The sequence below is a fragment of the Hemitrygon akajei genome, chromosome 17 (genome assembly GCF_048418815.1).
Source record: "Hemitrygon akajei chromosome 17, sHemAka1.3, whole genome shotgun sequence".
NCBI lineage: Eukaryota > Metazoa > Chordata > Chondrichthyes > Myliobatiformes > Dasyatidae > Hemitrygon > Hemitrygon akajei.
In genome coordinates this window covers 59,990,071-60,051,018 of record NC_133140.1, presented here as the reverse complement: position 1 = coordinate 60,051,018, position 60,948 = coordinate 59,990,071, and the positions used below count along the sequence as shown (strand labels likewise).

Below are 60,948 nucleotides of genomic sequence, written 5' to 3'. Positions count from 1 at the left end.
AGGGCTTTCCCTGGGTCAGCAAAGGGGTATTGCTGAGTCTAAATGTGTGCTCCAGTTTTTGAAGCCTTTAAGCGACGCTGAGGAAGCTCCTTCAATGACATACTAGGTTATTAACTAAATATTAGGTAACATTGTTTTGAATTGCACAACCGTCACTGGTGGTATCTTGCAAACACTTCTTATGCCTCGGGGCAATAGTAAGGGAACCCACCCGGTGTTGCGTCACTTCCTGTGCGTCTGCCCGCCCGTTCCGGCTCTTCTTGCGGCGGGATGGCCGGCAGTACATTGCAGGTAGGGGTGCTGGCAGCACGTATCGGCCGGAGCCCGGCTCTGATCCCGGGAGTTTGGACTGTGTTTTCGGGCTCTGCAGTCGTTCACACACGCGGATCTCCTCAGTCGTATACTTGTCCAGTCTTACTGGCTCTCAGTCACCTCACAAACTCCACGGCCCTGACTCACAGAAGTTTTGTTCGGTCAGGACCTGACCACAGTGCTGGGCTGTGTAAAGGGAACTGCTAAAGATTACATGTCTGAGGATTGTGGAGTTATCGGAGTATCTTGGTGCACATTTATCCATCACACACCATTATGGATTACTGGCCCGCTTTCAAATTGATGAGGGGAGGGAGAAGTTTGCTGTGTATAAATTAGCATCCGTGATTCCGACTCCACTCCACTGATCACACCTCTAGAGTACTTAATTAACTGCAACCACACCTAAAATGCTGGAGGAACTCAGCAGGTCAGGTGGCATCTATGGAGGGCAGTGTATGGTTGATATTTATTTTCCTGCAGCTATGCTGCCAGACCTGAGTTCTAACAGCATTTTATATGTTGCTCCGGATTTCCAGCGTCTGCAGTCTCTCCTGTGACTTCGTTGACTCCAAAGGATGAGGGTAATTTTGAAAGATGTGGGAGAGGTGCTACAAAGTACAAGGAATTTATCAATCAGTTATACTTGATTGTTTTTTTAACCAATTGCTTTGTAGAAGTAGACAATAAGCTCTTCTATTGTTAACTTTACCAATTGAGCCTTTAGTTTGCTAAGGGAGGTAAATAAACAATGAAAGATCAATGCTGAGGTTAATTGTATTTTTCTCACTTGCCTGGCCGCAGTAGCAGCTCACTCTTGTCACTCTTCTGGACTCTGAAGAGATGATGGTGAAATTGTTAGCATTCATCTCCATTGCTGATAATGGAATCTTCTAGGTTTCTGTAGATGCATGAGCATTCTGACTCCCTAGAAAAATAAATGAACCAGATCCCTGACATTTACAGAATAAACATGTCTAAGGAAAAATAAAGTGTTGGGTCCTGGTAATGGGAGAGCAGCTTGGCAATTTAAAAAAGGTTTCTGGATATGTCATTAGCTTAAAATGTCCTATGTGTTGGTCTCTAACTGCTTGTTAGTTCGTATTTCTAGAACTGCACATAATGTTGAGATATTTAGACTTTTTAACTCAAGTTAATTTACAAGTCAATTTAAAAACTTAAGTGTTTTTAATGTTTATGTTTTAGAAATCTTCAGTGTGATTTTAAAAGGTTTATGACATAGATTAGGCTAAAGTCTGGGGATGTGACTTAACAGACTGGCTAGTGTTTTGAGTGCTCTCTGTGATGTTTCTTTACTACGTCGGGCCTTTAGAATGTAAAAAGTCTTGTACTGAGGATCCTGCCAGCAGTTTCTCTATGTTCCTACTGGTAGATTAGTAAAAGGTAGGGTTGTATTTATGCTGAACTGAACCGCGCCTAAATTCTCCTTTTTCTGCTTGACGGTAGCGTAGTGGTTAGCACACCGCCTTACGATTCCAGTGACCCGGGTTCAGTTCCCTCAGCTGCCTGTAAGAAGCTTGTACATTTTCCCTGTAACAGCGTGTCTCTCCTTCTGGTGCTCCGGTTTCCTCCCACATTCCAAAGACGGATCAGTTGGTAGGTTAATTGGTCATTGTAAATTGTCCAGGATTAAACCAGGGGATTGCTGGGTGGCATGGCTTAAAGGGCCTATTCCGAGCTGTACACCAATAAATAAATGTCTGTAATATTAATCCATGTGCTGCTTAAATTGTAGGCTGTGTATGGAAATAAATATCAGCAGGAAGCCATATTCTTATTTAATAGTGGAGGATGCATTTTCCGGTTTTTGTTTTAATTGCTACATTTTGTCTTACCCAACAGAGACGCTTGAGAGAGGCTGTTCAGGTGCTGGGCAGTGGCACTTGTCTCTTTATTGCTTATTGCACTGCAACTGGGGATGAAAAGTTTTACGCCAAGCACCTGATACCTACACTACAGAGGTTTTTGGAGCCAGAAACAGCACATAATTTTGCCGTCCGCTTAACTTCCTGGGGATTAATCCCTCATTCAAAACACAAGGATTCTTCTGCCCTGGTAAGCACTCTCAAAAGACAATGAGACCACAATCGGTGCAATAGGGGAAGTGAACCCAGAACATTCATCGACATTTCAAAAGCTATTTTGATTTTGCTGCACGTGGTTTTAAACTGACTGCTTCTTTGATGGAATCCAGTAAATTTTCGGTTTGCCGCTGCCAGTGATGAGTTTGCACTTTCTCCCCTGTGACCACATGGGTTTCCTCCCACAGTCCAAAGATGTACTGGTTGGTAGATTAATTGGTCATTGTAAATTGTCCTGTGATTAGACTAGAGTTAATTTGGGGTTGTTGGGCAGATCGGCTGGAAGTGCCTACTCTGTGCTGTATCTCAATAAATCCAAATCAGATTCAATATCACCAGCATATGTCATGAAATTTGTAAACTTTACAGCAGTAGTGCAGTAGTAACAAATTACTGCACTGCTTTTCATCCAGCCTTCCATTCCACAACCATCATTGTCACCGCATTATCAAAATTTGGGAGTAATCTGAGGAGAATTTATTTTAAAGAACGCGACATGTCCAGTAATCTCAGGCTCGCTTAAGATATTTTGTTGAAATAACTGTGTTCATTGTCGGTAATCAGTTTTCTTTCTCCTTGTGAAAAATTAGAAAACTTCCAGTTTCAATTTTAATTGAGAGGAAATTAGTTTGGTTTTTGGTATGGCTCATTGTGATACTGTTACCTCTGTGCAAGTTCAAGTTCAAAGTAAATTTATTCTCAAACTACATACGCCACCATATGCAACCTTGAGATTCATTTTCTTGTGGGCATACTCAATAAATCCAATAACCATAATAGAATCAGTGAAAGACCACACCAACAGGGCGGACTACCAGTGTGCAAAAGACAACAAACTGTGCAAATACAAAGTGAAAGAAAAACATAAATAAATAAACAGTAAATATTGAGAACATGAAACGAAGGGTCCTTGAGACACTATTTAAAGCAACAGATAAATAGCCTGTGGAATCTAGTGTTCATATCCCAGCTGGTCAGAAAATGTTAAAACAATTTTTTTCCATCTGGGTTTGGGGAAAGACAAGCTTCTGTCAGCTTTTTCTCATCCACTGTTTCAAAATGCATGGGATCATTTGCTTCACTGCGCTCTGAACCACTGATTCAATCTACCTGTTTCTTTAAATCCAACTATATATTAACATTCCTACCGAAGGGTTTTGTCCCGAAACATCGACTGTACTCTTTTCCTAGATTGTGCCTGGCCTGCTGAGTTCCTCCAGCATTTTGTTTGTGCTGCTTATATTAACAGTGATTTAAATCAGAGTCATGAAATTTGTTCTTTTGCAGCTGCAGTACATTGCAATCCATAGTAATAAAAACTGTGAACTCTAGTAAGTATATACATATAAAAATAGTTAAATAAGTAGGGCAAAAAAAGTAGTGAGATAGTGTTTGTGGGTTCAAATTTCTGTCCATTAAGAAATCTGAATCCAGGGGGAAGAAGCTGTTCCTGAATCATTGAGTGTGTACCTTCAGGTTCCTGTACCACCTCCCTGATGGTAGCAATGAGAAAGAGGGAGGTCCTGGTTGATGGGGTTCTTTAATGATGCTGGTTCTTGGAGGCATCACTCCTTGAAGATGTCCTGGATGCTGGCGAGGCTATTGCCCATTATATGGCTGACTGAGTTCACAACTTTCTGCAATTTCTTTCTGTCCTGTGCAGTAGCCACCCCACCATACCAGCTGGCGATGCAGCCAGATAGAATGCTCTCCATGGTACATCTATAAAAATTTGCAAGTGTCTTTGGTGGCACCAAATCTCCTCAAACTCCTAATGAAATATAGCCAATTTCAAGCCACCTTTGTAACTGCATCGATATGTTGGTCCCAGGATAGATCCTCAGAGATGTTGACACCCAGGAACTTGAAGTTGCTCAACCTTTCCTTTTCTGATCCCTCTGAGGACTGGTGTGTCACGTTCCCTTGTCTTACCCTTCCTGAAGTCCACAATTGATTCTTTGGTCTTACTGACGTTGAGTGTGAGGTTGTTGCTGCAACATCACTCACCTAGCTGATCTATCTCAATCCTATATGCCTTCTCGTCACCATCTGAAATTCTGCCAACAATAGTGTCGTCAGCAAGTTTATAGATGGCATTTGAGCTGTGTCTCTGTGGGTGTAGAGAGAGTAGAGCAGTGGGCTAAGCATGCATCCTTGAGATATGCCAGTGTTGATGGTCAGGGAGGTAGAAATGTTACTTCTGGTCTGCACAGACTGTGGTCGTCTTGTGAAGAAGTTGAAGATCCAGTTGCAGAGGGAGGTATAGAGGCCCAGGTTTTGGAGCTTTTCGATCAGAACTGTAGGAATGATTCAGACTCTTATTCGGACACATAGAATTCTTCAGTGACTGGTCATCTTGGAAAAGCAACTTTCTCCTTCTCTAAATATTTTAAAGGAGAATTGCGGTTGAGTCAAGCACATGGCCTTGTGAAAATCCTTGGTTATTGCCCATCACTACAGCTGACTGTGAATGCAGGAAAGGGAGAAAATGGTTATTGGAAAGGGCATCCTACTGAAGATGCTTGGGGTAATGACATACTATATGGAAAATTGCCAAGAGTGGTTGTCTTACTGAGAATTTCATTGCTGTATCTCCCTAAACAACTGTTTTCACATCTCCAGTAATTTTATAATTAATAAGTTGATTTATTTTAAGGACACAGAAAAAGAGTTAATTTATTGCCTGTTCGGCAATTTTCAGAAGATAAATCCTGAATAATGAAGTGCTTTGAGCGGCTGGTTATGGATCGCATTTAAATCCCATCTTCCTGCTGCATTGGACCCTTTCCAGTTTGCTTATTGCTCAAATTGGTTCACTGTTGGTGCCATTACCTCTGCATTCCACTCTGTCCTTTCCTGCCTGGAAAATGATGCCTTTTATCAGTCTCTGCTTGGTGTTTAATCAGCTCATCCCTCAGAAGCTGGTGGGTAAATTATTCTCATTGAGTCTCAACACCTCCCTCTGTATCTGGATCTTGAGGGGAAAAAACCACAATGCTGATGCATGACTGCAGTTCAAACCAAACCATCAAGTTCAGTCAACAACGATGACGAGACGGTGTATAGAGAGGAGGTAGAGCAGCTGGTAGTATGGTGCTGACACACAAGGAGATGATCAGGGAGCTTAAGTCAGGTGCAGGCTGACTACTTAGTGCACATAAACTGGTCCTCTCAGAGTTAGGAGCAGCAAGTCTCTGGGGGTGCACATTACAGATAGTATCGCCTGGCCCCTCATCACCTGACCAGCTGCACCACCGTTTGGTATGGGAATTCCAAAGCACTCGATCACAAGTCCCTACAAAGGATTGTGAGGACTGGAGTATTTCTTCCATCCATCCAAGATATTTATTGGGATTGCTGCATACACAGGACCCTCAGCATTGTCAGTGATCCCTCCCGTGCATCTGACAATCTTTGACCCCTTACCATCAGGCAGGAGGTACCGTAACATTAGGACAAAGAATTAAATTGACTTTATTTCTTGCTTCCTTCATATACATGAGGAGTAAAAATCTTTACATTACATCTACATCTAAATGTGCAATGTGCAATTTATAGTAATATATAACAAATAGTATGTACAACAGGACAGTCAGTATAGCATAGAAATACAATTGTATCAGCATGAATTAATCAATCTGATGGCCTGGTGGAAGAAGCTGTCCTGAAGCCTACGCATACAAACAAGCTGGATGAACTCAGCAGGTCAGGCAGCATCCGTTGAAAGGAGCAGTCAACGTTTCGGGCCGAAACCCTTCGTCAGGACTGAAGGAGGAGGGGGCAGGGGCCCTATAAAGAAGGTGGGGGGAGGGTGGAAAACCAATCAGAGGAAAGATCAAGGGGTGGGGGAGGGGATAGGCAGGAGAGGTGAAGAAGGAATCTAAGGGGAAAGCACTATGGGTAGTTGAAGAAGGCAGAATCATGAGAGAGGTGATAGGCAGCTGGAAGAGGAGGCAGAGTGAAAGTGGGATGGGGGAAGGGAGAGGGAGGGAATTACCGGAAGTTGGAGAATTCGATGTTCACACCAAGGGGCTGGAGACTACCCAGACGGCATATGAGGTGTTGCTCCTCCAACCTGAGTTTGGCCTCATCACGGCAGTAGAGAATACATTCCCATTTGGATATGTCCATACATGGCCTCCTCTACTGCTGTGATGAGGCCAAACTCAGGTTGGAGGAGCAACACCTCATATGCCGTCTGGGTAGTCTCCAGCCCCTTGGTGTGAACATCGAATTCTCCAACTTCCGGTAATTCCCTCCCTCTCCCTTCCCCCATCCCACTTTCACTCTGCCTCCTCTTCCAGCTGCCTATCACCTCTCTCATGATTCTGCCTTCTTCAACTACCCATAGTGCTTTCCCCTTAGATTCCTTCTTCACCTCTCCTGCCTATCCCCTCCCTGCTTCCTTTCCCCCACCCCTTGATCTTTCCTCCGATTGGTTTTCCACCCTCCCCCCACCTTCTTTATGGGGCCCCTGGCACCCCCCTCCTTCAGTCCTGATGAAGGGTTTCGGCCCGAAACGTTGACTGCTCCTTTCAACGGATGCTGCCCGACCTGCTGAGTTCATCCAGCTTGTTTGTATCCGTTGATTTGACCACAGCATCTGCAGTATACTTTGTGTTTACTGTCCTGAAGCCTGTTGATCCTGGCTTTTACACTGTAGTACCGTTTCCTGGATTTGTGGTTGGGGTGACTCGGGTCCCCAATGATCCTTCAGGCCCTTTTTACACACCTATCTTTGTAAATGTCCTGAATCATAGGAAGTTCACATCTACGGATGTGCTGGGCTGCACCACTCTCTGCAGAGTCCTGCGATTGAGGAAAATACAATTCCCATACCAGGCAGTGATGCAGCCAGTCAGGATGCTCTCAATTGTGCCCCTGTAGAAAGTTCTTGGGTTTTGAGGGCCCATACCAAACTTCTTCAACTATCTGAGGTGAAAGAAGCGCTGTTGTGCCTTTTTCACCACACAGCCAGTATGTACAGACCACATGAGATCCTCGGTGATGTGTATGCCGAGGAACTTAAAGCTGTTCACCCTCTCAACCCCAGATCCATTGATATCGATAGGGGTTAGCCTGTCTCTATTGCTCCTGTAGTCCACAGCCAGCTCCTTCGTTTTTGCAGCATTGGTGGAGAGGTGGTTTTCTTGACACCACTGTGTCAGGGTTGATGACTTCCTCTCTGTAAACTGCCTCATAATTATTTGAGATTAGGTCAATCACTGTAGTGTCGTCTGCAAGTTTAATTATCAGATTAGAGCTGTAGGTAGTGACACAGTCATGGGTATACAGGGAGTAAAGGAGGGGGCTTAGTACACAGTCCTGAGGGGCACCTGTGTTGAGGGTCAGAGGTGAGGGAGCCCACTCTTACCACCTGTAGGCAATCTGACAGGAAGACCAGGATCCAGCTACACAAGGCAGAGTGAAGGCTGAGGTCTCTGAGCTTCTTGTGAGCCTGGAGGGAATTATGGTGTTGAATGCTGACTGTTGTCCAAGATCAGCATGTAAGCATCCTTCTTCTCCAGACGTGTTTGGATGGTATGGCCTGCTAGGATGGGAGACAGCTTTTCCTCAGCCGTGAGACCACTGTACTCCCTGCCATCACCCAGATCTCATCGTGAATGAAGTGCCAGTTTGGGGGGGGGGGGGGGGGGGTTATAAGTTTACTTTTTAACTTGTGTCAGAAATGCATCTTATTATTTGTTAATTTATGTGTGGGAATATTCCTTGTGTGTTGTGTGTGAATTCTATAATTCTATGTACTGTGCTGTGCAGCTTGGCCTGGAGGAATGTTGTTTCGTTTGGCAATATACACGTGTATGATTAAATGACATTCAACTTGCGCCTTACTTCAGGATGATGTGCAAGGACTAGCTTCCCTGCTGTGTTTATAACTTTTGTGACTGAATTTTGAGTTTGGCCATTCACCAGTGATCACTGACTGTTAGTTTGTTTCAGGAGGTAAGTGTATTTGGCCGAAAATTCAAGAACCCCGTTGGAATTGCTGCAGGGTTTGACAAACATGCGGAGGCAGTGGATGGCCTTTACAAGATGGGGTTTGGATTTGTGGAGGTAGGAACCGTTACACCACAACCCCAGGATGGTAACCCCAGACCCAGGGTCTTCAGACTGGACGCAGATAAGGCTGTCATTAACAGGTACTGTGTTCTAGTTTATTGAAGCTGTGTGTTTGTGTAAGGTGGGGTTTGAAAGATCCTGTGACTGCGTTGATTTCCACTGGGTGCTCTGCTTTCCACCCACATTTCAAAGACGTGCTGGTAGATGAAATGACAACTGCAAATTGCCTCTTGTGAGGGTGAGTGGCAGAAGAGGCAGATTGGGGGGAGATGGGGAGGTAAATATGCAAGAGAGAAAATAATTTTGCCAGTACATTTTCATATCTGGACCTTCTGAAGTTCAAGGTTAACTATTCATGCATGAAATTCGGAATTGAATCTCTTCCTTTATGTACTTGGGTGCATTCGCCAATGATTATACATGGGCATTACACAATAGCTTGCAGATGGCGAGCAATATCTGTTGTAGATGTGTATACGCTCTCTAACTGCTTGAGTTTGAAGTACCCTGGTATGCGGGTGAAAATCTACTCTAATGCATGACCTTGCGAGTCTCATCAGACTCTGGGTATTTCTGATTCAATTATTTGGAAATAACTCCTGGGGAGGGTAGGGAGTTTAAAGCTTTGCATGTTTTTTTCATTAACTTGTATTTTAGAAAATGTCTATTTGATTATCTTCAAAACCAGATATGGCTTTAACAGTCATGGACTTGCTGTTGTACAGAAGAGGCTTCAAGCTCGGTCTGCAATCCAAGAGCAGCTTACGATAGGTAAGAATGAAAAATGTTTGTATAGGAGCTGATTTGTACTTATTTATCAAATATTCTTTATTCTCCTTTTGTTTTATTTACACAAGACTGTTACTGAACCTTGCGTAACTTTATTTCTCATGTTGACCTGTGCAGAATTTCTCTGTGGACTGTGGAAAATTTTTCAATAGTTCTGCAGAAAATTAATTTGGCATTGTAAATTGGGGCTTGCTCATATACTGGGTGCAATACAGTTCCTAGCCACAGGGTGGCAGCAGATTATAGTCCATTTTACAGATTGACAGATGAAATAGTAACTAAAGGTCTGAAGCAAATGTAAGAATCTTCACACAATTAATCTTAATTTGTGATGTTTTACATGTGGATGTTCAATCTGAATTAAAAGATTATTGACCTGAAGTTTTACCTGTTGGTTCATATCTAATATCCAGTTTTGGTGGTTGGGTAACAGTGAAACAATGTATGTAACTTTTTGGCTGAGGAAGTGAGACACCTAGTTAAGCTAAGATACTTACGTACTAAATGTCGTGACCCTGCATGATCAGGCAGGATAGGAGGTTTGCTCTACAGTCCTTTAAGCACTGCACACTACTCTGGTGAGATCATTGGAGAGATTTGAGATCCTTGATGCAATGGTTTTCTTATTCAATAAGACAAAATGATTAATTTCAACTTAATCTACTGTTGTAAAATTCTTTTACAATTCTGGTGAATGGAAAAGATGTTTTCTCCCCCCCCCCCCCACCCCACTTAGTGCTCCTGCAAATTCAGTTCTTTAGGATTTAAACTCTTGAAGTTATGCTTTCCTTTTCTTTTTCATCCTTTGTGTACTTCATCAAATGTGAAATACACAGAGGTAAAGAACTTCATAGGTGTTATGTTTTGTAACTCCAGAACATAAAAGTAATTGTAAGAAAAACACTGGAGTCGTGGATAACTCATGTTTTACTTAGTTTTACTTTAATGAGGCACCCACTTATGAAGTGGTGGTGTAATGACGTATGCCATTCAATACTTTTACATGAACCTGCAAACAACAAAGAATGTTTAATTAAACAATATATTTACAATATGACTGAAATATTACTGATATATGAAATAACATTACACTCATCCCTGCTTAGCAATAAACTCCCAACTCAATATAGAATGCCTCTCAACTATATATACAGTATACTACATAACACAACTACTATATTGACATTCGTAGCATAGTAAATTTTAAATTGTTCCTTTTGAGCCTTAAGACTTCATCACTGTGAAAGATTTCTTACTCTTGTGGGATAACGTCTTTCCTGACACGAACTAAATGATCTTTCAGTGCGTCATTAAGCCCATCACCGAACTGACAATACTTGGACAATCTCTTCAGTTCAGCCACATAAGCTGAAATGGACTCTACTTCCTTTTGATTCCACTTATGAAATCTAAAGCGTTCTGTGATCAACAGTGGTTTCAGTTCTGAATGTTTCTGCATTACACTTACAATATCAGCAAAGTTCATTTCAGCCGGTTTGGTTGGAGCTGTTAAACTTCCAAGCAAACTACCGGTATATGCTTTTCCATCATTTGCACTCAACAGAACTGGCACTCGCTTGTCATTGGCTGTTTCATTTGCTTTAATATACTGCTCAGTTCATTCAGTATACATCAGCCTATTGTGCAATTGAACACCTCTGTCTTTCTAGTGTCACCAGCCATTTCTGCTTTTCTTTTAAATTATTGTCATCATCTGGTACTCCCTGTTTATGAACTCAGGAATTTTGTACGTTTTCTGCCTTTTTTTAAAAACTTTACAGTCTCTCTCCCATTGTGAAGAAAAAAAACATGTTGCACTTTCTTTTAACTCAAATTTTTCACCCTCTCCACACCCCTGCTATAATTCTATAACTTAGTTAACCTATTGAGTTCTAATTCTTCATGAATAATTATTGTATAGCAATAATGTTTCAGCCTTCCACATTACTTTCAATACTGTAACTCCTCCCAATCATCATAAATAAATCTAATGGAAACAAAAAAATTGTTGCAATTATATTTTGTTTTGAAGGAGGGAGACCTTTGGGTATAAATCTTGGGAAAAACAAGCTCTCTGAGGATGCTGCAGTTGATTATATAGAAGGAGTCCGAGAGCTGGGCCCATTAGCTGACTACCTGGTTGTGAATGTGTCCAGTCCCAACACCCCAGGCTTAAGAGCACTTCAGGGCAAGGAGGAGCTTCGCAACCTGTTGGAAAAGGTCAGCAAGATACTTCATCAAATCCATCTTTTTTCAAGCATTTAAATCTTGTTTGTCAGAATACAAATTATTTATCTCTACCTTATGATGGTTTACATTTACTGCTGTACCTGGGCCAATACGGGATCAGTGATCTGTCTGTGTGCTTGACACACTTGGTCTCCACTATTTTAATAACGCATACTTAGTTACAATTTATTCTTTTTTGATATTATTTTGTTTTAGGTAATGAAGGAAAGGGATCGTTTGAAAGTCAATCGGAAACCAGCTGTACTTCTGAAAATTGCTCCAGACCTGACAATGGAGGATAAAAAAGATATTGCTGGTGTTGTAACAGAGGTGAGGATGATATGACAGGAGGTGATTGAACCTGAAATGTAGCAGGACTGTTTTCCATATGCAAAGCTCTGCTTGTGGAATGAACCAATTTGCTCAAGAACTTTGGGGTTTCTTTGGTTTTAAATTGGAACTGGAAGAATTAGCTTAAAGGTGGAGTAATGGCTGTGTAAAGATCTCAGTGTAAGCTATTGTCCTTATGATTTAGTTGATGCTAATTTTTTATTTCACCATTCAGTGGATTGGAGCTAGATTGTTTTTCTTCATAGTTTTCTGTAGAATGTGGGAGAACATTTGGTGGACTGGACCCACTGTGACATGGGTTATTCTGATTATCCACTCTAAAGCTTAACCTTCCTGGCAGTATTGTGTGTTTTATTCTCTAGCTGGGGGTTGATGGTCTTATTGTGGTGAACACGACTGTCAGCAGACCACAGACTCTTCAGGAGCCATTACGGACTGAGGCTGGTGGTTTAAGTGGAGCTCCACTCAAGGACCTCAGTACAAATACTGTGAATGAAATGTACTCCTTAACCAAAGGTATTTCTCAGCCACACTGGACTGTGTACAATTTAATACAGTGACTATGCGTTTAGTCTTGGTAATGAACTTGAAGTTCAGACCCATTTTATTATTTAGAATGCACTATGGCTGAACATCTTAATTCAGTGATAATCATGTTAGATCCAGGGACTAATGACGATATGGTTTCCACTGTGTAGATTGCATAGTTAGTTGAAAGTAAATATAAGACCATAAGACATAAGGAGTGGAATTAGGCCATTCAGCCTATCAAATCTGCTCCACCATTACATCATGGCTAATCCTGGATCCCACTCAACCCCATACACCTGCCTCTGCACCATATCCTTTGGGTGCCCTGATTGATCAGGAAACTATCGACTTCCGTCTTAAAGGCACCCACAGACTTGGCCTCCACCGCAGTCTGTGGCAGAACATTCCACAGATTCATCACCTTCTGGCTAAAATAATTCCTGCTTACCTCTGTTCTAAAAGGTTGCCCCTCAATTCTGAGGCTGCACCCTCTAGTTCTGGATACTCTCACCATAGGAAACATCCTCACCACACCCACCCTATCTTGTCCTTTCAACATTTGGTAGGCTTCAATGAAATTTGCCCGCGTTCTTCTATTTTCCAGTGAGTACAGGCCCAAAGCTGCCGAACACTCCTCATATGTTAACTCCTTTATTCCTGGAATCACCTTTGTGAACCTCTTCTGGACTCTCTCCAATGACAACACATCCTGAACATATATATCATATGAAGTAACCTCTCCCTCCAGCCCTCGAGTACTAGCTAATGATGAGTACCATAATTTCCTTGAGTTGGGTGCAATCTTCATGTTAAACCATCTTTTCATTGCTAGACTCTTAAGTAAATTCCACCCTAGAGAGAGATGGTTGCTCTTCCAACTTAGCAGAGGTTCAGAGTTTAAAAATTGTGGAACTACCCTCAAAATGGTTTAAAATGAAATGGAAAGCTTCACTCAGACTTCTTGCCATGTGAAATAATCCAGCTCCCTCTAACGATATGTTGAGGAGGTCTGAAGGTGTGGATATTGACAAATCAGATAGCTTATAGAACACTAAGTGGCATTTTCTTTTGGATTGTCCATTTTCACCTACCCCCTTGAGGATAATTTCATGCAGTTGTCACTATACTGATTATTTTCCAATGCTTAACTAGCTTTTGCGCAAGTGTGCTCCTGGACAAAATATTATCAGCAGGTTTGATTGTGAAGCCACCAGAACTGGTCTTGACCCACCATTCACACATTTAAGCTTCCAGTAAGACTTGTAGTACGATAACAAAGAGTGCTGCAATCCCTTTCCGCACCTGGAGCTTGGACCCAATTCTAACCCCCTCCGCATCATCATAAACAGGAAAAGCTAAAATGACAGAGGAATGAATGGGACCCATGTATTCACTGGTCTAGATGCGTAGCTACTCAAATGGATTTCTGAAGATTCTTTAACTTCTGTAAGAGTACAGGATAATGCTTTTGATTGTTGATGTATTTAAAAGTATATTTGTCTATCCCTTTGACATATCCATTTTATGAAGTCAGTGGGCATACTATATATTGATGAAGAATTGTCAGTGTCATCACTTGAACGTATGATGTAAAGCTAGTATTCTGTAACACACATGGATCTTATCACTGTGTACTTTGTTTTCTAGGAAGTGTTCCTATTATTGGGGTGGGTGGGATCAGTAGTGGAGCCGATGTCCTTGAGAAGATCCGAGCAGGAGCAACTCTGATCCAGTTATATACATCCTTTACCTATCAAGGGCCTCCTGTGGTAAACAAAATCAAACGTGAATTGGAGCAACTGTTAAAGTAAGTTTTCCTTGCACTCACCTTTCACTTGCACAATGAAGGCAGGGTATGGAAGATCTACAGCCTCATGAAGGCTCATTACAGTCTGCACTAAACTTGCTAGTCTTTCATTGCGAGGAATGCTGTACGGCTAAGTGTTGAGTGGCATGCTGAGGGTCACGCCAAAGCTTAGTTCTCCCACCGTAAAGGTTCGATGGGAAACGCCACATTGTGGGAATGGAACCGAAATAGAAACCTCTCACTCTTCTCATAGATTGGATGTGGAAAAAACAGACGTGGTGTTGACATCATGTAAACCTTGTAAGCAAATGACAAATTAATGTCCCATATTGTATATTTACAAAATTAGTATAATTTTACAATCTTTCTTTTCAAACACTCCCATTTGTCTGCCATTATTTTAAACATAGCATCTCCTCCCAATCTATTGTCTACTGGTCCTCTTCTGAAATTGGCTTCCCCCAGTTCAAGACCTTAACTCGAGGATTAACCTTATTCTTTTCCATAACTATCTTGAAACTTACAGAATTCTGGTTATTGTTCCAAAGTGTTTGCCCAGCCAAGATAAGGTCGAGTACTGCCCATCTCTAGCAGGACCACTGCAGGGGTGGGGGGGGGGGGGGGTAAAAAAAAACCTGGATGCCCTTAACAAACTTCATACTATCCAAGACCCTTGCACTTAATTCTGATGATGGGAAAAATTTGATGTGATGACATTTGTTAAATGCACCCTAGTCAACATCGGAAAAGCTAAAATTCCCCACTCTAACCTTAGGGTTAAAGTGTAGGGTTAAGAAGGCATACGGTGTGTTGGCATTCATCAAACATGGGATTGAGTTCAAGGTTATGTTACAGCTATAGAAGACCTTGGTCAGACCCACTTGGAGTACTGTGTTCAGTTCTGGTCAGCTCACTACAGGAAGGATGTGGATACTCTGGAGAGAGTGCAGAGGAGATTTACAAGGATGTTGTCTGGATTGCAGGGCGTATCTTATGTGAATAGGTTGAGTGTTCTTGGTCTTTTCTCCTTGGAGTGACGGAGGATGAGAGGTGACCTGACAGAGGTGTATAAGGTGATGAGGGGCATTGATTGTGTGGATAGCCAGAGGCTTTTTCCCAGGGCTGAAATGGCTAACACGAGGGGGTGTAGTTTTAAGGTGCTTAGAAGTAGGTACCGAGGGGATGTCGGGGGTAAGTTTTTCACACAGGGCATGGTGGGTGTGTGGAATGCAGTGCTGGCGGCGGTGGTGGAAGCGGATACAATAGGGTCTTTTTCGAGCCTTTTAGATAGGTACCTGGAGCTTAGAAAAATAGAGGGCTATGCACTAGGGAAATTCTAAACAGTCTGTAGAATAGGTTACGTGGTCAGCACAACATTGTGGGCTGAAGGGCCTGTAAGACACTGTAAATTTCTTTGTTCTATGTACAGTACTTGCACCTTTCTCTGATTTGCTTATGTATTTGTTCCTGTTAGGAAGCCTATATTAACTGGCAAAATGATCGCCCCTCTCTTATACCCAAGTTCTATCCATGTACCCTTGTTGGGGCAGATCCTTTAAGGATATCATCTCTAAATGTTGCCATTATGTTCTAATTAGTTGTGAACCACCCTTCCTATTTTGCATTCCCTTCTGTCACATCTGAAACTTCTTACCTTGGAGTGTTAAGCTGCAAATGTTATCCTTCAATCTGAACTCTCCTGACTTAGCTTTGAGGCTGCTTGCATTAAAGTGTATGCCACTGAGCCAGCCACCCATTCCATACTCCCTAACCTTCCTCTGTCTGCTCTACCCACTGAACTTCATTTGTCCTCCACGTTTTTCTCTTCGTCCTGCTGCACTGCTGCCATATTCCCCATTCTCACTGCCACATCCCCCTCACTCTTTTTATTTTTGTTGGACTTGCTGAAATATGAAGAATAGACAATAGACAGTAGGTGCAGGAGTAGGCCATTCGGCCCTTCTAGCCAACACCGCCATTCACTGTGATCATGGCTGATCATACACAATCAGTACCCCGTTCCTGCCCTCTCCCCATATCCCTTGACCCCGCTATCTATAAGAGCTCTATCTAACTCTCCCTTGAATGCATCCAGAGACTTGGCCTCCACTGCCTTCTGGGGCAGAGCATTCCACATATCCACCACTCTCTGGGTGAAAAAGTTTTTCCGCATCTCTGTTCCCCTTATTCTTAAACTGTAGCCTCTAGTTCTGGACTCACCCATCAGCAGGAACATGCTTCCTGCCTCCAGTGTGTCCAATCCCTTAATAATCTTATATGTTTCAATCAGCTCCCCTCTCATCCTTCTAAATTCCAGTGTATACAAGCCCAGTCGCTCAATAAATTGGATCAGTTAGACATTTTGGCTTCCATGAATCAAAGTCCCAGGATTGAAGTTTTTTCTATGTTAGCATAGGATTTTGCTGCCTCAAGACGAGTGTCACAAGTAAAACATAGTTCCTCACCTGAAATAACTTGTATTTATTTTTGAAGGGAAGAAGGATTTTGCTGTGTTGCTGAAGCAGTGGGTGCCGATCACAGGCCTGGAAAAACACAAGTGCCAACAGTCACAATGGATAAAATTCAAGGTGGACCTGTTGCTGCAGTCAGGGCAGCCATTGCATAGAAATACTGGAAAGAAGAGGAACCACAACGTGGTCAAAGCAATTGGTCACCTCCACGACCTGCACTCTGTGAACATTTTGTGTGAGAAGAGCTAATGACATCGAGATGGGCTGCTGGTAAACCCTGAGGACATGGTCTTTGAACCAGTTAGTGTCCAAATAGAACAATCAGTGCAAGGACTTGTAAATGTATAAGTAGATCTGCTCTTTTAAAAGTACGTTGAATATCATGTTCCTTTCACCTAGCAAAAGTTGTAAAGACATTTGTACATTTTTGTACCATCACTTCATCAATAAATCAACTGAGATATATCACACTGCAGTGTGTGTATCTGAATACAATAGAATATCAGGTATGTATGTGCACTTAAGCAGGAAGTGAGGGGTACAAAAAGGGGACATGAAAAATCCTCGGCAGCTAAGGAGAACCCTAAGGGATTATCTAAGCTTCTTAAGAGCAAAACGGTAACTATGAGGAAGAAAATACAGGTCCCCTAGTAAAAGTGTGGTCATCTATGTGTGGAGCTACAGGAGATAAGCGAGGTCTTCAATGAATAATTTTCATATGAGTTCACCAGGAGACGGTCATAAAAGACAGTGAATATCGGGGAAAAAGGACAGTGGTAGCCTAAATACATCAACATTACAAAATAAGATGTGTTGGCAGTTTTGAGGCACATCAAGGGAGCCAAATCTCCGGTCAAGACCAGGTATATCCTAAGATCCTAGAATTCAGGATTGAAATTGTTGGGGCCGTAGCAGAAAGTTTGTATCCTTCATGAAGTACTGGAAGACTAGAGGGTGGCTAATGTTTTGCCATGATTTAAAAAGGGCTGCAAGAACAAGCTGGAGAATTTCAGTTTGATGAGCCTAACTTCAATGGTGGTCAAGGCGCTGGAGGGGATTCGGAGGAATAGGGTCTACCTGCATTTGGAAAAGCAAGAATTGATTAGGTATAGTCAACATGGCTTTGTGAGAAGTTATGTTTCTCAAATTTGAGTCGTGTTTCACTGAGTCTTTTGAAAAGAGGAGCACATGGTGGTAGACTGCCTACGTGCGGTTTATAGATGTTTTTGACATGGTACTGTGTGTATGCTAGGCTGGCTTGGAAGGTTGGATCCCATGAGATCCAAGATGAACTAGCTGACCGGATAAAAATTGGTTCAGTGGAAAGAATCTGAGGCTGGTAGTAGAGGGTTTTTCAGTTGGAGGCATTTGACCAGTGATCTACCATAGGGATCAGTGTTAGATCCACTGTAATTTGTTAATAACCTGCATGAGAATAAAGGCAGTATGATTAGAGAGCTTGTGGATGATACCAAAATTTATAGTTGGTGGACAATAAACAAGGTTGTTTAAGGTTACAACAGGATCTAAATCAGCTGGAAGTAGGCCAAGAGTGAATTGATCCATATTGGGAAGTTAAACCAGGGCAAGATCAACACAGTGAATGACAGATCCCGGGAAGTGTTGTAGAACAGAGACAATAGTGGTACAATAACATGGTTCTCTGTAAGAGATGACACAGGTGGACAAGGTGAAGAAGATGACTTGCTTTCATCAAGCATGGCATTGAGCACAAGAGTTCGGACCTCTTTATAACTGTACAAGATAGTGGTAAGACCACACCTGGAATATTGTGTGCAGTTCTGGTTGCCAGTAATAGGAAGGGTGTGATTAAGCTAGAGGGTGCAAAAAAGATTTACAAATGTATTCTCAGACTGAAGGCCTTGTCTTATGAGGACGCACTGGATAGGCTGGGACTATTTTCCCTGGAGTAAATGAGGCTGAGGGGTGCCCTGTAGAGATTTATAACATCATGAAGAGTGGAGATACGATGGATGACTACAGTCCTTTTCCCAGGTTAGTAGAATCTAAAAGCAGAGAATATAGGTTTAAAATGAGAGGGAAAGATTTGAAAGCCATGTAAAGAAAATTTTTCACACAGAGGGTGGAACTAGTTGCAAGAAGAAGTGGTTGAGGTAGGTGAAATTACTGTATTTTTGAGATGTTGGAACAGATACAGTGATAGGAAAGGTGAGCCCGATGCAGGCAAATGGAGCTAGTTCAGGAAGACACATTGGTTGGCATGAATGTATTGGGGCCCAACAGTCTATTTCCATGCTTTATAGCTCTGATTATCATGAGAATGATATCAGAGACTAGTGAAGACAAGGGAGGTTGACAGCATGGATGTAGTGATTTGAAGGGTCTGTAAAAAGCTGCACAATTTGGGAGTTAACCCAACACAATGGTGATGGAGTGCTGGAATGGCCTTCCCAAGCTCCAAGGCTGTCCTGCTACTCACCCAGCTGAAAGTGTGACAACAATAGTACCAGTAGTCATTGGCCTGATAGCGTACATTTCAGATACCTTCCCATTCCTCCAAATCTGGCAGAATTACTGTTATACAACAGATAGCAGATACATTTTAAATGTTAGGCAATGAGTATTTTAGAGCAGTTCTCCTTGCCCATTCTGTTCAGATAGTCTTGCCTGTCTTGTTAACCCAATGCACTGGCAGGGATAAACCTGAATGCACTTCATCTATGAGATCTTCTCCCCATTTGGTTCCATCTACCCTTCATCTCTCATGTGGTTCCCATTATCGCCTCCCTTACCTTTTAGATTCTAGAACTGCTAACTCTTCATGATCCTGCACCACCCCTCCCTGTCTGGCTCCATCTCCCCACCATCCTTCAGCTCCTCAGTCTACCTGTCACTTTCTGGTCCCTGTTTCACACGCTCCCCTTCTGTTCTGTGCTGGCTGTCTTTCCTCTTTCACTCCTGATCCTGATGCACTATCTCATCCCAAAATATCAATCATTCGTTCTCCACCTCTTCCCAACACTGCTTGACATACTGAGTTCCTCCAGCAGTTTGTTTATATTTTTTCTAATCTGAAGGCTTCCCCCCTTCTGTAATTTAATTCAATGAGCAACCCAGATCTGATATCAGCAGTAAAATGGAGACCTTTTTTCCCCCACTGGATTGTTTGTCTCCAGAGCTGGAGCCAGAGAGATCCAGAAAAGGGGAGAGAGAGTTCTTGGAAATAGTCCAAATGAATTAGAGGATGGGATGAAAATTATTAGTGAAGTTGATAGAATTGAAGAGTTCTGCACAGGTGTTGGGCCTATTCGCATTTCACACTCCAGTGAAAGTTGTTCATTGGCTTCAAGCGGCTGAATGTGTTCATCAGTGAGAGAAACAATCCCACATGTGCTGGCAAAGTAATCATCATGCACTTGTAGGTTAGTAGCTGGTTTGTTCCTTTAGGATATTGCAGCCATTCTACCATGTTACTACACAAGCTGAATCTGCAAGCCCTCCCCCCTCAAAGTGCAATGTGACTAGAAGTTGAGCAGAGGTAACAGAACAGTGTAAACTGCAGCAATAGAAGGAGAAGGGAGGCATTTATTTCCTCTGCTTCCCTCCTCACTAAAGCTTGACTTTCTTCCACTGAGCAATTGAAAACTGGATGGTACCCAGAATAATTTTTTTTAATGCTGGTAAAGATTCTTCCTTTTCTGCTGGTTGTTGGGTATGTAAGGAAACAGAAGGACCGCCCCCACCAAACCACCACCTCCATGTTCTCTTCTTGCTGCTGCCATCGAGAAGGAGGTACAGAAATCTTAGGTCCCATACCATCTGGTTCTGGAACAATTATTACTCTTCAACCATCAGGCTTTTGGTTCCTTAAGGTTGTCATAGTCAGGGGATAAGCCACCACTACCTAATAAATTCTCCCAATGGTGTGTATCTCAAATAGCCTCTGACAACCAAATCCAGCTTCTGGCCTTCTGATCCAACTTTTGTGGGAAATTTGAATGAGAAGCTGTAAGGTCAGGGGTGTTGTTTGTTTGTGTGTGTGTGTTTTTTTGAAGCCTGTTAGATTTTACCACAACTTTCTTGGCTACATTCATAAGAGACTTGAGGGAGTGATAGCATAAAAGAAAATAATTAGCTTAAATTGTGGTAAATTAAAGCCAAAGTTCCGGTGTTGGAACATGTGCAAGTTTTGAGTTATTTATGGGCTAACAAATAAAGCAGCTTGCTTCATCCCAAATAATGTAAAGTTCTTAGAGTCTTGCTGTAGTTGTATTCCATAAGACTGGTTGAGAATAGACTACCTCATTTTACCACATACTTTGTAGATAATGGAAATTCTTAGATGCAAACAATGAGTTCTTCACTCCAGATCACCCTGTCTCTATCTTCTCTTTAAATCCACAGTTTTTATGGGCTGTCTGAGTTAGATTCCTGCCATTTGATAAATGCTGAAACAGCAATTATTAGAGATGTCATATCAATGTTGGGAGAGCCAATGAACATCAGAGGAAAGTTTCCTGATGTTTGTGTAGAATGCATATTGTATGCCAATAATCAAAACAAACTAGGAATTTATTTACAATTATAACATCAACACTTCTGTTGATTTGCTACAGTTCTCTTGATCCAGAAAGGCTTCCAAAGCTATCGCAAAGAGACATGAAATTCGCTTGTCCTGTGGGTTGTACATCCTCTGAGTCTGAGCAAATCAAGCGCTGGATCACATTTTAAACAATAATGCTCCTGGCAACAATGCAAATGAAAGACTGTCATTTCCAAAGTAGTGAAACACATCAGATTAATCCTGAGAAGGCATGCACTCACTGTCAAATTTGAATGTTGTTTTATAATTAATTCAGTTAAATTTGTAAAGCAATGAGTGTTTTAAAATCATTGATGAGAAGCTACATTGATCAAAAATTCAGACTGTTACCAAGTCTCCATGTCTGGTGAGGGCTGTAAGATGGTTTCAAGTAAGTGCTGTCAAACATGTGAAAGCTCTCTGCTTTTGAAATAAAGAAGTTTTCTGCAATTCTGAAACTAGGCTGGGAATAAATTTTAGCATTTGTGCCTTTATGTATTTGAATAAAACTCCGTCACTTTTGTGGTTTAAAATAAAACATCTTTCATGTAATTACCCCTTGTCATGAGTGATGATAGATGGTTAAGCAGCAACAGGAAGGAGCTCATGAACATCAGCAGCCAGAAACACGAGAAAATCTGCAGATACTGGAGATCCAAAGCAACACACAAAATGCTGGAGGAACACAGCAGGCCAGGCAGCATCTACGGAAAAGGGTAAACAGTCGACATTTCAGGCTGAGACCCTTCATTAAGACTGTGAGATGAAACGTCTTTTTCCATAGATGCAGCCCGGCCTGCTGAGCTCCTCTGACGTTCTGTGTGTGTCAGGGATGCCAGAGTTCAGTGTGCCAATACCAATGGCAAGTATTTGCAACCATTGTCTGCAGAGGGGTTAAGGTTGTAATCCATTTTAGGCCATTGTCAGCTAATTTAATTCTGTGATATGGAGAAACAGCTGTACCTACTAGATACTTGTAAACAACGCTAAACGTGAATGGTGCTGGACTCTTGTGCTGGGACCAAACATCACATTTAGCATTTTGTTCCAATACAGCAACAAAAAAGGCATTTACCCTACAAAGTTTTTTAAAATCTGTCCACAAAATGGTACCATCAATCTAAATAATTAATAGTCCATCAGTCCAAGTAACAGAGAGGCTCACTGACAATACCATCAAGAGCACTTACAATTAATGCTCAGCTGAGTTTCTGTGTAGAACTCACTATCACTGTGTGATAGTGATGGTAAGAATTGGAGGAGATGGCAGTTGAATGCGTGGCTGAGGAGTTGGTGCAGGAGGCAGGGTTTTAGATTTTTGGATCATTGGGATCTCATCTGAGGAAGGTGGGACCTGAACTCGAGTGGGAGCAATATTCTTGCAGGTAGGTTTGCTAGCATGGTTCGGGAGGGTTTAAACTAATTTGCAAGGGGGATGGGACCCGGAGCGATAGAGCAGTGAAAGAAGTGAATGGAGTAAATCCAGATCTAACATATAGAGAGGCTTTGAGGAAAGAGAAGCAGAATAAAGAGTGTAAAGGTAGTAAGGTAGAAGGACTAAAGTGTGTGTACTTCAGTGCAAGAAGCATCAGGAACAAAGGTGATGAACTGAGAGCTTGGATACATACATGGAATTATGACGTAGTGGCTATTACGGAGACTTGGCTGGCACCAGAGCAGGAATGGATTCTCAATATTCCTGGATTTCAGTGCTTTAAAAGGGATGGGGGGGGGAAGGGGAGGAGGGGTGGCATTACTGGTCAGGGATACTATTACAGCTACAGAAAGGGTGGGTAATGTAGCAGGATCCTCTTTTGAGTCAGTATGGGTGGAAGTCAGGAACAGGAAGGGAGCAGTTACTCTACTGGGGGTATTCTATAGGCCCCCTGGTAGCAGCAGAGATACCGAGGAGCAGATTGGGAGGCAGATTTTGGAAAGGTGCAAAAATAACAGGGTTGTTATCATGGGTGACTTTAACTTCCCTAATATTGATTGGCACTTGATTAGTTCCAAGGGTTTAGATGGGGCAGAGTTTGTTAAGTGTGTCCAGGATAGATTCCTGTCACAGTATGTTGACAGGCTGACTAGGGGGAATGCCATACTAGATCTAGTATTAGGTAACAAACTGAGTCAGGTCAGAGATCTGTCAGTGGGTGAGCATCTGGGGGACAGTGATCACCGGTCCCTGGCTTTTAGTATTATCATGGAAAAGGATAGAATCAGAGAGGACAGGAAAATTTTTAATTGGGGAAGGGAAATTTTGAGGCTAATAAGGCTAGAACTTGTGGGTGTGAATTGGGATGATGTTTTTGCAGGGAAATGTACTATGGACATGTGGTCGATATTTAAGGATCTCTTGCAAGATGTTAGGGATAAATTTGTCCCGGTGAGGAAGATAAAGAATGGTAGGGTGAAGGAACCATGGGCGACAAATGAGGTGGAAAATCTAATCAGATGGAAGAAGACAGCATACATGAGGTTTAGGAAGCAAGGATCAGATGGGTCTATTGAGGAATATAGGGTAGCAAGAAAGGAGCTTAAGAAGGGGCTGAGAAGAGCAAGAAGGGGGCATGAGAAGGCCTTGGCGAGTAGGATAAAGGAAAACCCCAAGGCATTCTTCAATTATGTGAAGAACAAAAGGATGACAGGAGTGAAGGTAGGACCGATTAGAGATAAAGGTGGGAAGGTGTGACTGGAGGCTGTGAAAGTGAGCGAGGTCCTCAATGAATACTTCTCTTCGGTACTCAGCATTGAGAGGGAACTTGATGACGGTGAGGACAATATGAGTGAGGTTGATGTTCTGGAGCATGTTGATGTTAAGGGAGAGGAGGTGGTGGAGTTGTTAAAATACATTAGGACTGATAAGTCCCCGGGTCCTGATGGAATATTCCCCAGGCTGCTCCACGGGGCGAGGGAAGAGATTGCTGAGCCTCTGGCTAGGATCTTTATGTCCTCGTTGTCCACGGGAATGGTACCGGTGGATTGGAGGGAGGCGAATGTTGTCCCCTTTTTCAAAAAAGGTAGTAGGGATAGTCCGGGTAATTATAGACCAGTAAGCCTTGCGTCTGTGGTGGGAAAGCTGTTGGAAAAGATTCTTAGAGATAGGATCTATGAGCATTTAAAGAATCATGGTCTGATCAGGGACAGTCAGCATGGATTTGTGAAGGGCAGATCGTGTCTAACAAGCCTGATAGAGTTCTTTGAGGAGGTGACCAGGTATATAGATGAGGGTAGTGCAGTGGATGTGATCTACATGGATTTTAGTAAGGCATTTGACAAGGTTCCACACGGTAGGCTTATTCAGAAAGTCAGAAGGCATGAGATCCAGGGACATTAGGCCAGGTGGATTCAGAATTGGCTTGCCTGCAGAAGGCAGAGGGTCATGGTGGAGGGAGTACATTCAGATTGGAGGGTTGTGACTAGTGGTGTCCCACAAGGATCTGTTCTGGGACCTCTACTTTTCATGATTTTTATTGACGACCTGGGTGTGGGGGTAGAAGGGTGGGTTGGCAAGTTTGCAGATGACACAAAGGTTGGTGGCGTTGTGGATAGTGTAGAGGATTGTCGAAGATTGCAGAGAGACATTGATAGGATGCAGAAGTGAGCTGAGAAATGGCAAATGGAGTTCAACCCGGAGAAGTGTGAGGTGGTACACTTTGGAAGGACAAACTCCAAGGCAGTGTACAAAGTAAATGGCAAGATACTTGGTAATGTGGAGGAGCAGAGGGATCTGGGGGTACATGTCCACAGATCCCTGAAAGTTGCCTCACAGGTAGATAGGGTAGTTAAGAAAGCTTATGGGGTGTTAGCTTTCATAAATCGAGGGATAGAGTTTAAGAGACGCGATGTAATGACACAGCTCTGTAAAACTCTGGTTAGGCCACACTTGGAGTACTGTGTCCAGTTCTAGTCGCTTCACTATAGGAAGGATGTGGAAGCATTGGAAAGGGTACAGAGGAGATTTACCAGGATGCTGCCTGGTTTAGAGAGTATGGATTATGATCAGAGATTAAGGGAGCTAGGGCTTTACTCTTTGGAGAGAAGGAGGATGAGATGAGACATGATAGAGGTGTACAGGATATTAAGAGGAATAGTGATGCACCATCAATAACTCACTCTGAGATGTAAAGGCGAGGTATCGGCTTTTATTGACTAGAAGAAGGAACAAGCAGTGATTGACCACCATACTACATCCTGGAGACAGAGAGGCCGGGCTCAGACCTCCATCACCTTTATACAGGGGTCTGTGGGAGGAGCCACAGGAGCAGTCAGTGGGGGGTCTGTGGGAGGAGCCACAGGAGCAGTCAGCAGGGGTCAGTGGGAGGAGCCACAGGAGCAGTCAGCAGGGGTCAGTGGGAGGAGTCACAGGAGCAGTCAGCAGGGGTCAGTGGGAGGAGCCACAGGAGCAGTCAGCAGGGGGTCAGTGGGAGGAGTCACAGGAGCAGTCAGCAGGGGTCAGTGGGAGGAGCCACAGGAGCAGTCAGCAGGGGGTCTGTGGGAGGAGCCACAGGAGCAGTCAGCAGGGGTCTGTGGGAGGAGCCACAGGAGCAGTCAGCAGGGGTCTGTGGGAGGAGCCACAGGAGCAGTCAGCAGGGGTCAGTGGGAGGAGCCACAGGAGCAGTCAGCAGGGGGTCTGTGGGAGGAGCCACAGGAGCAGTCAGCAGGGGGTCTGTGGGAGGAGCCACAGGAGCAGTCAGCAGGGGTCTGTGGGAGGAGCCACAGGAGCAGTCAGCAGGGGTCAGTGGGAGGAGCCACAGGAGCAGTCAGCAGGGGGTCTGTGGGAGGAGCCACAGGAGCAGTCAGCAGGGGTCAGTGGGAGGAGTCACAGGAGCAGTCAGCAGGGGGTCAGTGGGAGGAGTCACAGGAGCAGTCAGCAGGGGTCAGTGGGAGGAGCCACAGGAGCAGTCAGCAGGGGGGGGTCTGTGGGAGGAGCCACAGGAGCAGTCAGCAGGGGGTCTGTGGGAGGAGCCACAGGAGCAGTCAGCAGGGGTCTGTGGGAGGAGCCACAGGAGCAGTCAGCGGGGGTCTGTGGGAGGAGCCACAGGAGCAGTCAGCAGGGGTCTGTGGGAGGAGCCACAGGAGCAGTCAGCAGGGGTCTGTGGGAGGAGTCACAGGAGCAGTCAGCAGGGGTCTATGGGAGGAGCCACAGGAGCAGTCAGCAGGGGGTCTGTGGGAGGAGCCACAGGAGCAGTCAGCGGGGGTCTGTGGGAGGAGCCACAGGAGCAGTCAGCAGGGGGTCTGTGGGAGGAGTCACAGGAGCAGTCAGCAGGGGGTCTGTGGGAGGAGCCACAGGAGCAGTCAGCAGGGGTCTGTGGGAGGAGCCACAGGAGCAGTCAGCAGGGGTCAGTGGGAGGAGCCACAGGAGCAGTCAGCAGGGGGTCAGTGGGAGGAGTCACAGGAGCAGTCAGCAGGGGTCAGTGGGAGGAGCCACAGGAGCAGTCAGCAGGGGGTCTGTGGGAGGAGCCACAGGAGCAGTCAGCAGGGGTCTGTGGGAGGAGCCACAGGAGCAGTCAGACAGGGGGCATGTCCAGACAGGTATATGTAGTTCACCACATTCACCCCCCCTTTTTTTTAAAAAGAGTCCCCATGTGGAGAAGTTTCTTACAAGTATATTTACAGGTTAAGTCTATCAGGTGGTCGAATCTGTCGCTGCGATCTACGTAGCACCGGCTGTGATTGCACAGATGCCGGTGGTGGTGATTGCACAGATGCCGGTGGTGATTGCACAGATGCCGGTGGTGGTGATTGCACAGGTGCTGGTGGTGATTGCACAGATGCCGGTGGTGGTGATTGCACAGGTGCCGGTGGTGTTGATTACACAGGTGCCGGTGGTGGTGATTGCACAGGTGCCGGTGGTGGTGATTGCACAGATGCCGGTGGTGGTGATTACACAGGTGCCGGTGGTGGTGATTGCACAGGTGCCGGTGGTGGTGATTGCACAGATGCCGGTGGTGGTGATTGCACAGGTGCCGGTGGTGATGATTGCACAGGTGCCGGTGGTGGTGATTGCACAGGTGCCGGTGGTGGTGATTGCACAGGTGCCGGTGGTGGTGATTGCACAGATGCCGGTGGTGGTGATTGCACAGGTGCCGGTGGTGATGATTGCACAGGAGACGGAGGTGGTGATTGCACAGGTGCCGGTGGTGGTGGTTGCACAGGTGCCGGTGGTGGTGATTGCACAGATGCCGGTGGTGGTGATTGCACAGGTGCCGGTGGTGGTGGTTGCACAGGTGCCGGTGGTGGTTGCACAGATGCCGGTGGTGGTGATTGCACAGGTGCCAGTGGTGGTGGTTGCACAGGTGCCGGTGGTGGTTGCACAGATGCCGGTGGTGGTGATTGCACAGGTGCTGGTGGTGGTTGCACAGGTGCCGGTGGTGATGATTGCACAGGTGCCGGTGGTGGTGATTGCACAGGTGCCGGAGGTGGTGATTGCACAGGTGCCGGTGGTGATTGCACCGGAGACGGAGGTTGTGCTGGTTCCGGCCTAACTGGAGGTGTCAGCCCACTAGGCGTCAGTGATCCCTTACGCGTATGCGAGGCGCCTGGTATATACGCGTACGAGACGCCCGGTATATGAGTCTCGTGAGGAGTCTGTGTAGGGCTTGGTGTGCGCGGTGTCACCTCGGGTACAGGGTTCATAGTTACCATGGAGTGTTCGGGGTAGTGGTCTGCTGCTCCTGCGGGCGCCAGGTCGCGGATGGAGACCGTGTCCTCCCGCCCATCAGGCAAGACCACGTAGGCATACTAGGGGTTCGCATGTAGAAGGTGAACCCTCTCGACCAGCAGGGAGTATTTATTGCTCCTCACATGTCTCCGGAGCAGCACTGGCCCTGGGGATGTCAGCCAAGCTGGTAGGGTGGTCCCAGTGGCAGACTTCCTGGGAAAAGAGAATAGGCGCTCGTGAGGGGTGGCATTGGTGGACGTACATAACAGGGAGCGGATAGAGTGGAGTGCCTCAGGGAGGACCTCCTGCCATTAAGAGACCGGCAACCCTTTTGACTTAAGGGCTAAAAGTGTGGCCTTCCACACTGTGGCATCCTCCCTCTCCACCTGTCCATTTCCCCGAGGATTATAACTCGTGGTCCGACTAGTAGCAATGCCCCTAGCCAGCAGGTACTGGCGCAGCTTGTCACTCATAAAGGAGGACCCTCTATCACTGTGGATATAGCAGGGATATCCGAACAGAGTGAAGAGCTGGCGCAGGGCTTTTATGACGGACGTGGTAGTGGTGTCGGGGCAGGGGATGGCAAAGGGGAACCGCGAGTACTCGTCGATAATATTGAGAAAATAGACATTGCAGTCGGTGGAGGGATGGGGGCCCTTAAAGTCAACACTCAGTCGCTCAAAAGGGCGGGTGGCCTTGACAAGTTGCGCCGTTTCAGGATGGTAGAAGTGCGGTTTACACTCAGCGCAGACTTGGCTGTCCCTGGTCATCGTCCTGATGTCCTCAAGGCAGTACGGCAGGTTCCAGGCTTTCACGAAATGGTAAAATCGGGTGACCCCCGGATGGCAAAGATGTGCATGAAGGGCGTATAGCTGGTCGAGCTGTGCGCTAGCACACGTTCCCCGGGATAGGGCATCAGGGGGCTCATTGAGTCTGCCAGGCCGGTACAGGATATCATAGTTGTAGGTGGAGAGTTCTATTCTCCACCGCAAAATTTTATCATTTTTGATTTTGCCCCGCTGTTGGTTGCTGAACATGAACGCAACTGAGCGCTGGTCAGTCAGCAAGGTGAACCTTTTGCCAGCGAGATAGTGCCTCCAGTGCCTAACAGCTTCCACTATGGCTTGGGCTTCTTTCTCCACCGCAGAGTGCCGAATTTCAGAGCCTTGAAGGGTACGAGAAAAGAATGCTACTGGCCTGCCTGCCTGATTGAGGGTAGCAGCAAGCGCGAAATCGGAGGCGTCACTCTCTACTTGGAAGGGAATGGTCTCGTCCACCGCATGCATCGTTGCTTTGGCAATGTCCCCTTTAATGCAGCTGAAGGCCGCGCAGGCCTCAGCAGAGAGGGGAAAAGTGGTAGACTTGACCGGGGGCGGGCCTTGTCTGCGTAATGGGGGACCCATTGGGTGTAATAGGAAAAGAAGCCCAGGCACCGTCTGAGGGCTTTGAGAGTGGTGGGAAGAGGGAGTTCTAACAGGGGGCACATACAGTCGGGATCAGGGCCAATGACCCCGTTTTCCATGACATACCCAAGGATAGCGAGTCGGGTGGTTCTGAACACACACTTGTCCCTGTTATAATTAAGGTTCAGGGCTTCGGCCACTTGGAAAAATTGTTGGAGGTTGGCATTGTGATCCGGCCAGTCACGACCACAGATGGTGATGTTATCCAGATAGGGAAATGTGGCCTTCAATTGGCACTGGTCCACCATCCAGTCCATTTCCCTCTGGAAGACCGAGACACCATTTGTGACACCAAATGGGACGCGCAGCAAGTGATAGAGCCTGCCGCCCGCCTCGAAGGTGGTGTAGGGGCGGTCCTCTGGGCGGATGGGGAGCTGGTGGTAAACGGATTTCAGATCTATTGTCGAGTACACCTTGTACTGAGCTATCTGATTGACCATATCCGCCATGCGGGTAGGGGGTACGCGTCAAGCTGCGTGAACCTATTGATGGTTTGACTATAGTCCACGACCATCCTATTTTTCTGCCCGGTCCGAACAACAACCACCTGGGCCCTCCAAGGGCTTGTGCTTGGCTCAATGATCCCCTCCCTGAGCAGCCGCTGCACCTCTGACTGAATGAAGGCCCTGTCCCCCGCGCTGTACCTCCTGCGTTTAGTTGCCACAGGTTTACAGTCGGGGGTCAGGTTGGCGAACAGCGGTGGGGGAGGGATCTTGAGGGTGGAGAGGCTGCAAGTGGTGTCAGTAGCGCAGCTGTCGGCATGGTGCTGGGTGGGATGTGTGGTTCGGTGTGTGTGTGTGTGGTCAGTAGCGGGGTATATGACGAAGTCCCACAAAACTGAGGATTCCTGACAGTGAGTGGTGGGAGCGGCCCGTCATATGCCATAGTCACACTTTCGAGGTGGCTCTGGAAGTCCAGCCCCAATAGCACAGGCGCGCACAGTTGAGGCATGACCAGTAGCGCAAAGTTCCGATATTCTGTGCCCTGCACCACCAGTGTTGCTACACAACCCACCCGGATGTCTGTGGAATACAACCCAGAAGCTAAGGTGACCCTCTGGCTTACCGGCCGTGTCACAAGTCCACAGCGTTGCACTGTGTCCGGGTCAATAAAACTCTCAGTGCTGCCCGTGTCAAACAGGCAGCTAGTCCTGTGCCCCTCCACCAGGATGTCCATCATTGACCTTGCGAGCTGGTGTGGGGCGCTTTGGTCGAGGGTTACGGTGGCCAGAGTTGAGCCGTCTTGGTGCCCAGTAAACACCGGAGGGTCGGGGGCGGGGCATGCTGACGCCGACAAAGATGGCGGCCCCCATGTCTCACGTGCAGCGCTGCCCGACCCCGCTCGTGGTTTAGACATAGACCTTGGCGAAATGGCCCTTCTTCCCGCAGCTGGAGCAGGTCGCTTCTCAGGCCGGGCAGTGTTTTCGGGGGTGCTTTTCGAGTCCGCAGAAGTAACACTGCACGGACTTGCGACTGGCAGCAGCTGTGGTCGGGTTCGGGGAGTTCGTGGAATCACGACTGGCAGCAGCGTTTGCAAATTCGCTCGTGGGAACCGGCGGCGGCGGGGTCTGAGGCGTCCACGGGACCAGCGGGGGATCGCGTGGCTGGACAGTGTCAGCGTTGTGCAGCGCAGCCTCCAGCGTGTCGGCCGTCTCGATCGCCGAGCGTAAGGTAAGATTGGCGTTTTCCAGCAGCCGCTGGCGCACATACACTGACCTAATTCCTGTAACAAAGGCGTCTCGTACTAGCAGCTCCGCATGCTGTTCCGCCGTGAGAGTTTTGCAGTCGCAAGTTTGCATGAGTGTCTGTAGGGCTCGGAGAAACTGGGCACTCGACTCTGCAGGCTGTTGTCGTCGCGTAGCTAAGCAATGTCTTGCGTAGACGGTGTTCACCGGCCGCAGGTACTGTCTTTTGAGGGCGTCCAGTGCCCCTTCATAGGTCGACAGGTCCCTGATAAGTGAATAAACTTTTGGGGTGACCCTCGAGAGGAGAATTCGATGCATAACTGCGGGGTCAGTTGCACGTACCTCCTCCAAGTATGATTGAAAGCATGCAAGCCAGAGTTCAAAGGCAAGAGCTGCTTCAGGGTCTTGGGGGTCCAAATCCAATCTTTCCTGACGTAAAACGGTTTCCATGTTTTAAAACTTCCAGTCAATAAAATTGATGCACCATCAATAACTCACTCTGAGACGTAAAGGCGAGGTATCGGCTTTTATTGACTACTAGAAGAAGGAACAAGCAGTGATTGACTACCATACTATATCCTGGAGACAGAGAGCCGGGCTCAGACCTCCATCACCTTTAAACAGGGGTCTGTGGGAGGAGTCACAGGAGCAGTCAGCAGGGGGCGTGTCCAGACAGGTATATGTAGTTCACCACAAATAGATAGAGTGGATAGCCAACGCCTCTTCCCCAGGGCCCCACTGCTCAGTACAAGAGGACATGGCTTTAAGGTAAGGGAAGGGAAATTCAAGGGGGATATTAGAGGAAGGTTTTTCACTCAGAGAGTGGTTGGTGCGTGGAATGCACTGCCTGAGTCAGTGGTGGAGGCAGATACACTAGTGAAGTTTAAGAGACTACTAGACAGGTATATGGAGGAATTTAAGGTGGGGGGTTATATGGGAGGCAGGGTTTGAGGGTCAGCACAACATTGTAGGCCAAAGGGCCTGTAATGTGCTGTACTATTCTATGTTCTATGTTAACTTATAACTTTGTCTAAAACATAGGTAATTGTAGTAGTCAGAATGCAATCATAACAGCAGACATTGCAAGTTAAGTTGAGGAGACCAAATCAAATTCAGCTGCTTCATCAACTAACTTCCATAAGGTAAAAAAAGATGTTCACTGACAAATGCACAGCATTCAACTCCACTCAAATAACTTGAGTGATGAGACAGTATGTGTCCTTATGAAAGGCTGTCTGGTCTATACACACACCAGTGCTAATATACAACAATGACATTTGTGCTTTTATGATTGCCTGACAATGATCTTTGCAGCTTGAGAGAGAGTCCAATTACTACCAACAGACCAACAGCATTATTATTGCTATAGTTACCAAATATTAGCATTATTATTTCTATATTATCAACTATTAGCATCATAAGGGGCACCACTGTCCCAAAGGTTAACTGGACCAGTGTGGTAAACTATGTGTACACCTGTCTGGACATGCCCCTCTGCTGACTGCTCCTGTGGCTCCTCCCACAGACCCCTGTATAAAGGCGATTGGAGGCACTGCTCCTCCCTCAGTCTCCGAGATGTTGTGGTCACTTTTGCAGCTAATAAAAGCCTATCGTTTGCCTCCTGTCTCTGAGAGTTATTGATGGTGCATCAACCAGCCACATAAAACTGCAGCAATGTGAGCAGATAGGGGGCTGGACATTCAATAACAAGTCATTCCTCTCTTGACTCGCCAAAGCTGTTCCACATCAGGAAGAGTGATTCACCTCACTCCACTTGTGCAGATTAATGCAAAGCAAATAAAAGAAACGACATCTGGAGCACAGCATTCATTTCCACCTGCCATATTAAGGCATTCTTGCACCTTTCCAAGGCTTCAACAGCATAATTAACCTATTATCATCACTTGAACAGCAGGTACATGGAGACAGCAACCTCTGTGAGTTTGCATTTGACAAGTATATTGGGTAGAGGGGGACCAGAAGATGAGATATATTTTGATATCCAGTGGGCATTCGATTGACTTGCATAACACATTATTGGACAAAACAGTTAAGGTAAATGATGTGTTTTCACATTGGCAATCAGAGTTTCACTTGCACTAATATTATTAAGTGTGTTGGTGTGCAGAGGAGCGTATGAATGTTGAATGTGTATCAAACTGGTTCACAGAGATTGGTGGTGGGTGAATAACAGAAATTTAAAGCAGACTTTGATAGATTCTTGATTAGTAAGGATGTCAAAGGTTACGGGGAGAAGGCAGGAGAATGGGGTTCAGAGGGATAATAAATCAGCCACGGTAGAATGGTGAAGCGGAATCGATGGGCCGAATGGCTAATACTGCCCCTATGTCTTATGTTCTCATGGAACTGGGGCGGCTTAAGAAGTGTCTAAAACAAGCAGCACAGTTGCTGCAATGTGGCTTTTGAAAGCATATTTGCTGTTTTTGCCCTCTTGCGTGGTTAAACTGTGTCGCTGCATCCCGGTCAGTGTAACTTGACTGTTGGAATGACATACATGGCTGTCTGTTTACATTGGCTTCTGAGTGTTTGATCTGTTCCATGGAGGGGGTGGAAACCACTACAATCTCAACATCTGTTTTCAGGGATTTAGTCTGGATTATTTTGTATCACACCGAAAGAACATGATTACTCAGGAGAAGGTGCAGAGGGCATTCTGCTGGTGTTTTACAGTTATGAAGAGAAAATAGGTTGAATTTGTTTCTTTGGAGTGATGGAGGCTCAGGGAAGACCTGGCTGAGACGTACAAAGCTGTGAGGGATTTGCTAGGGTAGATGGTGACAAACATTTCTCTTTGATAGAGTTATCGACAACAATATGAGGAAGGATGCTTAGAGGGATTCCAAGAAGTTTTACTTCATCCAAATGATGGTGGACTCTCACAATATTTCAGAAGAATTTAAATGTATTCCACAACACCGTGGTTTAGAAGGTTACTGGCATTGTTCTGGGAAAGGGGAGTTTGTATAGTTAAATTCTTAAAGGCTGCAATAGACAAAGTGGGTCAAAGAGCTGGTTTCTGCGCAGAGTGAATTCATGATGCTATGTAAATGTAAGAACCTGTCGTAATTATGACAAGTAATTTGCCTAAATACAACTTATAATGTATTTACTCTTATCATTCAAAATTCAAAGTAAATTTATTATCAAAGTGCATATATGTTACCACATACAACCCCGTGGTTCATTTTCTTGCAATTACAGTAAATACAAGGAAAACAATAGAATCAATGAAAGACCCCACCCACACGGGCAGACAAACAACCAATATGCAAACGACAGCAAACTCTGCAAATACAAAAAGCAAGAGAAAAAAGAATAATAATGAAAAATAAAAAAGCAATAAGTATCGAGGACATGAGATAAAGAATCTTTTAAGTGAGTTTAAAGTTTGTGGAAACGGTTCAGTGATGGGGTGAGAGAAGTTATCCCCTCCAGTTCAAGGACCGGAGGGTTGAGGGGTAATAACAGTTCCGAATCAGGTGGTGTGGGTCCTGAGGCTCCTCTACCTGCTTCCAGATGGCAGAAGCGAGAAGAGACAATGGCCTGGATGGAGGATGCCATTGCTGATGGATGCTGAGCAAAACACAATTAAGGTAAATGATTTGTTTTCAGATTGGCACAGTAATTAATACAGGAAAATAAGATGACTGTAGATGGGCATCTTGATTGGCATGGATGGTGGGGGCTGCTGATGACGGATGCTGCTCTCTTGCAACAGTGCTCCATGGTGGGGAGGGCTTTACTCATGGTCTGGGCTGTATCCACTACTTTTTCTAGGCTTTTCATTTCAAGGAGGTTGGTGTTTCAATCAGTCGATATACTCTTCACACAGCCTTGTGGTGCAACTGTGCTGAAGGAGATTGTGGAGGAGATGATGACAAATCAAACCGGCTGGGGTCTGCTAGTGAGGAAATCGAGGATCCAGTTGCAGGAGGAGGATTTGAAGCTTATTGATTAGTTTTGATGGGATGATAGCATTGAATGCCAAACTGTAGTCAATGAAGAACATCCTGATGTTGTATGCATCTTTGCTGTCCCGATGTTCCAGAGATGAACGAAGAGCCAATGAAATGGCATTCACTGTTGACCTGTGAGAACAGTAGGTAAATTGGAGAGGGTCCAAGTTGCTCCTCAGGCAGGAGTTGATATGTTTCATCACCGAGCTCTCAAAACACTTCATCACCATGTATAGTTTGAAGGTGCGCAACTGTTTTTAAAATGCTTTCAGCTTTTCCTATGATGAAGTCAGAGATCAGATCTGTTTTATCCACCATCCTAATGAATTTGACATGATAAGGAAGTCCAGAGATTAAGTAGAATATTTACCTTGTTAAAAAGGCTCTGATTGTGCAATGGTGAATGACTAAACAAGAACTAAATGGTTCCCAATAAATGTGGCTAAACACAGTAAACTGTGTTTATCATGACAAGTGTGTATCATGAGTAACATCATTTATGGTGCACACCAATGTTGTACTTTAAACAAGAATAGGTTGAGTGTACATAAACCAAGGTGACATCAATCTTAGTGTTGTTGCAGCTGAAAGACTGTCCTTCATGGGAGTGTCCTTCACTTCTGCTCTGGCCCTAAGAATAAGGAGTTCATTGGGCTGAAATTTAATAGCTGAGATTCTTTGGAGGAAGGCAGAGCTGAGAAAGATGAAGGGCATATAATGTTTACACCTCAGGAAGAATGATGTAGCAGAAAAGGCAGAGAAATTAATTTGAATATAATGAGGAAAATATGCAGAAAGGATGACCTAAATATAGCTTTTGGGAAGCTAATGAAGAAACTGAAAGAGAATACTCAAAATCCATTTGCAGGACTTGCACATCGCTCACAAGGCCAGCATTTATTGTTCTGATAAAAGGTTACTGACCAAATTGATATGTTAACCCTGTTTCTTTCTCTACCGATGGTGCCCATTTTGAAAAGTAACTCAGCTTTTATCATGCTCTCCTTGTGCTTTAAAGGATGTTTTTAAGGATGGTTAATGTTAAGTGCTCCAGGTCTTTGAAGTAGCAACAAAGGCCCAAGTTAGAATGAGGCACAACTTAAAGCATAACTTTTAGCTAGATGTGTTCTGATGAGTTCTCAGTACTGTGGGTGGTATAGGCAGTGGGTTAATAACCATCCTTAGACCGAACACACCAAAGCCAGAGTATAGACATGGTAAAAAGAAATTGTATCTTTGTTTTGCTTCCTGTCTTCTCCTGGATATTGCCAAATTTCGATTAGGAGGAGAATTTCTAATTGCACCTTTGACCTGTGACTAATAGATGATGAAAAGATCACAAGTCACTAAGTGAGTCCTGTGTTTCTAGTATCCAGCTACCACAGAAGTCATTACATTTATGCAACTGATCCACTTGAGTCTTTGGTCAATGGTAATCCCAGGACATTGATGGTAAGGTGCTGATCATGCAGTTGAAGGTCAAGTGGAGCTGATCACACAATTTACTCTTGAACCTATCTATTGCAGTGCAGTTTTGTGCTTTAAATCTTGCTTGCAACCTCAAATTAAATAACATAAACTCAGAATCAGGTTTATTATCTCTGGCATGTGATGTGAAAGTTGTTAACTTAGCAGCAGCAGTTCAATACAATACGTAATCTAGCAGAGACAGAAAAATAAAATAATAAATAAACAAGTAAATCAATTACATATATTAAATAGATTATTTATTATCACTGTGCTCAATTCTGGTCGCCTCACTATAGGAAAGACGTGGAAACCATAGAAAGGGTGCAGAGGAAATTTTAAAGGATGTTGCCTGGATTGGGGAGCATGCCTTATGAGAATAGGTTGAGTGAACTCGACCTTTTCTCCTTGGAGCCACGGAGGATGAGAGGTGACCTGATAGAGGTGTACAAGATAATGAGAGTCATTGATTGTGTGGATAGTCAGAAGTTTTTCCCCAGGGCCGAAATGGCTAGCATGAGAGGGCATAGTTTTAAGGTGCTGGGGACTAGGTACAGAGGAGATATCAGGGATAAGTTTTTTACGCAGAGGGTGGTGAGTGCGTGGAATGGGCTGCTGACGGAGGTGGTGGAGGCGGAAGCGATAGGGTCTATTAAGAGACTCCTGGATGGCTACATGGAGCTTAGAAAAATAAAGGGCTATGGGTAAGCCTAAGTAGTTCTAAGGTAGGGACATGTTCGGCACAGCTTTGTGGGCGGAAGGGCCTGTATTGTCCTGTATGTTTTCTATGTTTCTATGCTTCTATTAAAAAATGTACAAAAACAGAAATATTGTATATTAAACAAAAGTGAGGTAATGTCCAAAGCTTCAAAGTCCATTCAGGAATTGGATGGCAGAGGGGAAGAAGCTGTTCCTGAATCACTGAGTGTGTGCCTTCAGGCTTCTGTACCTCCTACTTGATGGTAACAGTGAGAAAAGGGCATGCCCTGGGTGCTGGAGGTCTTTAATAATGGACGCTGCCTTTCTGAGACACCGCTCCCTGAAGATGTCCTGGGTACTTTGTAGGCTAGTACCCAAGATGGAGCTGACTAGATTTACAACCTTCTGCAGCTTCTTTCAGTCCTGTGCAGTAGCCCCTCCATACCAGACAGTGATGCAGCCTGTCAGAATGCTCTCCACGGTACAACTATAGAAGTTTTGGAATGTATTTGTTGACATACCAAATCTCTTCAAACACCTAATAAAGAATAGCCGCTGTCTTGCCTTCTTTATAACTACATCAATATGTTGGGACCAGGTTAGATCCTCAGAGACCCTGACACCCAGGAACTTGAATCTGCTCACTCCCTCCACTTCTGATCCCTCTATGAGGATTGCCTCATAGGACGTTGAGTGCCAGGTTGTTGCTGCGGCACCATTCCACTGGTTGGCATATCTCACTCCTCTCGTCACCATCTGAGATTCTACCAACAATGGTTGTATCGTCAGCAAATTCAGTCTTAACTCTGGCTTCAAGGAATGCCAATGATGAAACATCTGGCAAAAGTTGGACCAGAGATGCCATCCAATAAATTTAAAAGAAAATCAGTGTGACATGCTTAGCTGCCACAAACCACGGTGATCAACAATGAGTTCAACACGTTCATATAATAATCCCTTTTCTTCTGTGTATAATAGTTCTATTACTTGGAAGAATAGAAGCAGGAATCATCTCTAGACTCTATTTATTTCCCCCTGTAGTCATTCACAGTTTCCCTCTACGTTGCTAACAGCGTTTTTTTATTTTAAAACATTTATTGAATTTTCAAATGGTTACAGAAGGAAAAAAAAATTGTCAACCCTTCCCCCCTCCCCTTAACCCCTCCCCCTAACATATCCCTGTAAAAAGAGGAAAAAAAAGAAAGAAAGAAAGAAAGGATGCCTGGATATCTGAAGATCCCCACATGCTCCATGGAGTTCATAATAGCTTTAGTATATATATTTATTTATTTCCCCAAATAACCAATAATTTTGTCTTCGGAGCACCTATATATTTAATCCTATCTTTTGTAAATAAGGGCGCCAAATTTTCAGAAATATTTTGTATTTAACACTTAAATTATGAGTATTTTTTTCAAATGGAATGCAGCTAAAAGCTATATCTATTTTCATTTTCTTAAAGTATGTTAAAATTCTTTTTCTTTTCACCAGTCCATTAAGCCTATTAACATTAAAACTTTAAAAATTCAGTAAATTAGTCATTATTTTTAACAGGGTTACTCCAGTCTATAGTAATACCTAACTTTTCAACTTTCGTAGTACCTTGGGGAATCTTTTTTAAATTCTCCATGTTGCTATGTGTCTCCCCCCGCCCCCCGATTGTCCAGGCAAAGAAAAAAAGATTAAAGAAAAATAGATTATAAAGAGAAAAAGATAACAAGATACCCCTCTACTAATGTTGTGAATAAAGAAAAAACACAACATTACCCCCCTCCGTTGTGCAGGTCATGGCAATCGCCATGATTACACACGTGAATCCTGTAGCAATTGATCAGAAGTTCCCCCAGCTCCCCCGTAACATAAAAAAGTATATATAAGAGAAGAAAAAATAATATCACTACTCTCGATTAATATTTCTCAAATTTTTACCTTTACCATATAATTAAGAATATATTTAAATATTCTTCTGTCCTTAAACATCCATCAACTCCATTCACTGTCCCTGTCTTCATCTTTAATCCGTTTCACTTTTAAATCTTTGGCTGTGGTTAGCGAATATTTGAGAGTTCTTGTGCAAATTCTTCCGCATCCCGATAATCAGTAAAAGATCTTCTTTTTCCATCATCCAAAAAAATTATCAGGGTTGCCGGGTGGCGCAATATAAATTTATAACCCTTTTCCCATAAAACTTTTTTCGCTGGGTTAAATTCCTTCTTTCTCTTCAAAGGGTCATAACTTATATCAGGATAGAAAAGAACTGTTTTCCCTTCTATCATCAATGGCTCGTTTCTCTTTCTGGCACGTTGGGCAGCCGCCTTCAGGATCTTTTCTTTATCTTGATATCTTAAGCATTTTATCAAGATTGATCATGGGTTTTGATCAACTTGAGGTCTTGATCTTAAGGCTCTGTGAGCCCTTTCAATTTCAATTAACTGGGTTCTTTCTTCCATTTCCAAAATTTCTGGAATCCATTTTTGAAAAAAAATTATTGGATCCTCTCCCTCTATACCTTCTTTAAGTCCAACAATCTTAATATTATTTCGTCTGTTAAAATTTTCAAGTACATCCACTTTTTCCAACAACTGTTTTCTTTCTGATGTCCAGGCAGAAATATTATCTTCTATTTTATTCACTCTATCAATGGTGTCTCCCATTATTTCTTCCAAGTTTTTAATTTTCTTGTCCATTTTGTCCTGTCTTTTCATCATTTTATCAAACATAATCTTCATATTTTAATATCTTTTTTATTACTTTTAATGTTTTTAATTCATGCATTATTTGCACCAAAGATTTTTTTATGTCTCCAATATCACCTCCAACCTCTTCCTGTTGCTCTTCTTTGTTTGTCTCTTCGTCTTCGTCTGATTTATCCAGAGAATCTGATTCCACCTCATATTCACTTTCACTTTCAGTTCCGATCATAGCTGGGATTTGTAGTTTGGGTTGCTCGTGTTTGCGTATGCCCCTTCCTTCACGCACATGCAATTCGCAATTCCTGTTGCTTTTTTTTTTGGAAACGGTTGATGTTGCCGCAGTTTCCTGTTCTGTATCGCCGGAGGTAAAATGCACTTGAGCCCGAGGCTCTTTCATGGCGGCTGGCCTTGATTCTTTTCCAACTTGTGTTGTCTTCAAAGTAGTAGTTTTCTTCTGCTTCTGTTTAGGAGACATATCTTAAGACAATCCTGAGTAGTTTCTAAGTAATTTTTAAAAAGTATTTTCTAACTTTTCTTCACTTAAACATTATTTTACTGGTTTTTTACGGGAGAGCTGGATTTCCATGTCTCAATCCTACGTCATCACGTGACGTCCCCCACGTTGCTAACAGCATTGTATTCAATCTTCTATTTCCTCTTTATAATACATTTTCTCCTTCTCACTACCTCTATGTTTGATTAAAATCGAATACATTTCTCAATGTTTTTCTGATCTAATGAAAGGCCACTAATGTGCTTCTCTCTCCCATAATGGAGCCTGACCTTCTGTGCATTTGCAACTGTCTGTTTTTATTTCAAGTTTCTGCCACACATTACTTTTCTCAACCAGGATCCAGCTGAAAACTAGCTTTACGTGAGTTTAATACATTTCAGAATGTGTTACTATACATTCATTTTCCTGTGATTTTATGCAAATTGTGCACATAAATAACAGTAAATTAATTGAGTTATGTTTCAGCTCTACCTTTACACCAAAAGTAGATGTAGCCTATAGGGAGACGTTGAGAAAGGATAGCCACTGGGTAGGGCACAATTGCAGTCAGTGGGATGAGTTGAAGTGTGTCTGTCTTAATGCAAGAAGTATAAGAACAAGTGTGATTAGCTTAGAGCATTGGTCAGTACATGGAACTATGATGTAATGGCCAGAACAGAGACCTGTCTGTCACAAGGGCAGAAATGGCTGCTGGATGTTCCAGGCTTAGATATTTCAAGAGGAGGAAGTTAACCAGTGGTGTTCCGGAGGGACCTGTTCTGGGACCCCTGCTCTTTGTAAGGAAATGGAAGGGTGGGTTAGGTGACATATAGGTTTGTGGTGTTGTGGAGCGTGTAGAAGGTTGTCATGGTTAACAACAGGACATTGATAGGATGCAGAGCTGGGCTGGGAAGTGGCAGATGGAGTTCAATCCGGAGAAGAGTGAAGTGACACACTTTGGAAGGTCGAATTTGAAGACAGAATACAGGGTTAATGGCAGGATTCTTGCAGTGTGGAGGAACAGAGCGATCTTGGGGTCCACGTCCATAGATCCCTCAAAATTGCTGCACAGGCTAATGAGGTGTGTTACCTTCATTAGTCAAGAGTTTGAGTTCAAGCGCCCTGAGGTAATGTTGCAGTTCTATAAAACTCTAGTCAGATCACACCTGGAATATTGAGTTCATTTCTGGTTGCTTCATTATAGGAAAGATGTGGAAGCTTTTGGCAGGGTGCTGAGGATCCTGCCTGGACTGGAGAACATGTCTTATGAGGATAGTTTGAGCGAGCCAGGGCTTTTCTCTTTGGAGCGAAGGAAGATGAGAGGTGTACAAGATGATAAAAGGCATAGAGGAAGTGGACATCCAGAAACTTCTCCCCAGGATGAAAATGGCTACTACAAGGGAGCATAATTTTAAGGTGATTGGAGGAAGGTATAGGGGAGATGTCAGAGGTAGGTTTTCTGCACAGAGAGTGGTAAGTGCATAGAAGCCCTGCCAGGGATGGTGGTAGTGGCAGATAGATTAGGGATGTTTAAAGACTCTTTGATAGGCAAATGAAAATGGAGGCAATGTGAGAGAGAAGGCTTAGATGGAATAGGTTAAAAGGTCAGCACAACATTGTGGGCTGAAGGGCCTGTAATGTACAATTCTGTTCTATATTGTATGTTCTCATGAGATGACTGAATTAATTTTCTTCTCTGCACCATGGAATCTGTAAGATGACACTGCTTATCCTCAGAGTTCTGCTCTGTGATTTATAAATGATTGGGCTATTTTCCAGACTTTCCACATTCATTAGCTAACTGTTCTGTTTCAGAACCTCTGAGACAATCCCCTTTCCAACAGTCTAGATTGAGCTGACAGCCACAAATAATTGATTCTCTCCAACTCTTGCTTTTGCTGAGCCCTTAGCTTGGAGACATCTCAGGAACTGATTGAGTCAGTGATTTTCCAGTTCTTGTTCTTCTGAACACAATTAACCTCCAGCAAGAGTCTATGCATTGTTTTTGTAGAACAAATTCCCACAAATAATCCTTCAAGGTCAGTTGAAAGTCTGTCTACTTGTTCTTTTAATTATCTTTTTTTAATCTGATATAGACTAAGACTATTAGTAAATAATGCCACTAATTTTATTACAACAAAGATATCTGAATACTTTGCATTCTTTCTTTCACAGAGTACAAAAACTACTTCTTGTCATGCTCGCAGTACACAAGCAATCACAATCCTCAAGTCTTTGAGATGAGTCACAGTTGTCATTAAAATTTCACCACATAGAAGGAGACCACTAAACCTTTCATGCTCTATTTTGATGTTAAATAAGGCAGAAAATTTGAAAATAACAAAATCCATAAACAGAAATGGATATGCTAATATCTTGTGACAGAGCAACACACGCAAAATGCTGGAGGAGCTCAGCAGGTCAGGCAGCATCTGTGGAAATGGATGAACAGTCAACGTTTTGGGCCAAGACTTCATCAGGACCGGGAAGGAAGGGGAAAGACACCCAAATAAAGAATTGGGGGGCAGGGAAAGGAGGACAAGCTAGGAGGTGATAGGTGAAGCCAGGTGGGTGGGAAAGGTAAAGAGCTGGAGGTGAAGGAATATGATAGGAGAGGAGAGTAGACCCTGGGAGAAAGGGAAGAAGGAGGGGCATTGGGGGAGGTGATAGGCAGGTGGGGTGAAGAGGTAAGAGGCCAGAGTGGAGAATAGAAAAAAGGGGAAGAGGAAGGGGAAAAGAAAGAAAAATTACCAGAAAAAAAATTGATGTTCATGCCATCAGGTTGAAGGCTATCTGGACAGATATGAAGTGTTGCTCTTTCACCCTGAGAGTGGCCTCACCATGGCAAAAGAGGAGGCTGTGGATCCACATGGGAATAGGGATAGGAATTAAAATGGTTAGCTACCAGGAAATTCCACTTTGGAGGATGGAGCGGAGATGCTCAACAGAGCAGCCCCCCCTCCCAACCTACGTCGAAGCACCAGATACAATAGATGACCTCAACAGACTGAAGGGTTGCCTCACTTGGAAGGAATGCTTGGAGCCCTGTTTGGAGGCGATGGAGAGGTGGAGCATTTCTGTCACTTGCAGGGATATGTGCCAGGAAGATCAGTGGTGAGGGATGAATGGACGAGAATCACAAAGGAAGCACTCCCTGTTGAAAGTGAAGAGTGAGAGAGAGGTAAAGATGTGCTTGCTGGTAAGACCCCATTGAAGATGGTGGAAGTTGTGAAGAATGGAGTATTGGATGCAGAGACTCTTGGGGTGGTAGGTGAGGACAAGCAGAACTCTATCCCTGCTAAGGCAGCGGGAAGGTGGCATGAGCGTGGATGTCCGTGAAATGAAGAGCATGTTAGTGATGGCACATCCATGGTGGAGGAAGAGAAACCCGTTCTTTGAGGAAGGCCAATATCTCTGAAGTCCTGGAAAGGAAAGCCTCATCATGGGAATAGATGCAACCAAGATGAAGGAACAGAGAAAATGGATTAGTAGTTTTACTGGAGACAGGGTGGGGAGAGGTATAGTTAAGGCAGCCGTGGGAATCAGTAGGTTTATCAGTCAGTAAGTGAATATAATAATATCTTAAGATATTTAACAGATGCTGGTTGAGAGAAGAATGCTGACCAGGACAATACTTTCAGCTATTGTTATAGTGACCTGGACAGCCACAGATCACCTCTTAGTGTTGCAATTAAATTTCCACACGTTTCATAATTTAAGGATAAAACTTGTAGGATAAGCGATACTTAGCCAACTTTGACCTTGTTTTGCACAGAAATATAAATACACTATCTTGCATTGTTTGAGCATTGTTCAAGGCATTCACTTATTTTCTAATTTATTTGGGAGCCATGTGAACAAGTCTATAATCTCCTTCTTTAGCAACTAGTCTAGTAACCTTCCTTTGAGACTCTTGATCTGGTTATTCTTTATCAGCTCAGCTCCTCTGCTTATCTGTCATCCTTGTGAATGCATGCACTTCAAACAGCAACCCAGAATGATAATTAAAATAGGAAATGGACGAATAGTACTTCTCCTTCCCAGGATGAATGATACCACAACAGAGTTTGGTCTGTGCCAAAAAAGGATTTATACATCCTATCTGTATCACTAAAGCAGAAATTGGCCTGATTTGTTTCACAGTAAGCATTTTAACAACTGACTGACGCTGTTTTTTTAGACTACTGCAATACAAGTTTACCACACTACTTGCTTAAGTCTCAAAGTGGAACTTGAGCTGACAACCTCTTTGGTCAGTGTGATTATGAAGGAGGTAATGCCACAAAGAAAGCAGTGGTTGTTTTTGGCACAGCTGAGCATGTAGTCTCGTTGTAAGCACTTCCTCCGTTATGCTAGTAGGCTACTGGAACATCCTAGGAGTTAACCACACTTTGTAGATTGATGCTCCCAACTAATGTTAATACAATTTATTTGTCTATTTGTTGAGATACAGCACGGAATAGGCCCTTCGAGCCACGTCACCCAGCAATCCCCCAATTTAACCCTTGCCTAATCATGGGACAATTTGCAATGACCAATTAACCTACCTATTGGTACATCTTGGGTCCGTGGGAGGAAACCAGAGCACCCAGAGGAAACTCACACGGCCACAGGAAGAACATACTGTACAAACTCTTACAGGCAGCGGCGGGAATTGAACCCGAAGTCACCTGTACTGCAAAGTGTTGTGCTAACCACTGTGCCTCCCACAGATGATCAGTCAGTTGATATGTAAACGGAGGTCTAATCTTCTGAGTCATAAAATGTCCTACTGGAACTAAATGAAAAGGGAGAGGTGTATTTCCACAATGTCTGACCCACTATTGGTTGCCAGAGCTTCAAGTTACACAAGCATACATTAAAAAGCCACTGTTTATATTCCACAGTCCACCAGCTGCTTATTCCAGGCTTAGTTTGTGTATTTTGTTTAATAATTTAAATTCACAGAAACCAGGCTGGTGTTTGTACTCAAATCTGTCCAGATTATTTCTTCAATGACATGACCACCACACTCCTGTAGCCAACACGAATAAAAATTACTTCAAAGAAATGAACACAAATACTTCCCACTTAACCAAGAAGCAAAAGGCTGCAGATGAATAATCATGTTGGGACTAGATTTTGAGTAAAAGAAGTTCAAGTAATTTAGTGACAAGGAAAATGAAATCAATATTTCAGGTTAATGTCTGACTTGCTGAATACTTCCAGCATTTTCTGTTTTCATTTCAGATTTCCAGTGCCCGCATTTTCATAGTTTGAGAAGGAAATGACAAGATTGCCATCAAAACAAAAAGTGTAGTGTAGAACAAAGCGATGAAATAGCTCAGCAGACATATACTTGCCGAGAAGGGAATACAAAAGTACAAAGAGATATAAATTACTTATGTATCACTGGTACTTACATAAAAAGATTATGTGGCAGTCACAGCAGGTCCTTTATTTTAGATTAAATTTAGAACTTTGAAAGTAAGAAACCCAACACTGGACAGGATTTTATAATTGCTTGCATTGGCATTCATTTGTGCTGGGTGTCCAGGTTTGACTTAGTGATATAATTAAAATCCTATTGGGTTCATGTTGTTGAGTCCTGTATTGTTCAGAGGCAAGCGGTTTAAGATTAACTCTGGCTCTTAGTACAAAAGAATCATCCTGACTATGATTATACAACTTTGGATGTCAAGGATGTGCAAGGCTACAAGCCTGAAAATAAAAATCACAGAGTATGTTGGAAATACTCAGTAGGTCAGGCAGCATTAGTAAAGTGCAAAGTAAACGTTTTGAGTTAATGGCTTTTCATAATATTGCTTTTCTCTGTCCTAAAGGAATTTCACTGACACTAGCTTGGAATTTCCAATTTACAATAATCTTAGGATAATTTTTTTTGTTACTCTGTGCAGCTAGTTAGTGCTTCAGCAGGTAAATAGTTAGGGCTGCTACTACTAGCAACACTTCTAAGTAAGATCACAGATGGTACTATTATTTATTATTGAGATACAGTGTGGAGTAGACCTTTCTGGCCCTTTGTATCGTGCCGCCCAGCAATCCCCCCCCCCCCCCCCATTGAACCCTAGCCTAATCACGGGACCATTTACAACAACCAATTAACCTACCAACTACCTTTGGACTGCAGGAGGAAATCAGAGCCCCCAGAAGAAATCACAATGTCATGGAGAGAACATACAAACTCCCCACAGGCAGCGGTGGGAATTAAACCCAGGTCACCGGTACTGTAAAGCATAGTGCTAACCGCTACACTACTGATTATAAATAAAGGAATATTCTATGAATCTTTAAAGAAATTCAATACAATTCCTTTAACCCTTTATGCTAGGTACTTTGGTAGTGCCAGACTAGCAGTATTTCTAGACCTTTGTGTGTTAATCCTACTGGGAATCTGAAACACCTTTAGTTCACTAATTTTTTTTTTGCATGTTATATGGACAATAAAGTTTCCAGTGGACTAGTGAAGTTTGAAGGAATTTCAGGAACAGGGGACCCTGAAAGGTTCAAATGAGCTTGGCAAACAGGGCCAGCTGAGTTTCAAGACAGCACAGAAGACAGAGTTTCAGGGGAGTGTGGGAACTGGTGCCCCAATGGGTCCAAGAGAGCACAAAAACCAGAGACCTGGTGAGTTTAAAGGGAGCATGGGAAGCCAGGGTTTTGGTTTCTTATAGGGAACAATGAAGGTATGCTAAAGGGAATGTGGGAACTGGAGCCCTGGTTTGTTGAAGAGAAGGTGGGAACCAGGGAAGTGCAGCACTAGGTGACACAACTGCCAGGTAATAGGTGAGTCCAGGTGAGATGGGGAAGGTAGGTGTGCAGGGAAGGGGTGAAAGAGGATGACGTGGGAAGCTAGGAGGTGACAGCTGGAAGAGGCAAAGATCTGAAGAAGAAAAATCAGATAGGAGAGACAGTAGACCATAGACCAAAGGGAAGGAGGTGAGGAACCAGAGAGAGGTGATGAGCAAGACATGAGTGCAGGCAGGGAAGAGAAGGGCTGAGGGGGTCAGGGGAATGAGGGAAAACAAAGAGGGGAAATTGGTTTCCAGAAGTTAAAATGGTGCTAGGTGATCCAGATATCAAACTATTGGGATATCTAGTTGATGGACTGTTGGAGTTTTATTGCAACTAGATTGGTACACGTCAAAAGACATACTGGAAATGACTCAGGTTTGCATGTGTGTACATACTACACACTTACCAAATGGGTCTCGAATCTCCTTTCAATCATTGATGTTGAGAATGTCTTTCTCAACATGTTTATTTTCATGCTTGGTCTTCATGTTTGACCAGATGTGATGGGAGTCATATCATTTAGAAATATTACATATTTGGCATACCAGTTACATCTTAGCAATGTTAATACTTAAAATAAATAAACCCAACAAAGATGAAATATTACCAATGTTTATTCCCATGCCATAACATATTTTCCACATTCCTTTATTCAGAACAAATAAAGTGCACTCATTTTTATGATAAACTGTTACAAATAGATGTCAATAAAATACCTCATTATTGAAATAAAAACTTAAATTTTACTTAATTTGCCAAGGCTGTCAGAATGTTAATCAAGCAAAATGAGACCACTTCAATATGTAGAATATCAAAATATGAATAAGGATTAACAGCAACTCTTCTTCCTGAAGCCTGTTGTCATTTTTGACTCTGAGATGAGGGTTTGATAACATCTCTTCATCATTTCTAAGAATGCCTGTTCATCTCATCATAGTGCTATCTAATCACACTGCTGCATCTGCTCAACAGCAACTGAAACCTTTATCCATCCTTTGCTACTCCTGGACTTGATAACTAAAATGCACCCCAGGCCACCCTGTGTAAATTTGCAAATGTCCAAAACTCTATTATAACTCATACTAACTGCTCATCAACTATCCCGCCGGACTTTAGGTTACCTGGAGGTGTTTTGGAGTGACTTGCTACATTAAATATGATACACAAATATAACTTGCTGTTTCTTTTATCTGTATAATAATTTATTTACAAAATTAAATAACTAAAATACAGTTAAAATACTTAAAACATACATAAATTAAACTAATTAATGAAAACAACTAAAATGTAAATTTTCCTTCGGAGCTGTTCCTACTTAGTTGAATGACAATGCTGATCCTCACGGTGAATGCTGGGCAACTGCTTCATCTTTGCGCCCTGCCGCTGGACTCCAGAGTGAATGTCTGGATAACACTGTAAGCAGTGAGTAATAAAACTGGGATTTCCACATTCATATATAAATCCTGAAGATTGCTGTCAGTAAGAAAGCAGCCACTGACACTTCTCAGCAAAGTACAGTTATTAAGAGATTTAGAAATCATGCTTTTTAAACATTCTATGGGATTGCTGATAACAAAATGCAACTGCTTCAATCATCATCAGTATTGTGGTGAGCGTATTATCAGATCATCTTTCCCTCGGTACCCGCAGTTTGAGAAGGATTCCATCCAATGCTACAAGTGCAGACCTCGCATGTTCTGCCCATCATCTCATCAGCTTCCCCTCACAGCCCAAAGACATGCTGGACGTAACTTGCTAATGAAAATTGCCCCTAGTGTAGGCTAATGGATAAAAGAATCAAAGGGGATTTGATGGGCATGTGTAAGACAGAATAAGTTGCAAGTCTATATAGAAGAGGCAGAATTACTTCCTTAGGAGACATTCCAGCAGTATGTGTTGTTAAAGGTTTGAGATAAGTGGGAGTGATTTACTTCTTTTAAAAAATATTATGTTCATTAACAGAATTATTTATTACTAGTTTAGAGAGAACATTTGCTTTGACCTCCTCCTACCAGTACAGACTAGCACAAAATCGTTTGTGCAGTGGTCAATCTTGCTTGAAAAGTGTTATCGCGTGCAGATTAGTTTTGAAAATCAACACGGTAATGGGTGCTGACAAATTTCTATTTTCAATGACAGCCTTGAGCATCTCTAAAACTAGAAAAAGTGTACAAACGATAGGTGGTGGAGTACCATGTTTAATGGTTCCTTATCCTTCACCAGTTCCTCTGGACCAGCATTTCACTAACCCTCCCTTTGTTCTCCACCTGAAAAGTCAGCGTCTTAGAACTTTTCTGTTCAAGGCAGGGAGCTAAACATCCCTTCAAACCCAAGATTTTAATTTTAAAACAAAACCGAAGGGAACTAAATAAACTGAAACGTGCCTGGAAGATATGAGTAGGAACAATGCAGCCAAGAAAAGAAAGATAAAATATCCACCGCGGGATCAAAGCAAGATATTGGGACTAACTGCACAGCCCAGAGATCCAATCAAAACACCTATTTCCCCTTGTTAAGGCATTCTGAAGTTTTGTTGAGCTCAAAGAGGTGTATCTGAATCCTGGTCCTCAATGCAGCCGGTTTGGCAAGCTCCCATTACACCAATATAAAAAGAGCCAGTTACTGTATTTTGTTCTTGTCAATGTTCCCTAGAGGATATATTTTGAGGATGTCGGGGATAATTTTCGAGTGCCTGCAAGTGTCATGAAATCCTTTTCATCTCAGTTGGACGTTGTTGAAAGGCAGAATTACTGACTGTGATGTCCATTCATCAGTAATGAGCCTTAAATGTTCGTATTCCCCCTCTCTCTGGAGGGGACGTAAACAACCAACCATTTCTCTCAAAGGCGAGTGAGTGTTGGCGCCTGTAGCTGGTCTTTGAACTATAACATCAAAGTGACGTTCCCAAATAATCTATCACATAAAAGATAGCATTTGAAAACGTTGATTGCTTTCGAATTGAGTGGATCAAAAGGGTGGTCTATTATCACTCAGTAAAGGGCTGTAGCCCTGCGGGCAAACGAAAGTTCTGGGTTTTTGTCCGGCAACGCCCGCAGGGTTTTGTGGAACAGTTGCTGCACCCCTTTGCGGAATCTTTGGTCTCTGACACTGTAGATGACAAAATTACAGCAGCTGTTGGCGGCCAAGATCCAGAAAGCAAAGAAGGAAAAGGTGCACCAACTATGGCCGCTGACATTGCCCACGACGAAAGCGGCGATCGGACTGAAGGATGCGGTGAAGGCGAAGGTCAGGATGGCGATGGTTTTTGCCGCTTTGATGTCTGAGAAGGACGGGCGCAGGGGCCCGCGGAAGTTGTCCGTTTTGACCAAGCACTTGCGCTGCTTGGAGCAGCGGCGGATGGTGCTGAAGGACAGCGCGTTGACCACCAAGGTGCAGCCCAGGAGGGTGAAGTCAAAGGCGGGGAAGAGCAGCAGGATGCTCCAGCTGGAGTGCTTCGGGGCCTGGGCCACGAACGCGTAGTTGCACATACGGCTGCACTCGTTGTACCTCAGGGTGAAGTGGTCGCTGAACATCAGGGGGGCCGTGGCGAGCAGGAAGGCGGCCAGCCAAGAGCAGCAGATGGTCGCCAGGGTCCTCCTGCGGGTCACCACGGTTTCCTTGTGCAGGGGCTTTAGGATGGCCACGCTGCGCTCCACCGTCAGCAGGAAGATGGTGCTGATGGAGACAAAGGTGCAGCCAGCGAACACCAGCCCGACCAGGTGACAGGGCTGCCAGAACGCCCCGGCTCCCCTGGCCGAGTAGCCCCGGGCCCAGGCGGGCGGCGCTCCCCCGCTCAACATCCAGACGATCTCGGTGTAGGCGGAGAAGGGGACGACCAACACCCCAACCATCAGGTCAGCCAGGGCCAGAGAGACTTTCAGGTACCCCTGCGGGGTCCGGAACTGCCTCGTCCCCAGGAACACGGTCACTGTGATGGCGTTGCCCACAATCACCGCGCAAGCCAGGATAGTCATGAAGGCGATGACCAGAATCCGGTTGAGCGGAGCGCAACAACACCAGCTGCACACATGTCCGGTCCCGGTTCCGTTCGTCTCCGGGGTTGTCCATCTTTGGCCGTGGCACCAAGCACCCTCCGCGCTAAAGTTACTGAGCTCCTCCGACATTGCACTGAAGTGCATGGAATTCTCAGCGGAAAACGGTGACCAGCCCAGTCCGACCTAAGACCCAGCGCCGAAATACCGTCACCTACAACAGAATGGGAGAGTTCAGGTGAACAAGCAAGACAACAGCGCTGACCGCGTTAAATCTGACCGAAGAAAGACAAATTATGCAGGAAACAGTTAAAACATTAATTCACTCTGGAGACGGGATATTGAAAACACTGAAATAATATATGTATATCTGCAGCTCAAAGGGCAAACATATTTCACCCGGTCAGTGGCTGAGCAACCATATCCTCTGTACTTCACACGGACACCGGCGTGTAGATGCCAGACAACACAAAGGGTTGGATGAAAAACAAAAACAAGCTCTAATGTTGCAGTTTTATGATTCCCGCTCATTATCCTATTATCGAAATATAAACACTTTTTAAACATTGGTGACACTTACAGGGAAGGGAGAATATTGAGTTTTGAGTGAAGGTGGGGTTGGTCGAAATAACTGGTTAACTCTGTGAACGAGCCAGTGAAAGAACGATGGCCCGAACGATCTCTTCCTGTGCTTTAACACTCGGTAATTTTAACACATCGCTAACAATTCCATCGGGCTCCTTAACTAGCTTTTGGTTTAGTCTTTTTAAGATTGTGTAAATCTTCTAGCGTCGCCAAATCAAAAAGAAACTCGCGCTCTCGCGAACCCTGGTTAATGTGGTGAATAACAGCCCACTCACCCTTAAGAACCTGTAGTGCGATGGAAGGTCCGTTTATAGCCGGCAGCCTGGTAAATCTGTCACTACTCTTTGCCTCGGAGCTACTCGAAGGTGGCTTCCAAGATTCCGTTCCCGCTCTCCGAGAGGGACCTTGCGCTTCCATCAGTGAACTTCCTCCTGACCCAAGTCAGCATCATTGGACGCAGTCTTCTGTCCATTTCACAGATGTTCCAACCACGGGATAAAGGAATCTTCTCTGCACTTCAAGGGAATGCTGGGGCACAGCTGCTGTGGTAGTATCTGAGGCGGGTTCCCACAGACTTTCCTTGAAGCAATGATAGAAGATCTGACCAGGCATGAGGCGGTGCGGTCAGGATGCGAATCTGCAGCATTTACAGCGTGCTGTGGTTGCCTCCAATAAACGCAGCAACTTCTCCAACTCAATCGCGGAGAAACAAAATGCGTTCAAACCAATCAAATTCCAGGCACGAGCAGCTTTTACAGGCAACAACACTTTCAAAAAGGCAAAGATGTTGTAAAATTAGCACAAAATATATATCACGCGAAACGGAGAAAATGTGATGTACAAGTACTGAGGAAGTTGAGAATTTGCAATTCCATTTAGCAGAAAGGATTTACTGTGACATTAAATTAAATCCGTGGAATCTGAAACACACACACACACACACACACACACACACACACACACACACACACACACACACACACACACACACACACACACACACACACACACACACACACACACACACACACACACACAAGAGGGAGGTCTCAGATGGAAACATCCACTGTTCATTTCTCTTCATTGATGGTGCCGGCGCCGCAGATTTTTTTTCTCCTGCGGTTTGTCTCTTACTCCAGATTTCCAGCATCTGTAGACACTCTTGGGTCTCAGTAGAACCTGAAGCACTCTCGCTTGCGTAATCACCAAGGTTTAGAGAAGCCATTGCTCTCGACACAGCCTAATTCAAAACAATTTTATAAATAAATTCACAGTAATTTGTTTTACTCAAAGATGATGAAATGTATCTGGGATTAAGGACGGAGAGCATCATGAAATGTGGCTGTTAAAACTGGTGCCGCTGGCTATAATCCGCCATTGACAGCAATAATGTCAAGAGAAAGGGATCCATTTAGCATTATTGAGAATTGATGGGCATGCCATACCATTATTACTAAAAGCATTTACACTTCCTTTGTCCCTTAACTCTGGGACCACTGGTCCTGCCTCCTGAGTTGGTGTGGAGCGCAGGAGACGGAGGCCCCTGTTATGTGTGGTGTGAGGGTGCCACCCTACTGCGCCGCTTCAGAATGGACCCGCTGGACATCGGGCATCGGGAAATTGTCGTGTGCCCGACGACTGGGCAGCTTCCTCTTCACTTCAGGCGCTTCCCTGGGTTTTTGGCCCGGGAGCTGGGAGGGGGACAGTGGGGTTGGCCTCACTCTGGAAAAATAACGAGCAGCTGGCTAGCATGGCGGAAAACGTGGGAGAACTGAGGAAAGAGCGAAGGTGGGGGAAGAGAGAGAGAGAGAGAGAGAGAGAGAGAGAGTGAGTGTGCGTGAGGGAGAGAAACAGTGAGTGTGTGAGAGGAAGTGTGAGTGTGTGTGAGAGAGAAAGAACTTCTGTGTGAGAGAGAGAGGGGGAGAGGGAGAGAGAGAGGAAGTGTGAGTGTGTGTGTGTTTTGTGAGAAAGACAGAGAAAGAGAGAGCAGAATGGATATCAGGGCAAGGAGAAGTCCAAGAAAACGTGGGTGTGTGCACGTACCTGTTCATTAGTGTGCGAGCACGTGTACGTTATGCCTCTGAAGCCGAGCCTCCGCTGCAGCCTTACTGAACCCCCTTGACACTGCACTACGACCCTGCTCGGTAAAAATTGGTAGCTGTTGCACATTCGACACAGCCACTCTCAGAAAGGCACAACAGCGTAGCGACTACCGGCGCTCTTCACAGCGCCATCGAACGCCAATCGGTCTTTGATTCCACCACAGTCTGTACGTACGTTCTCCTCCTGATCCGGCTGCTCTGAATTGCTCCCGCATTGGGGTAACTTGTAAATTGTGGGCCAGAAGCATGGCGACCCTCGCGAGCTGCTTCCAGCACATCCTTGGACTGGTTGTTGATGCAAACGACTCATTCCAGTGATACCATGTACATATAACAAAATCAAGCTCATCTCTAATCTGTAATAAACCAGAACTGGAGTAATTCATCCAATCACAAACAAGAGAAGCAAGCAACACACACAAAATGCTGGAGGAACGCAGCAGGCCAGGCAGCATCTAGGAAAAGAGTAAACAGTCGACGTTTTGGCCCAGACCCTTCATCAGGAGTAAGTCATTGTCAATCCTGAACTACCACTAATGAAGAAAGATATGTTTTCTTTACATCTTAGACTTCACTAATTCAATGATAACAGATTTAGTTGAAAACGTTAACAGTTAATTCACTAAATTATAATTGGGAATATTTTCGACAGTCATTATGCTGGTGTACAGCTTCCAATGTCATGAGATATATTTTAAAAATTCTAGATTCAGGCATTACAGTGTTCTATCCAAAATGTTAGAATGTCACTACTGCTATTCAATTAACATCACAATATGTGCTTCACAAGAAGCCCAGTGCCAGGACATTAATAGTAATAACATGCCAGAGTAAATTAAATCCAAAGTGAGTTAAAACATATAACTGCTGCAAAGGAAGGTGGAACACAATTGTAAAGTAGTAGATGCATGAAGAAAAATAAGCAATTTCAATACTTGACGAATTATGTCATGATAGTTACGGGTGAAGTTAAAGGATATTTAGTGACACATTTGGATTCAACGTTCAACATTTCGCAATACAGCGTTAACCACACATCAAGCAGAATATTGAACTATATAAGCAGTGCAGTTGAGGACAAGTCGGATGAAATCATGCTCAAACTGCAGGATGTTTTCGTCGGAGAACTCCAAGAATAATCAAGACCTGGAAACAGCTCACAGAATTGCCACAAGACTAGAGAATCGATAACAATGAAGAGCGGGAGAAATCTGAGCTGGTCCTCCTTTAAAATAATTTATCGTATTAATGTTTGTAAAATAGAAAATGGCGCTAATACAAGGATGGCAAAGAGACACCAGTTCAAATAAGTAATAAATTTCAGATTAATATCGGGGGAAGCTTTTCTTCACACAGAGCAAAATCATCCGATAGCATGAAATTCTAAATCACCTCGTTGTACAGTCAGAACCATACAGCAGAGAAATTGGCCTTTGGGCCCATTTCATCATTGCTGACTATCACGCTAGTCTATATTAATCCCACTTGTCTGCATTAATATCATATCTCTCTGCTCATTCAGGTACCTATGCAGATGCCTCGTAAAAGTAGTTATTGTTCCTCCTTTCTCCATCTTCTTTGACAACTTCTTGCAGATACCAAATTGGCCTTATATGAAAATGTTACTCCTCAGAAACTCTAACCCTGCATATTACTCCTATAATGCCAAACAGACTGCTCACTGACCTATCCATTTCTCTTGTAATTTCACAGACGGATTGGAAAAGCAGTGTCTTCAATGCAGCTCGGTAAGAAAAATATGGTTGAGATGCAAGAACTATCATTTTGAAACTGCTGCAGAAATAGCTCCATCAGAGGAAAGTGAGGATGACCTGGATGTGCCAATGCTTGTTCTTCAGATGCCAACCCCTTGAATGGAAAGACCTTTATCTCTAAGAAATAATTTTATCTCCTTGCCCTGCCCGAAGATTTCCCTTTATTACTATAGGTTCAGAGGTCCATGAATTCAGATATAATTAGCGGCATGATTTAAGCTTACATCAGAACAGCTACAATGGGAATTGTACATGACAAGTTTATCTACACCTACAGTGGGTTTTGCTCTGACATTGGTTTAATAGGTTTGTGATGTTTGGTGAATCTGTGCCTTCTGAACGGGAGATGACAATGCTATCAACTGAGTTAACTAACTGACCTTCACATCCGTTTACCTGAAGTTCCTGTTTGGATATATTATATGGTCTGTTTATTTTATTTAGAGATACAGCGAGGAATGGGCTCTTTCAGCCCAAAGAGCTGCAACCCACCAATTTGGCACTAGTGACCATAATTCGTTTTAAGACAGTGCTGGAAAAGGATTGGACAGGTCCATAGATTAGGGCCCTAAACTGGAACAGGGGTAAGTTTAGGGGAATTAGACAGGATCTAGCAGTGGCAGATGGAATATAATGCAGGGAAGTGTGTGTTCATGCACTTTGGGAGAAGGAATAAAGGCATTGACTATTTTCTAAATTGGGAGAAACTTTGGAAATTAGAGGAGCAAGGGGACTTGGGAGTCCTTGAGCAGGATTCCCTAAAGGCTAACTTCCAGGTTGAGTCAGTGGTAAGGAAGGGAAATGCAATTTTAATATTCATTTGGAGAGGACTAGAATATAAAAGCAAGGATAAAATGCTGAGGCTTTAAAAGGCATTGGTTATACTGCACTTGGAGTATAGTGAGCGGTTTTGGACCCCTTATCTAAGAAAAGATATGCTTGCATTGGAGAAGGTCCAAAGGTGGTTCATGAGAATGATTCTGGTAATGAAAGAGTTAACATATCGGGACCATTTGATGGTTTTGGGCCTTTACTCACTGGAGTTTACAAGAATGAGGGGGATCTCATTGAATCCTATCGACTATTGAAAGTTATATACAGAGTGGATATGGAGAGGATGTTTCCATAGTGAGGGAGTCTAAGATCTGAGGCCACAGCCTCAGAATAGAACGATCTCCCTTTAGAATTGAGATGAGGAAGAATTTCTTTAGCTGGGGGTGGTTAAACTGGAATTTATTGCCACAGATGGCTGTGAAGACTAGGCCATTTGGGTATATTTAAAGTGGGGGTTGATAAGTTCCTGATTAGTAATGGTGTCAAAGGATACGGGGAGAAGGCAGGAGAGTAGGTTTGAGAGTGATAATAAATCAGTTGCAATGGAATGACGGAGCAGACTCGATGGGCTGAATGGCCTAATTCTGGTCCTATATCTTATGATCTTATGATAGCTCGATGAAAGCATTGTCACATGTAGGCAGGGTAGCGAAAAAGGCTTTTGGCACACTGGCGTTCATCAGTCAGGGCTTTGAGTTTTGTATTGGAACATTATGTAGCAGTTTGTGTACAGCCTTAGTCCCTCTATTACACAATAAAACATGGTTAAACCGGAAAGAGTGCAGAGAAGATTTACAGTACAAGGATGTTGCCAAAACTAGAAGGTTTGAGTTATAGAGAGAAGGTGACCAAGCTACATTTTTGAGAGGCAATCTTTTAGAAATATTTAAAATTATGAGAGGCATGATAAGATGGATGTTAACAGTCTTTTCCCCATGTTAGAGGAGTTTAAAACTAGGGGGCATTTAGGATGTGAGAGGCAAAATTTAAAAGGAACCTGAGGGGCAACGTTTTTCACACAGAGGTGAGTACATGAGACAGCTGCCAGAGGAAGTGGTTGAGGCAAGTACCATGGTAACATTTGAGAACAACTTGGATAGATTCATGGAGGGGCAGAGCTTTAAGGGATATAGGCCAAATGTAGGAAATTGGCACCAGCTGAGTTAGCATCATGGCTGGCATGGATACATTGGGCTAAATGACCTGTGTCTGCATGGTATTGCTCTATCACTCAATGATTTGCTGAATATTTCCATTTCTTCATTTATTTTGTTACTTAAGCATCCCTTTTCAACTTGTGAATCTGTCGCTAAGATGTAGTACTATAGAGGAAGGGAAACAGGTACCGCATCCAACTCATTCAAGGTGCCTTCCTGAACCCATCCGATTTGCCTGAATTTGGCCCATAAACCTTTCCCATCTATATATCTCTCCAAATGTCTTTTAAACATTGTAATTCAATAGGTTTCAATAGGTACATTTAATGTCAGAGAAATGCATACAATATACATCCTGAAATTCTTTTTCTTCACAAATATCCACAAAAACAGAGGAGTGCCCCAAAAAATGAATGACAGTTAAATGTTCGAACCCCACCAGCTCCCCCCTCTACGTATAATTGTACCTGCTTCTTCCACTTCCTTTGGTAGGTTATTCCATTACCCACCACCCTCTATGAAAAACCTACCTCTCAGGTCTCCTTTAAACATTACACTCTCAACTTAAGCCAGTGCTCTCTAGTTTGAGATGTCTCAACCCTCAGAAAAAGCCTGTGACCATCCATTTTATCCATGCCTTCATGATCTTACAAACCTCTATAAGGTTCTCACTCAGCCTCCTTCCCCCCAGGAAAAGTAATTCCAGCCTAATCAATTTATCTTTATAACTCAATCCTCCAGTTCCCACAACATGTTCAGATTTAAAATTTATTGGAATTGTTCAGCTCATTCAAATATATTTTGAATGTCAATTCAGATATAAAAAGGGTAAATATATCTTTTGAAATTCAGAATACCAAAATACATATAAAGAACATTGGATGCGCCCTTAAATTTCACTTTAAGAATCATCTTGCTAAACACATTCAACTCCATTTGTACAAGTGTTTAGGTGCTCATCAGGAATAAGCTGAAGAAGGCAAATGAACAGTCTTTCTTTGTGCATTTATGTTCGGAATATTAAAAATGCATTTGTCTTTTTTGATTGGAAAACATCCAATTTGAAATCATTGAAAGCTTGTGCTAACATTGATAATGTGCTCTGAAATAATAGGCAGGCTTGGATATAGGCCAACAAGCTGAGTAGTAATGGAGAAAGCAAAGCTGATTAATAGGCTATGAGCACCTGCTAACTTGACTGTATAATAATGTATCTCACCTGGGATTCTACTTCATAAACGATGATCATTCAGTAAATCAGCATGTGAGTGCCATTATTTGGAGGCATGCGGCTCAGGTATGTATTTGCATCCACTACACATGTCCTGATGCTTTGATTCTTAAGACCCAAAAGCAATTTGTCAAAACTAGGAAGTAATGCTTAGAAAAGCAAGTGAACATGCAGAATTATTTTCTTTTGTTTTCCATCTAAGTGATCCACTACGTCCTAGAGAACAAATTGGAAAATCTACCTTCACATTTTATATACAGACTTGTAAAACATATATGTCTGCTTCTCCAGATATAATGTACATTCCAGAATGCATTAAGAGATCATCAAAACACTCAGAACCAACACCACCTTTATTTGAGCAATTCCAGTGAAGTTAAAGTAAGGCTATTTAACTTCCAAATCAATAATTGGACAGCTGACCTCTGTTTACAAGAAGAGGAATCCAATCCAGGTAAGTGCATCTAGTTGGTCTATGATCAAATTCCAACAAGAAAAGAAAATTGTCTTAACTGGTGCTAAGATGCAGCTCCCAGTAAAAGCCGACTTGATGAAACTCTACTTCAGCATCATATTCTCCGCTTGCTGTCACCTCAGTCCAAAAAACAAGAGTTGACTTCTAAAGGTGGAAAGAGATTGACATTAAGGAAGCATTTGAAAGACTACAGTTTGAAGGGGCTTTTGTAAGACTGATATCAATGGGTAAACAGCCAGCTGACTGGAATCATGTCTTTAAGGGAAATTGGATGGACTGTTGGACTTCATTTTTCTCAACACATGGATTTTACTATAGGGAATTCTCAGATCAGTGTCCCAACCTCAGACATTTTCAGCTGCTCCCAATGATACATAAGGTCAGAACTAGGATTGTTTTGATGGTAATTAAACGGTGTTCATTGTAGTAATACTTGGACAACTTTCAAGCATTTATTAGTAACAAAAAAGTAACATACACTACATGATTGCCGAGCAATGATCATCTCCATCAGGAAAGTCTCATCTCATCTCCTTTACATTTAGTTACATTAACCCTTAATTACCTAATCCTTACTACCGGGTGATCATTGTTGAACATAAGATTAACTAGATGTGCAACATAAAGAAATATTGAGGCCACAAAAATTCACCAAAAGCTGTATTTTCTGGATTGAGTAATTGATCTGTCACTCTTCAACCCTCTGTGCCTTTCTATTGTTTATACAATACAGGCCTGTCAGGAGAGCAGTGAGATGCTTTCAGATGACTCATAACTGTAGAATCAGTGAATAGTGCATCATAGAAACAGGACCTTCAGCCTGAAATGTCCAAACTATCCAAGATGCTCAGCTAAGTACATTCATCTAATCATCCAAACGTCTTTTAAAAATTATAACTATACCTGCCTCTACCACTTTATCCAGTTGCTTATTTCATGGACCCACGACCTTCCATGTGAAAGAAAACTTAATTCTCAAGTCTCCTTTAAAACTCACTGCTCTCAACTTAAACCTTACACCCTCTAGTTTTTGATTCTCTTTCTCTGGGGAAGATCATGTGCGTTGATTTTATCTATACCCTACATGATGAGTGCAGCTCCAATTAAACGCAAGTTCTGCCTCATCAAGGATAAAGAAATTTTCTTGATTTGTACCCTGTACCCAGTATTGTCTCTCTACTGGGACAATATCCTGGAGCTTCCCACCATACAGATCAGAGCATTTACCTTCAATAACCCGGCTCATCACTGTATTCTCAATTGCTTTGTAGCATTTAGAGATGATCATTAAATTATGACCTTGCCAGCAATGCCTATGTCTCATGAGAGGATTTAAGAAGACATAACAGTTGTTTCATGTTGATTATGCCACATCCTTTTCATTCCTAATTGAATCCTAGGAGAATAATTTTTACAGGACTATGCAGAGCATCAATGTAAAACTCAGTCCTTAGGAATGCACACTGTGGACTCAACTTAAATTTGCCCTCCGGGGTTATCACTGAAATTAAAGTCCTTTCTAACAGCCTTGATTTCTTTTTGCATCAGTGATGGGTACTTCACACTGACGTACAGCGCATGTGCATCAGTTCTCATATTTTTCTTAAATGCAAAGCTTGCAGCTA

The 60,948-nt window shown here is 43.6% G+C and overlaps 2 protein-coding genes across 2 annotated transcripts; one reads left to right on the top strand and one right to left on the bottom strand.

Moving 5' to 3' along the window:
* Positions 1–246: 246 nt before the first annotated feature.
* On the top strand, positions 247–17,143 carry dhodh (dihydroorotate dehydrogenase). Its single transcript, XM_073070255.1, has 9 exons — positions 247–291; positions 2,176–2,388; positions 8,376–8,575; positions 9,184–9,266; positions 11,317–11,504; positions 11,730–11,843; positions 12,227–12,380; positions 14,043–14,202; positions 16,696–17,143. The coding sequence occupies exons 1-9, from the start codon at positions 271–273 to the stop codon at positions 16,826–16,828; spliced, it is 1,266 nt and encodes a 421-aa protein (XP_072926356.1). The 5' UTR covers positions 247–270; the 3' UTR covers positions 16,829–17,143.
* Positions 17,144–47,899: 30,756 nt separating this feature from the next.
* On the bottom strand, positions 47,900–52,329 carry LOC140740997 (histamine H2 receptor). Its single transcript, XM_073070634.1, has 2 exons — positions 52,025–52,329; positions 47,900–51,378 (listed from the first exon to the last, which is right to left on the bottom strand). Exon 2 carries the CDS (start codon positions 51,309–51,311, stop codon positions 50,163–50,165), a length of 1,149 nt encoding a protein of 382 aa, XP_072926735.1. The 5' UTR covers positions 51,312–51,378; positions 52,025–52,329; the 3' UTR covers positions 47,900–50,162.
* Positions 52,330–60,948: the final 8,619 nt, after the last annotated feature.

Excerpts from the sequence above, each read along its gene's own strand:
- LOC140740997 (XM_073070634.1), bottom strand. The coding sequence starts at position 51,311 with ATGCACTTCAGTGCAATGTCGGAGGAGCTCAGTAACTTTAGCGCGGAG.
- dhodh (XM_073070255.1), top strand. The coding sequence starts at position 271 with ATGGCCGGCAGTACATTGCAG. Across the intron at positions 11,505-11,729 it reads TTCGCAACCTGTTGGAAAAG|GTAATGAAGGAAAGGGATCG; the intron begins GTCAGCAAGATA and ends ATTTTGTTTTAG. Across the intron at positions 11,844-12,226 it reads TTGCTGGTGTTGTAACAGAG|CTGGGGGTTGATGGTCTTAT; the intron begins GTGAGGATGATA and ends TTTATTCTCTAG.